The sequence below is a fragment of the Juglans microcarpa x Juglans regia genome, chromosome 6D (assembly GCF_004785595.1).
Source record: "Juglans microcarpa x Juglans regia isolate MS1-56 chromosome 6D, Jm3101_v1.0, whole genome shotgun sequence".
NCBI lineage: Eukaryota > Viridiplantae > Streptophyta > Magnoliopsida > Fagales > Juglandaceae > Juglans > Juglans microcarpa x Juglans regia.
The window spans coordinates 31,858,816-31,930,904 of record NC_054604.1 but is presented as its reverse complement, the minus strand read 5'-3'; the positions used below and the strand labels follow the sequence as shown (position 1 = coordinate 31,930,904).

General features: G+C 35.4%; 6 protein-coding genes across 8 annotated transcripts; 3 read left to right on the top strand and 3 right to left on the bottom strand.

Moving 5' to 3' along the window:
* Nucleotides 1–16,500: 16,500 nt before the first annotated feature.
* LOC121235138 (ethylene-responsive transcription factor ERF027-like) lies at nucleotides 16,501–17,667 on the bottom strand. The gene has a single exon (XM_041131402.1). The coding sequence runs from the start codon at nucleotides 17,435–17,437 to the stop codon at nucleotides 16,901–16,903; it is 537 nt and encodes a 178-aa protein (XP_040987336.1). The 5' UTR covers nucleotides 17,438–17,667; the 3' UTR covers nucleotides 16,501–16,900.
* A 16,122-nt stretch (nucleotides 17,668–33,789) lies between these two features.
* Nucleotides 33,790–36,271, top strand: LOC121234103 (sugar transport protein 12-like). The gene is made up of 4 exons (XM_041129916.1): nucleotides 33,790–34,173; nucleotides 34,326–34,651; nucleotides 34,802–35,431; nucleotides 35,553–36,271. Exons 1-4 carry the CDS (start codon nucleotides 34,044–34,046, stop codon nucleotides 36,045–36,047), a joined length of 1,581 nt encoding a protein of 526 aa, XP_040985850.1. The 5' UTR covers nucleotides 33,790–34,043; the 3' UTR covers nucleotides 36,048–36,271.
* An 11,076-nt stretch (nucleotides 36,272–47,347) lies between these two features.
* On the top strand, nucleotides 47,348–49,142 carry LOC121233998 (protein DETOXIFICATION 49-like). Its single transcript, XM_041129790.1, has one exon. The coding sequence runs from the start codon at nucleotides 47,396–47,398 to the stop codon at nucleotides 49,016–49,018; it is 1,623 nt and encodes a 540-aa protein (XP_040985724.1). The 5' UTR covers nucleotides 47,348–47,395; the 3' UTR covers nucleotides 49,019–49,142.
* Nucleotides 49,143–53,927: 4,785 nt separating this feature from the next.
* Nucleotides 53,928–59,122, bottom strand: LOC121236060 (lysophospholipid acyltransferase 1-like). The gene is made up of 8 exons (XM_041132554.1): nucleotides 58,699–59,122; nucleotides 57,377–57,432; nucleotides 56,742–56,962; nucleotides 56,210–56,618; nucleotides 55,544–55,629; nucleotides 54,710–54,773; nucleotides 54,506–54,615; nucleotides 53,928–54,402 (listed from the first exon to the last, which is right to left on the bottom strand). Exons 1-8 carry the CDS (start codon nucleotides 58,998–59,000, stop codon nucleotides 54,262–54,264), a joined length of 1,389 nt encoding a protein of 462 aa, XP_040988488.1. The 5' UTR covers nucleotides 59,001–59,122; the 3' UTR covers nucleotides 53,928–54,261.
* Nucleotides 59,123–61,609: 2,487 nt separating this feature from the next.
* Nucleotides 61,610–68,195, top strand: LOC121236059 (probable transcriptional regulator SLK3). 3 transcript variants are annotated; one of them, XM_041132552.1, is made up of 10 exons: nucleotides 61,610–61,791; nucleotides 62,960–63,979; nucleotides 64,249–64,380; nucleotides 65,001–65,049; nucleotides 65,200–65,411; nucleotides 65,498–65,566; nucleotides 65,738–65,838; nucleotides 66,006–66,099; nucleotides 66,203–66,272; nucleotides 67,239–68,152. In XM_041132552.1, exons 2-10 carry the CDS (start codon nucleotides 63,038–63,040, stop codon nucleotides 68,081–68,083), a joined length of 2,514 nt encoding a protein of 837 aa, XP_040988486.1. In that variant the 5' UTR covers nucleotides 61,610–61,791; nucleotides 62,960–63,037; the 3' UTR covers nucleotides 68,084–68,152. The 3 variants fall into 3 exon arrangements, with proteins under 3 accessions (XP_040988486.1, XP_040988485.1, XP_040988487.1); XM_041132551.1 differs by having other exon boundaries at nucleotides 61,615–61,770; nucleotides 67,239–68,195; XM_041132553.1 differs by lacking the exon at nucleotides 61,610–61,791 and adding an exon at nucleotides 61,909–62,156.
* A 359-nt stretch (nucleotides 68,196–68,554) lies between these two features.
* Nucleotides 68,555–71,607, bottom strand: LOC121236061 (F-box protein PP2-A12-like). Its single transcript, XM_041132556.1, has 3 exons — nucleotides 70,974–71,607; nucleotides 70,528–70,646; nucleotides 68,555–69,196 (listed from the first exon to the last, which is right to left on the bottom strand). The coding sequence occupies exons 1-3, from the start codon at nucleotides 71,319–71,321 to the stop codon at nucleotides 68,776–68,778; spliced, it is 888 nt and encodes a 295-aa protein (XP_040988490.1). The 5' UTR covers nucleotides 71,322–71,607; the 3' UTR covers nucleotides 68,555–68,775.
* Nucleotides 71,608–72,089: the final 482 nt, after the last annotated feature.

Here is a 72,089-nt window from a genome sequence, read left to right as displayed (position 1 = left end):
TCCACTAAGTCCGTGCCTTCCCTCCTGCATTTGCTGTCAGACCTCCTTTAATTCGACGTGGCTCTGCGCCGGTTTCATAAATGTGGCGTGCTTTCCTGGTTCTATCCAAGCTATGTGCGCCGTAGATAATCTGACACCCAGAGATCGAAGGCTCTCCGCATTTCCACTGCATTCTGTGCAGGTCCTTGGACGCTGAAGTTGGCCGTGGGATGTTAGGCTGATTAGTCTTTTCGCCCATACGATGCCCCTTCTTGGTAGACCCCCTACTCCCTATGCGCGTTGGGGCGCCCTTGGGTCGAAGTCCAATACTCCTTTCCCGGTAGGAAAATCCCCTTGTAGCGACCATTTTCTTGTATCTATTTAATTAAGAACAAAAAAAAAAAAAAAAAAAAAGACCAGACTATCAAATTAATCTTGCATCTTTTTTTTACAAACAGCCATAGAATTGGTGCACTTTATCCTTATATCAACAAATTGCATGATTACTTAATGAGTAATAATACATGTACAATCTTTTTTTATAATATTTTATACAATTATGTTTTATAATGAGGGTATTTATGTAAAGTGATGTTATTTTTGTAAGTTATTTTACAAAAATATCTCCTATTTAAAACATAATTATACAAAAAATTGTTAAAAGTGTTGTATGCTTAACTTTGTTACGTACAAGTTGATTCGTAAACACAACACCATTTGTTGTGTGACGTGCGTACCCGACGCCATATAATTTTATAATTATAGAAAATGATCTCCCAAAAAAAATTTAGAATCTTTGTATACTCTTTTTGAAAAAATATATATTTTTTAATAATGGAGTCCATTTTTTTTTTTCAAATAGAGTGCATAATGCATGCACAACTTAAGACTGTATCTAGCATTATTCTTTACATAAATGTGTTACATAATAGAAAAGTTGGCACTCCCTCGACACATTTGCTGGTTTTGCCACTGTATAATAACGTATTAAATGTGTGAATAAAAAGATTTACAAATATATATTATATACCCGCAAAAAATGATATTAAGGTCAATATACATAGTTCTGTTTTTACTCGAGTTATTTTTCTTCCCCACTTGAACGACCCTCTCCAACATGTAAGAGTGGGAGTGTTTAAATTATTTTGATAAAGTAATGTTTTAATATCATTTATTATAATCTCACTTGAAAAACTTCCAATTAATACATTTGAGTCGCCAACAAATTATTGATTTATATTTTGACCATTGACTACATAAAATATGAGATAAAATTTGTTAAATTCATTATATGACTCGTGCTCCAAAATTCAAATTCCAATAGGCGAAAAGAAAAATGATGGTAGTCGAGTCAACCTTCAAGAACCTCTTCAGTTTGGAAAGTCTTCACTGGAAGTGGAAACTCCCTCGCATTCGTGCCGCCACTGCCAACCTTCTAGAACGCAGGGAATGTCCAGGTGGACTTAAGTGGCGTCGTTTTATCCGAATCAGTGAACAAAGCCAAAAGTCAATAAGACAGCTAAGCACCGATGGCAGACTGACCCCTGACATCACACAAAAAGCTGTTGACATTTGTCTGCTTCGTGTTAAGCGAGGCCGTGACGTGTGCGAGGATTTTGCCCACGTGTTCACCCATGACCGCGTGGACTAATTTATCAAGAGTAAATATATAGCAACAATACACTTTTACAACACATTTTATAATAATATTATAAGATGAGATTATTTTTAAAAAAAATAAAAATATCATTTATTTAAAATATAGATATACAAAATATTTTAAAAAATATTATGTTTATATCATTTTCTATTTTTTAAAACAATTTGTAAGTTGTGAATAATAGTAAGATGAATTGTGAATAATAATAAGATAGGTTGTGAATAATAATGAAATTTGTGAGTTAAAATTAATAAATAATAATAAATAATAATAAGATAAATTGAAATGAATTACGAATACAAACCAGATGCCGGATAATAGAATTAAGCGGGCTGCATAACTACGTCTCTGGGCTGGTTCCTCGTCTAACTTTAAGCCCATCTTCTTGTTCTGCTAGGATTTTAAGGAATTTCGGTTGTTCAGACCATTCCTCTAGATTCATGATTTGGGGCCCAAAAATTTACTAAATCCACGTATTTTGAGAATGGTACGAGAAATAGTATTATTCACAACGATCGATGCAATACGTTGTAAGTGGCGTTTTAACCATTTTAAAACGTGCGTGTTAGTCGGTGTGACTCTAGTTGACAACAATCAGGAATCAGGAATCAGGATAAAGAGTAATATTATTCATATATCAACGAATTGCATGATTACTTAATGAGTAGTAATACATGTATAATCTTTTTTACAATTTTTTATACAGTCATATTTTAAAATGGAAGTATTTATATAAAGTGATGTTATTTTTGTAACTTATTTTACAAAAATGTCTCCTATTTAAAACATAATTATACAAAATATTGTAAAAAATATTATATGTGTATCATTTTCCTTAATATAGTATCTTTGGATATAACTTGATCGAGGTCCAACTAAAAAAAAAACACTAAGATTTCGTAAATGCTTAAATTCTGCTACGTACAAGTTGATTTGTAAATGCAGCACCATTTGTTGTGTGGCGTGCGTAACCAACGCTATATAATTCTACAAGAAAAAGTCTATATGCAACCGTCTTGGATAACTACGGGGGAATCATTGCCCCCGTGGCAAGTGAAACGACTCGTTTTGAACGAAACAGACTCTTTTCTTTCACTCATTCCCTCTGTTTCGAAACTCATTCCTCCAGACTTCGTCTCTTCGTCTTCTTTCATCTTCTCTGCCTCTCCCCTTCATCATCATATATGGCATCAGATAATTGTCTGGGTTTCATATTCTCAGCACCTGTACGATTAAGTGCTGCTGACTGCTTCACTGTCAAAATAATCTCATTCCGCAACTCCTCCTGCGTTTACTCTCTCATTGGTTAGCATTACGAACACTAGATGGTTGGGTTTTAAAAATTAAAAGGAACATAACATACACACACACATCAATTGAAAAAGACGAGTTGAGCTATCTTCCCATCCAAGAAAACAATTCTGTGAATGTAAAGACTCCCCAGCTATTCTATTTTGGTTCAGAAGTTGAAAATATTTACATGTTCTTTGCTTTGAAATTAGATAAATTTTGTGAAAAATGGACGAGATTGAGATTTCAATGTAATCTTAAATCAGAGATTTAGAATAGGGATAATTTCAGTGTAATTTTCTCAAATATAAAGCAAACTCGAATTCATACAGGAAAAAGAATTAACAAGAAAATAAATCTTCCTCCTTTTCAAACACTGACGGATTAAAACCCATCTCCTTTCAAGAAAATTTTTCGGCATTGTTTCGTCTTTAATCACTCAAATCTATCCAACTTCATCTTTTATATACCATCGGCTCTTGTAATCATGAGGAATCCGGCGGCCGATATGTTTAAAAAAAAATGAAAACAAAACATAACGAAAATGAAGGAAAAATTGTTGAAAAGGGAAGCTAGAGATTGCGTCGTCTGGAAGAAGGGAAGAAAAGCTCTGCTCTGCTCGATCTCTAAACTGGAAGAAGAGATTTCACCGCTTGGGTCTTGGAACTGGAGATCGTGTCATCTGGGTTTGGGAAGAAAAACTCATATCGATCTCGGGTCTGGGAAGAAAAGCTCAGCACTCTCGCACTGCGTGGCTCTGTCTCCATTAAAGCCAGCCCTCAAATTCTCAGGTTATAGGTACAAATTGTAATATTTCTTTATAAAAAAGATCATTTTTGTAGGTTTCATTCAGTAGCAAAAAATTCTAATTTGCTGGAAGACGAAGGGGTGATTGGTGCGTTTGTGTTGTCTATGTAAGCTTGAAGGGGAGATGAAGGGGTTGCGGAGACGAAGGGGAGAGATGCCTCGTCTGCTAAAGGGATTGAAATGGTTAAAGACCAAAAATCGCTGGAGTGAACCGAAGCTTCTTGAAATGGAATGGAAGGTATGAACAGTAGGCTGGAGTGAAATCGATGGAGGGAAAATTGTTGAAGATGAAGGATCGCTGTTGGAGTGAAATTGTTGAAGACGAGCGGGAGAGGCAGAGAAGATGAAGAGATGATGAAGGAAGACAAAGAGACGAAGTCTGGAGGAGTGAGTTTCGAAACAGAGGGAAGGAGTGAAAGAAAACGGTCCGTTTCATTCAAAACGAGTCGTTTCACTTGCCACGGGGACAAAGGTTCCCCACAATTATCCAAAGCGGTTGCATAAAGACTTTTTTATTCTGACAGTTTTAGAAAATGATCTCCCAAAAAAATTTATAATCTCCGTATGCTCTCTAAAATTATATAAGATTTTAATATACTTGAAATCTCTGTCTATAATTTTTTTATAGTTACAAATTCTATCTAATTTATATATATTATCTATTTAAGTTTGTGGCTTCTCTAAAATTAAAGTTAGAATTAAGTTTAAAAGAAATAACAAACTTATTAATATGGATCTTAAAGTTTTTTTTTTTTTTTTTATATAATATTGGGTTTCTTAATATGGAATTCAAAGTGAAAATACAAGAAATATTATTTAAGGTTGATGATCTATATGAAAAATAGTTTGTATTTTGTAGTTATGTTTTTATGATTTTTCAATTTATTTTTAATTTACAGAAGAGAAATGATGTTTGCAGTCCTAGAATATGTAAGTCTGGCACACTCCTTTTGAAAAAAAATAGGTAAATCTATGACACATGAAATTTTTTTTTTTTTAATGGTAGAATCTACTTTTTGTTTTCAAAGAGCGTGCGTAGAGGTTGCACAACATAAGACTATATCTAACATTATTCTTTACATAAATGTATTACACAGTAGAAAAGTTGGCCCTTCCTCGACACATTTGTTGGTTTTGCCACTATATATTAAGAATGTATTAAATGTGTGAATAAAAAGATTTACAAATATATATTATATACCCGCAAAAAATGATATTAAGGTCAATATACATAGTTCTGTTTTCACTCGAGCTATTTTTCTTCCCCACTTGACGACCCTCTCCAACATGTAAGGGTGGGAGTGTTTAAATTATTTTGATAAAGTAATGTTTTAATATCTTTTATTATAATCTCACTTAAAAAACTTCCAATTAATACATTTGAGTCGCCAACAAATTATTGATCTTTTTTTTTTTACCATTGACTACATAAAATATGAGATAAAATTTGTTAAATTAATTATATGACTCATGTGGTCCAAATTCCAATAGGCGAAAAGAAAAACCTTAGATAGTAGTCGGGTCAACCTTCTAGAACCTCTTCAGTTTGAAAAGTCTTCACTGGAAGTCGAAACTCCCTTGCATTCGTGCCGCCACTGCCAACCTTCTAGAACGCAGGGAATGTCCGGGTGGACTTAAGTGGCGTCGTTTTATCCGAATCCAAAAGTCAATAAGGCAGCTAAGCACCGGTGGCAGACTGACCCCTTACATCACACAAAAAGCTGATGACATTTGATTGTTTCATGTTAAACGAGACCGTGACGTGTACGAGGTTTTTGCCCAGGGGTTCACCCATGACCGCGTTGACTAATTTTTAAAGAGTAAACGATAAATACACATTATTTTACAATAATATTATAAAATGAGAATATTTTTATAAAATAATATTACTTTTATCTGATATTTTATAAAAATATCTTTTATTTAAAATATAATTTTATAAAATATTTTGACAAATATTATGGATAAATCATTTTCCATTTTTGAAAGCATTTTGCGGGCTATGGGACCCGACTCTTTGTATATGTAATCTCCGTGTGCAGCCTAATAAAATTAAGCGGGCTGCATAACTACGTCTCTGGGCTCGTTCCTCGTTTAACTTTAAGCCCATCTTCTTCTTCTGCCAGGATTTTAAGGAATTTGGGTTATTCCTTTAGATTCAAGAATTGGGGCCCAAAAATATACAAAATCTACATATTTTTAGTATGGTACGATAAATAGTATTATTCACAACGATCGATGCAATACGTTGTAAGTGGCGTTTTAACCATTTTAAAACGTGCATGTTAGTCGGAGTGACTTTAGTTGACAACAATCAGGAATCAGGATAAAGAGTAACATTATTCATATAATTTTTATTTTTATTTTTTATTTTTTTAATAATATGAGAACTACGATCGCCATAAAACCGCAAGTTCTTGTTACAATATTACGACAGCATTGCTATAATTTACTTTGAATCGTATCATTGCCTCAAAGGCCAGAAGTAAACATTTTTTTTGTTCTTTTTTTCGTGGGTTACTCTACGAGTTTCAAAAGATTGATATTTCAAAAGACCTTTTTTTAAATGATCAATAGAAATGTGGATCAATGATCCATTATATTAATTACATTAAATTAGATTAATTATATTCTCTATATTCTATATTAATAATTAGATTCTCTATTTTAAATAATATAGATATAGAATAAAATATTATAGAATAATATAGAATAATATTATTCATAAATATTCACTTTAATATAGAAGCAATTAATATTGATAATAACTAGAGGTAATATAGAGAGTCAGGAAAGCCCAATTCGGTGTAGGAGCAATGATCTCCTATAAAAGAAATCACTATGCCTTTGCAAGGAGCCCGACCCATAAGTAAAGCCAACCCGAGAAGCAACCATCACGTGGGAAAGACGAACGATGGGAGCAAATGGGACTTGCTGCCCTGACATGTCCAAGTAACTCCTGACCCTTGGAAACCTATACAGGTAGGTGGGCGAGAGATGCTGAGGACTCTCGATCTCCTGATAGTATGTATGAAGAGACTCGACAATAATGATGATGCTTGACCCTTGGAAACTTATGTAGCATTAATGACGCCACTCCCCGGACCCTACGCCACATTAATGGCACCATCCCAGGAGCCATACCACATTTAAGCATTTTAACCAAACAATAGTCGAGGCGACATGAATCGCGTAAGACAAGGTACGAGGTGTCTCCACCCAAAAACCTTGTATAAAAGCCGACTTTCAGGCACGAAGAACTCTTTTTGATTTTTCTAACCTCTCGTACAAACTACTAAGAAGATATACTAACTTAAGCATAGAAAACACCCCAGCCTCCACCAAGGCTCCTATTTCTATCTATTTTTTAAAGTGTGTAGGTGTAAGGATGAACATCCAAATTGCTGGAATCTGACCGAAAGGTGTACGAAACACGATGCTAATAGTGGCTCTGTCTGTGGGATCCCTATAGACTTCATGTGTCTTTCGTGTACCTACGACAACCTGTTTTTAGACAACTAGGGGACAAGAAGAAGCAACATCAACAAACATGGAAGCAAGGCTCGTGGTAATGGAGCACTGGTGGGAAAGCTAACTACCAAAGTAAAGACCTACCGAAAAGAGAACGAGACACTCAGAGTAGCCACTAACGGACCAAAAAACGATGCAAGGCCAAACAATAGTGAGCACGTAGAGTCCAAAAATGAAAAAGGGGGGGGGGGTGACGAGGAGGAAGAAAGAAGAAATATGCAAAACAAGCTGCGTGACTTCAAAGGGAAATACAAAGAGATGGAAAAAAAAGATGGGCAAGTTGGCAAGTTGTCATCAGCAGACCAACTGCTCACTAGCACATGCCTACCCTACAGTGAGGAGGTGATGGTCGTGCCCCTGCCACTAAAGTTCTAAATTTCCCTCATGGACGTCTATAATGGGACCAAGAACCCCCATGAACACCTGGAGACCTTTAGAGTCCACATGACACTACATGGTTTCCTAAGAGAAGTGGCTTGTAGAGCTTTCCTACTGATCTTGAACAGATCAAAGAGAGTATGGTTTGAGTCATTGGACCCCAGATGCATAGACAGCTTTGAGGAGTTGGCCCGTTTGTTCCTCACATAGCTTATGGCAAGCAGAAGAAGGAGACGCCTCGTGGCATATCTCCTTACCATCAAGCAGGGGGAAAATGAATGTTTGAAAGCATACCTAAGAGCGCATGACTACAAACAACCAATACGAGAATATAACTTTGACAACACTTTTAGGAAGGGTATGTCCACGATCCCAGTTCATGTAAGAATTGGCAAAAGGACTCCCGCTATGTTGCTAGAGTTATGGATGAAGCTGACAACTTCATTAACACTAAAGACACACTCCAGGTCCTGATTGAACCAGGAAGAAAGAGTTGAAACAGGCAGACAAGAAACGGAAGGCACCAAAGAAGAGTAAGGCTCGCGAGAAGTCGGAAAAAGGACCACGTGACAATAGAAGGGAGAAAGCCCCCACGAGAGGCCTGAGGTTTTGTTTTGACTAAACGAGGCTTACCATCCAAAAAGACAACTGACCAACTGTCCAAGAATATGGCTATATGAGCACTAGTTGCCACTATTGCACTTACCATCAATCCAACACTCATAATACAGAAGATTGCTTTTCCTTGAAAGAGAAAAGAGAACAAGCTAGACGACCAAGGTCACTATATCCTTTAGCACGAAGACCAAAGCGGGAGTGGAGGAGGAGATCGCGGGAAAGAAGTATAGAAAGGGTCGACAGACCAAGGGGAAGGAAGCCCGAGGCAAAGGGTTGTTGAGTGGGGACCTCTGCATGGCCGCCCCCGCAAACTACGTCAGGAAGGACCCCACTAGGCAAAATCAGAACCATCGAAGAAGGACTCGCTGGCGGGAGCGCAACATCGTCCGACCTAAAGGAGCACGCCAGACAAGCACGATACTGAGAAGTGTACTGAGTCGAGTACTATTCCACCAAATATAGGAAAAACGAGCTGGCCTTGTCATCTCCTTTAGAGAAGACGACGACGAGGGGGTCCTCTATTCCCACGATGACGCCCTGGTGGTGACTATGCTAGTCGCCAACTTTACCGCTAGGGGGATCCTTATCAACAATATCAATTTAGCAGATACCCTCTTTTGGGAAGCTTTCACCCAGATGGGGATAGATACCACCCGACTCCAACCAACTCCCATGCTGCTGAAGGGCTTCTCTGGGGACATAGTCCAACCAATTGGTACCATCACACTGTCTGTCTTGGCGAGCAGAACCCCTGTATGGCTTTCGTCTTGGTCGACTTTTTAGTGGTAAAAGCTCCCTCATCGTTCAATGCCATACTTGTCAGACCTACCCTCAACAGCCTGAGGGTGGTGATGTCAACCTACCACTTGAATATGAAGTTTTCGACCTCCCGGGGAGTAGGCGAAATTCGGGAAAAGTACATGTTACGTACATGAATTAAAGCCAAAGGATGGCTGGGTGCATGTAGTCCACAACCCGGGTGATGACCACATTCTCTTGCCCCTACCCAAACACACCACAACAGATGGAAAGATCCAAGATGAATAGGCACTCAAGAAAGTAGATCCAAATGAGCCACTGGAGTTAATCCCCTTGAATCCAAGTCTCCCGGAAGTTACGGCCAGGATTGGCAGTGGGATGACACTTGGAATGAAGCACGCCATGCAATAGCTCCTCATAAAACATTAGGATGTCTTCGCCTGAATAATCCTAGAGATCATGTAACACCACCTGAGCGTGGACCCAAAATCCAAGGGAGTAAGGTAGAAATGCTAAAACTTCAGTGCTGAGAAAAATACCGCCATCGCCGTAGAAGTCGACCGATTACTCATGGCAGGCTTCATACAGGAGGCACATTATCCGTACTGGCTGTCTAATGTTGTGTTGGTAAAAAACTAAAATGACAAGTGGAGAATGTGTATTGACTTCCCTAACTTGAATAAGACTTGCCCGAAAGACAACTTCCTGCTACCACACATCGATCTGAACATCGACTCCACAAAGAGTAATTGCATGCTTAGTTTTATGGATGCCTACTTCGGATACAACTAAATCCACATGAACCCCGATGATGAGGAGAAGACTTCGTTCATCACCGATTAGGGATTATAATATTACTCTGTAATGCTATTTGGATTAAAAAATGCAGGAGCCACCTACCAGCGGCTGACCAACCGCATGTTCAAGAATCAGATCAGGGGAAACATGGAGGCCTATGTGAATGATTTGTTGGTCAAAAGCGGAGCTCCCGAGCAACACCTCGATGACCTTCGTGAAGCCTTTACAGTATTGCAGCAGTACCAAATAAAACTAAACCCCGCGAAGTGTGCCTTCGGTTTAGGCTCCGGGAAATTCTAGGGTTTCATGGTTTTAGAACGGGGGATAGAAGCCAACCTAGAGAAAGTGAAAGCCATACTCCACATGGCCCGTCCTCGAAGCATCAATGAAGTGCAGAAGCTCACCAGATGAATAACAACCCTCAATAGGTTCGTGTCGAGATCCACCAACAAGTGCCTAACATTTTCTAAGGTATTGTGGAAAGCGCGAGTATGGGATGATGAGTGCGACCAAGCATTCCAGGCTCTCGAGAAATATCTCACTTGCCTTCCACTGTTCAGCCAACCCAGATATGGAGAAACTTTGGTCCTGTACCTTTTCAACCTCCCTGCAGGTGGCTTCCTTGGCCCTAGTACGAGACAAAGGGGGAATACAAAAGCCCGAGTACTACACTAGCTGGGCTTATCGAGGAGTGGAAGCTCGATACCCACACATAGAGCAGCTCGTCTTCGCCTTAATGGTGACCACCCGACGACTCCACCCGTATTTCCAAGCTCACCCAGTGAAAGCCCTCACTGAGACCCTCCTGAAGAAGATTCTACAAAGACCAGACGCCTCAGGCCGCCTTACAAATTGAGCAGTGGAGCTGAGCGAGTTCGACATTGAGTATGCACCCCGAAATCCTGTTAAAGGAAAAGTGTTGGTCGATTTTGTGTTAGAATTCACCGGCTTCCCGAAAAAGGTCAAACATGCACCTCTCGTGAAGCCCTGGTAGGTCTTTATTGACTACTCGTCCTGTTGGGCTGTAGGGGTAGCGGTGGTGCATATTGTTACAGATGTGGACGAAGAATGATTACGTTACTAAGTTAGCATTTAAAATTACGAACAATGAGGGAGAGTATAATACATTGTTCTCAGGTCTAGCGAAATGTCAGAAATACTCCAAAGTGCCTCATTGCCCACATGAGGAATTGACATCAATCACATCACCTTGGCCCTTCGCCTAGTAGAGAATTGACTTAGTAGGCCCTCTCCCATCGGATAAAGGAGGAGTAAGATTTGTAGTGATGGCGGTGGACTATTTCACTAAGTTGGTTGAAGCAGATGCATTGGCAATAATCATGGCAAGCAGCATTATTCGTTTCTTGTGGAAGATTGTCATTTGCAGACTTGGCATCCTTCGTGTCATCATATCAGATGATAGAAGGCAACTTGACTTTGACTACTATTGAGACTAGTGCCGAGACTTGGAGATCAAATTTCGATACTTGTCTCTAGGACATCTTCAGTCTAAAAAGCAGGAGGAAGCAACCAACAAGACACTGATAAAAATACTAAAAAGAAATTTAGTGACAGAAAGGGTGCCTGGGCATAGGAACTCTCCGAATTTTTGTGGGCATACCGATCACAGTGAGGAGATGTACTTGTGAGAAGGCAAAGGCAAGAATGAAGGAACTCATCTGACTCATCTAAACTTTTACTTAAACTACTAAGAAGATACGTAAATATTGGAGACTCCTCTTTTTACACGCTGTTATGATAGTTAAACTACTAAGAAGATACGTAAATATTGGAGACTCCTCTTTTTACACGTTGTCATTATCATAACAGCATTTATCTATCCATTTATTTGGCAAAAATACCATCAAATGCATGCCCCCGATGAAAAGCTAAATGTATATAGTACATACCTACCCATGAGCTTCACAATTTAAATCCACCCAATCGGAAATGTTAAAATACTTATGTACGAAAGGTGTTGCAGACAAACAACCCAAATGAACGATCATTGATGATTAGACCTATAAAAAGTGGAAAAAGAAAGATAAGGCTAAAAAAAAAAACAAAAACAAAAAATCAGCTCTAACAAACCATGATCATTAGATAGACATCTTCGGTGGACCACTAATTCCCGAATTTGACATGACCCTATCTTGCAGGGGGGCCGAGAGAGTGAGAGAGCTAATTCTTTAAGCAGGCCAGCTTAAGAGCACTCCAATGGTTTATGTATCTTATCTTTTAAAATATATTATTAAAATTTATTTTTTTATTTTACATATTAATTTTTACAATATATCATATATCACTTTATTTATTTTTTCTTTATATTATATTATTTAATAGTTTGTTGGAAAAAAAAGTACAAAAAGAGAGAAATTATTGTGAGAGATAAAGTATATAAAAAGACAATAAATAAATAAAATATTTTTATATTTATGAACAGTTTACTCTATATTTAACTGAATACTGTAGCAAAATGTAAAATATATTTAAAAATAAAAGATCCGTTGGAGGTAGTTTCAAGCTACTTTTCTTTAAATTTTACATAAAAATGAGTTTTACAAAAACCATTGCGAGTGCTATAAAGGAGATAGATAATTCTGTCAACCTCATTGGATGCTTGTTCCCTCTTCTTCCTAGATGTTTTAGGGACCAAAACCATCAAATAACATCACCTACCTCCCTTTTCGTCCTTTTTTTATTCACTATTTATTTTTTGGGTTTATAAATATTGTATTGTTGTCTTTGAAGAAAGACTTTCTTATAGTTTATTGTTCTTTATTCTTTCTAGGGACCTTGAGAAGTGAGAACCAAATAACCATCCATAACTTCACCTACCTTCTTTTTCATATTATTTTAAATTATCCCTTTATATCATTAATCTTGTCTTAAAAGACATATTTTATTAATGTTAATAGAAAAGTTTCCCTACTTACTCAAATTGGAAAGCCACTTATAAATTAATCTCTCTTTATGGACACCCGAAATTGAAAAATATATTAAAAGGTGGATATATAGTTTATTAGAAGGAAAAAACATCTAAGACAGTTTTTTTTTTTTTTAATCCCCAAAGACTATTGCTGATCACATCGCGTTGATTAAAATAAATTTCTTTTGGATATATCAACTTCCTATTACCGATTGGGAAAGAAGTCGTGATCATTGAAACTCAAGCATGCATGTTAGGGGGGTGGGGATTGGGGAGGGATTGATGCAAATTGGACTGCTAGAAGATCGAAGATAATATTTGAGTACTGATCAAATCGGCTACATCATATTAAACTTAATTTTATCAAAGCCTATCACAAACATAATAAAACATAATAATGAGAAAGAATTTTCTTTTTTAAACAACGTGGAATCTTATATACCATCGATTAATCTTATCATTCAGTACGGGATATCATAGCTAGCTCGTTTATGTTCTGCTTTTTACACAAGGAAAAGAAAAGGGATTAAAGACGTCAGTTTCATGGGCGATGATTCAAAAACCTTATTGCTCACTACATCATGTACTATACATCTTGCTCAAAGAGAGAGAGAGACGCATCACCAACTTGTGAAAGTGAAGATATGGGGAAGGAAAGCATAGTAGGCGATGTCGGCCATGCTTGTCCCCATAGTCAAACCGTTTTTTGAGCTCATTCAAAGTTAAAAGGATTTCGGCTTCTTGTTTTGCATCAGACAGAGACCTCAGAAACAATAATTTTCTTTTTTATTTTACGGATTATAAAGTACCCAAAAAGGCTAACCCCACTTTTTAAGAGTGATGTATGGCCGACTTGCAACTAGGCCTTTTCATTTCCTTCTTCAAGATTTGCACAAAAGAACCAACCTAGCCAGCCATGACTGAGTATCATGAGAAATTAATTAATAATGCTTTTTAAGCTGAGTAAAAAAAGGTACGGACGAACTGAGAGCATTTGGAATCACTACAAGAAAAACGAGTTTTTATGACCATTTAATTGTGACGAAAAGACCATTTGTGACCAAAACAGACTCATTTTGACTGTAAATAGTCATTTCGTTAGAATTAACTGACCACAAATAAGCAATTTTCTTGTAGTAAATATGTCAACGTACGTGTCACTTGATACGGAAGATAGCCATTATATAATGGTTGTATCAGTCCAAAAATTAATGATATATATATATATATATATATAATGAAACTCAAACCCACATTTTATTTTATTTTAAAGTTTGAAAGTATGTTAAACGTTATAATTAATACATCCCGAAAAGACCTTTATATAAATTGGTCTTCATAGGCTAAATCTGCATGCAGGTCAGCCAAGCTAGGCTTCCATAAACCTACAAACATCAGCCATCTTGTTGAATAGAAAAATCAGCAAAATAAGTTAGTCACACGTGAGGGATATCAATATCTCCGTCTGATCCTTCTCATTCTTCTTTTTGTGAAGCTCAGGGCAGGGCCCCAATATTTTTTAAACCAATATCTCCTAGAACACCAAACCCTCCACGTACGAGCGAGCTCCATCCCAAGGCACGACAATAAAGCAAATATTCAAGTTGAAGCTAGTATCAACGAGCTGGATACTGCAATTGTATGGGGCTATTGTTTCTTATTATATGGTCTAGAAGGAATGAAAAAAGTTGTTGACAGGTTGTATCAGTAGTGAGCAGATCATATTAATAGCATGGGTCCTTTCGATCTATGGCTAGCTAGGTTTCTATTCCTCTACTTGACATAAAGAATAGTGGTAGACTGGTGAAAACGAAACTTCAACAAATGTTTTCAGAGAAAGAGGCCCTCAGATATATACATAACACATAGCTTATATATATAGTGCTTCTGATCTGGTGTGGGACTGTACATGATCTGACTTTTATTTGAAGAAGCTGCTAGCAAAGGTATTGTTGAGTCGTGACCATTTTGGTTTGATATGGATATATTTTCGCTCGTTAAACATATCTAAAGTGCTGCCATTTAATAATTTGCATATATCGTGAGTGCGTGCTTCGCACATATATATACCATCTGGGCCTACAAGATATGGCAGGAGATGTTTGTCTCCTTAAAGATATCATAGAGAAAAAGTCATGCAGGCCCTGCCTGCAGTATGGATGTGTGCTTATATAAAAAGCTCAAAATATTTACGTCATGAATAAGTCTCATTGTTTTTATTTAAATGATATCAAATAGAAAAAAACAAAAAATCATGAACCAGATCTACATCCTGAATTAGTGCTTAATTTTCCTCCAAATTGGAGGAATTTATTTATTTTTCTCCAATTGTTGAGATACGCGCGCTCGTACAGAAGATATATATGTATTAATATTAATGTATCGTTTTATTATTAGCATATATAATCTATGATATATCATCATATGATTTTATAACTCAGTTGATGTCATGCACACATGATCAGGGATATTGATGATCGTCTGGATTGAGAAAACTTGACAGTTGAAGGTAAATTACCTATATCGATATATATATATATATATATATATATATATAAAATCAGCTCTAAATCAAGTTTTAGGCCGGTTAACGTTAAAAGTTAGAAGCTTTACTTCTTCGACAATGATAATATCCATTCGGGAATTCATGCTAGCTGTTTATTCATGATCTATTGCCCCCAAGAGCTATGTTTCATTACTTTTGATTGATCCACTCTGATCTGATTACTTACAGTTACAGTTGCCCTTAATTTGCAATACAAGTGACGCAACAGGCCGAGATAATTAAGATCATGATGAGAGAGAAGGTTTATTATATATCAACGTGATTACTCTTTTGATCTATATATATAATACCTGCTGATCACTAATACCTGCAATTAAAAAGCTGTTATAATTAGTGCACTTCAGCAAAACCTGATTACGCGACCGCGTCTGGATATAAACATGAAAACGACATTCAGAACTGAGAGAGAGAGAGAGAGAGAGAGAGAGAGAGAGAGAGAGAGAGAGAGAGAGAGAGAGAGAGAGAGCTGTTCACGGTCCCATGATTATTCCCCGACAATGGAACAGTTTAACAGTTTAATCATATAGACATTCTCTATTCTCATCATCACTCAAAAACCAAATTCTTTGCCTTTAGATCTTTCGTCAAAAAGGAGATATATTGACATTTAAAAAGCCGGACCCTTTTCTAAGTTTGACTCGATCGTGATATTAATCCCCAAATTTCTCAAATGTTGTAAAAATTTCAGCTCGCATTGTGACAGATATCATTAGTGAAAGGGGTTTTAATTTAATTATATATGCTCCGAATCAACATGCAGCAGTACCTTAAGTTATAAAAAGTTATGATGTATACATAGATATCTTAATTAAGAATCATGCATGTTAATTAAAACTTATTAATTAATAGTTTAAGGAATTATATATATTCCAATTTCTGCAATTTTATGTAGGTATTGGAAACCAAGCATGCAGTAGCTTGAAGATGCAAAACATAATTTTCACCTGTTGTTAGATTCAATTTACTCTTGCAGGAAATTCTTCTACACGTACCACGTCGTACGTACAGGATTTGTGTGGAGATTCAGAACCCAAAATTGTTTTGTCGTTTCCAATTGGGTCCGGGGTTCAATTGGGAAAAGGTTTCTGATCTCTTTCTGTAGTCTTCTTATTTTACGGACCCAGAAGCTCCTGCGCTGCTACCGTAAAATGAAGGAAACATGGCTCACACAGACAAATCATGGAATCCAACAATATTGAGAGAACATGATAATCTCACAAAGACACAACAAAAAGTAGTACTGTACATGCACAGATGATCATGAACAAAAGCACGCAAACTAACGATCCAATTCACTACCTTAATTGGTCCAAAACTCATCTAATGTGTTGGAAAATCACTATGCGGAGATTATATATAATATCATGTAATCCTGTGATCATAGATTCCATGGACCTATTAAATTCTTAAAACCTCACTTGTATTTGATGACTGACACGTAATGCATAGTACAAAGGTATACATGTAACATGCTAAACCGCCGTGTCCTAGTTGTTATCTTTCTTCTAATATTTCCGTTTCTTCTTCTTTTACTTTCGAATTTTCCCATGAATATTTTACTTGGATGTATGACGGCGGAGCATTTTCAAAAATAGCTCCATAAGTTTTCCCCACCATCTGAATTATGATCTCCCGGCGAGTCTTCCGATGAGTTTATTCTCGGAGGAGACACCAGCATTCCCTCCGCCATGTCCACTAGCAAATTTGGCATTCCAAATATGGCTTCCTCATCCACAAATTCATCTCCGGATTTTATACCAGCTTCATGCGCGGTATTATCATGATTGTTGCGGCGTGACTGCAGCCTGGGTCCCGAGTTGCCACTTGATTCCGGCTTCTTCAATGCGGCAGCTGCTGCGGCGGCGCTACGTATATCGAGGGGCGATGTAGAGGCTGGAACTGGGTATAAACCAACTAAACCTGGGAAGTTGAGAACCGCATCGCCGCCTCTTAGTGCTAGCGCGGCCACGTCATAGGCGGCAGCAGCCATCTCCGGGGTCGGGAATGTGCCGAGCCATATGCGTGTGGTCTTACGTGGCTCTCGGATTTCTGAGACCCACTTGCTGCTCCGGCACCGGATTCCGCGATACATTGGGTGTTTCCCGGTGGAACTTGAGGCCATGGATGGGCTTTGTAGATTCAAGCAAGAAGAATATTGATGATCAGGGGGATGAAATCACACGTGTAATAGCTAGGGTGAGAGTGTTGGATTTATTGACGATGATCAAATGGGTAGCTCTTTGGGAGGAAGAGGAGGAGGCCAGTGAAGGGGACTGGCAATGGCAGCTGAAGGGGTTTGGCCCAATGGGTGCGTAAAAGGGTCGAGATTGATCTGATACAGAAAGGGTATGCCAGAGACTTTGTTTTAAGATTTATGAGTAGGCCGTCTGTGTTCTATATATGTATGTATAGTTGTCATAAAAAGGTTAAAGCGTGGGGATTTCGCGGATGGCCGGGGTCAAGTGACTACTCCAAAATCGTGGCACCAACTTGGTATTAGTAATCACTCGTGTTTTTAGTCTTTTGGACGGGAGAAAGTTGAAAAATGATAATTGATTTAGGGTTTTTTTTTTTTTTTTTTTTTTTTTTTCGGTGTGCATGCAAGATATAAATACGCTGATGATGGTGATCAGGCACACGCATTAATTTGGCACAGCCTAGCAAAGCATCTAGCTGCTATCTCCTTTCATCCCTTAAATATTAGTGCCATCAATATTCATCACAACACATTTTTGTTCTTGGGATGAAATGTTTTTGCAAATGAAATGAAAATTGTTCCAAAATATATTTTTAAGAGATGAAATTCAAATTTTATTTCAAAAAATTGATGGAAGTTGTTATCCATTTGAACCTAAAATTTTGTGTTCGAATAGAATATATTGGGATGAAAAAATTTGTCTCTAATAGAAATTTTGTTCAAACATGTACCTAACTGTTTGGTCTTAAATTAATAAAACTTTGAACGGTTATTTGGAATCATCGAACGTTAAATTGACAAGTTAAGTTATTAAATTTGCGGGAATTTGAGTAACCGTTTGAATAGTGTATTTAGATGTTTGAACACGAAATAGTTACCGTTCGAACATATAAATTTAACGTTCAAACGACCATTGAATGGTTCGAGTGGAAATTCTGGCGGTTAGATGAATAAATGTTTGGCGGGAGTAGAAAATACATTCGAAGGCTTCTATAGTATGTTTGAACAGTGACATAATTTTTACAAATTTTAATTGCAAAAAAATACCTTATTAATTAGTTATAGGTAAATATTTAGTTTATATAATAAATATAGCATTTAAATAATATAAATACATAAAGGAACTCAATAACTAATTTAGAAAATGAAAAAAACCATTCATTTTTAAATTAATTATACAAAACACAAATAGCTAGTGTTCATACAAAAAATAAAAAAAATGCAAATAAAAGATATACACTACTGGCCTAAATCTCGTAGCACTATCTCGACTCCACCAAGGCGTTTCTCCATATCTGTCAACAGAGACATAATCTTCGACTCAGTCTCTGCGAGGGTGATTCGGATTTCCATACTCACTGCATCACTCATTTCTGTTGTCTGTGCACAGATCTCTGCACACACGATAACTGCAATCTCCTCACGAATAGTAGTGCGTGATGCGCCCTATGTAAATGCCTCACCCGATATGCCATGATCTCTCATGTGTGCATCTCCCTGAGTATCGACCGATTCTATAGTGGGTGCACGAATACAAAATTTTGAGTGTCCCATGATGCTGACAAGGTTGAGGAGTTGATCGGTCTAATCGACTCCTGACCACTCTCATACGCATCTGGTTGGACTCCCGTCGCTAAAGAAATTATGTGAGCAGGACCCCAAATAGCAATATATCGGTCATAATATAGGTGACCTCTGATCAAATCCTAGCAAAGATATATCTCGCTAGGTTGATAAGCACCCCACGGGTAACTCGTATCATAAATCGTGCCCGATCCATGCTAAGCTTAGCCTTGTGTAGCCGCGGATCAATGTTGTTGGCTATTATTATGTTCATGATTTTGAAAAAATTGGACAAGTCGGCATGTTTGATACTCTTGATCCCATCAAAGGGAGGAACATCTGGACCCGCAACCAACTGACGAACCTCATGATCAGCGAGGTCATCAAACTCATCTTCTAAATTAGTATCCTCTTCTCAGCAGTCTCCCCATTGCCTGCAAGTGTAGACTCCCTAGGCAGCATGCTCGGATATAAAGTGGACAGTCGAGGGATATGAAGAAAATTGGCGACTGCATCCACTGAGAATATAACTGATACCCCCTAAACGAAGAAGGTGTATGTATCATCATCCTGGCCGGCACCACCAAGTTCTTTATAGAACTCAAATACAATATTGATGTGGGCAATGATCTTGTCCCTCCCTTTGTCCTTCTAGTCAATGAACAGTGTCCAACCACGATCTAGAAAGATAGATGCCAGAGAACGACCCTCCCATAGAAGATCCTTAAACTCTTCGATCTTCTCTTGACGCAACAACAGAATAGTCCTTTCTCGGACTTCGCTAGAGCGTTGCCCTGACCTACCCCACTTCCTTCACTTAGAAGCGATTGTAATGGCACTGAAATTTTAGAAATTAAATTAAGAACAACGATTATAAAATATAATAGATAAGACTTAGATAAAATAATTATATCCGACTAAAATACTATATATTACATTATCTATTTTTCTCTATGGCAAAAATTAAAATATGTTGCGTACCGTTTGAACGTGTCATTACACATTCACACAAATATTGCTATCCCTTTGAAATTAAGATTTACCGTTCAAACGGTATTCACATTTTGGTTCGAATAGTAAAGTAAACAGATCGAATGCTTCACTTCCTTCTTTATGTTCGAACGGTTCATGGAAGTTTGGACGGTGACTCGGTAACTGGGTCGAGCTTAGCAATGGCTGAGTCGACTTAGCCATTGCTAAAACAGAAAGGAATTGGTGGATTCCATTCATTCTTTCACTAATAACAATAATACAAGGCCAGGATGAGCATAAAGGCCCGACATTGTTTTTCCAGCCACCTACGATTGCCAAATGGTGTTGTAAAAAAAATTAAAAATCTAATTTCAACCCCATTTATACTGAAACACTAACCTATTTACATGTAAAATAACATCAAATAGAAGGCTATATGACATACCTGTTGTGGGTTCGAGATTGGTGGTTGAAGGTGGTGTTGACAATGATGCGTGGTAGCTCTCTTGTTGGGTGTGGCAGAGAGGAAATTGGAAACGTTCAAACGGCGCTAGGTCTGACCCCTGTAACCTGTTATACTCTCGATAGCATTCGAACATGTATTTGTACGCTTGAATGTCTTCTAAAAATAATTTACCCGTTCGAACGTACACTTATCACGTTCAAATGGGCCAAAAATGTTTAATTAGTTATTCTTATATATTATATAAATATACTATATATATACTTATAGTATACAGTAGTTATAAACTATATATATATAGTTGTATGTTATATATACTATAGTAGTTATAAAATATATAGATATAGTTGTATGTTATAGTGGTTATACTATACTAATAATATAATTATAGACTTATATACACTATATATATAGTATAACTCAATAGTGAATTCCAAAACATTATTAATGATATTTTCAATTCATTCACACATTTTACTATTGTTTACATTGATGATATCCTTATTTACTCATAGTCTATTGATGAACACTAGAAACATTTGAATTCATTTCTAAATATCATTAGACAAAAAGGTCTCATTGTCTCTTCTAAGAAAATCAAATTATTCCAAACCAAGATTAGATTTCTTGGTTATGATATTTCTGAAAGCAAAATTCGACCTATTAGTAATGCCCGATGTCATTTCTGAAAGCAAAAATGAATTCAAGTATTTCTAGTGTTCAGCAATAAACTTTGAGTGAATCAATGTAAACAATAGTGAAATGGGTGAATGAATTGAAAATATTATTTATAATGTTTTGGAATTCACTAGGGGTATTTTTTAGTCCAAAAAATATTACATTCCATTCATAATGCCCAAATGGGGTAGTAAAGGCAGTCTTATATCTATCTGACTCACTAATCTGGATTTGTCAAAATCTTGATTTCAGGTCAAATTTGGAGAACATTACTGCGTTAATAAACCTTTGAATCAAATCATTCTCATTGGAGATAGGGTACCTAATCCGCTCTAAGATTTTGTTCAATGGTTTGTAATTAATGACTAGGTGAAGTGTCATTCTCTCAATCTCTGCATTTTTCAGGACATAAAATGTAGCATGAGACCAAGGAGGGCGACCGGTCCATTGAAACTAATATGGATGATTGATGTGTTTTTTGTTCACATGACACTTTTATACTGAATCTTTTATGTGGTGCATGTATCAGTATTTTGAAATCATGCTACCCAAGAGGAATGAGGTTTCCATCCCATCTCTATCGATGCTTAACTCTCTGACTGACTCACCACTAGAGATTAATTCTCTAGATCAAGGTAAAAATTTAATATAATAATGTTTCAATTAAAATAAATCACCCATAAGCATACTAATTTCTAACTATCATTTCTTTCATGTCGTCAAGGTTGAGGCACTACTAGAGGCGTGACGTTAGAAAATATCATAAAGTTAGTAAGATTAAGGTTAACATTCCTGACGATCATACCGGAGGTGAAGAAGAACTAGCAGCCTGGCTTGCTTCTCATGTAGTTACTCTTACACAGACTTATGCACCTTTGACTACGACTTCAAGGCATAAATTTTTCCAATATGTCAAAGTGCTTATTAAGAAGCATTGTTTGGCAATTATTTAATTCATTTATCAAATTATTTAATGTCTATGCAAAATAGAGAATATGCAATTAATTTGTTGGTGAGTTTTATGTTTTCAAGGATGACTTCCAACTAAATTTTGATCGAAGGGAGGAATGTAAGATTATTGATGAGCTTATTTGTAATGCACTCTAGAAATATAAGGCCAGGTGTCGTAAGCATTACAATCAGTTTAAGAACAAGGATGATGCACGCCAAAATCCTGTTTAGAATGTTCGACTTTCAGATTGGGAAAAACTTTGTGATATGTTTGAGGATCCTGCATTTAAGGTAAATAAATAACTTATTTAAGTTATTTTACATGTCGTGGTTTATAATTTCTCTTGTTAAGATTTACAACTTCTATGCATGAGCGAAATTCTATAAACAAAATAAATAGATCGAACTTGAAAATTCATCACCATGCAGATTTAAGATCTTTTCATCGCCTCCCTAAGAACTTGGTAAGTTTATTGCTTGTTGTGTTCTAAAGACTTTATATCTATAAAGTATTTATCGTATAGCAAGACTCAGATAGCAATTACGATTTGATAAAATTATATGATGCATCATATATTAATTGTAATGGAGAGTAGACTCATCCTGATACTTGTAAAAATTATGTAAGTATTATTATCTGTTTTAATTAAACTAATTTATATATTTGTGGCAATATTAATTATTTCTCTTATGTTTACGAAAAAATAGTTGCTTTGCGTGCTGAATCTGCAACTGATCAAAATTTCACAACATGTTATGTTGAAATTTTTACGAAGGTTCTGGGTTGAGGTTCGGCTATTTGAGGGGTTTGAGTCGTTGCATCAAGCCTTCTAGCTCGTCCTCATCGTCTAGTAATGCCAACACTTTTAGAGCATTAGAGGAAGCGAGGTCAGAGATCGAGGAATTGGGGACAAACCAACACGAGTTACTGGCCTAACAAGTTGACTTGGAGATACAAATGAAACAATAAGAAGAGCAATAAATAGAGTTCAGGAGAGAAATGCAACTCCAAATTCAAGTGCTTGGGCAACAATTTAGGCCTCCAAGCAACTAATTTAATTTATAGATCAGATTTTCAACTGTCAACTTTTGTATTATGAAAACTACTATTTTATTTAGTTGGTCTGCATTTATGAGACTACTTTTATGTTTGTTGAACATGTACTAATGTATTTTAAGATGTTATTTATGTGTATTCTCTTTTCTATTAATGGGTTGAAAAAAATATTATACTGTTCGAACACAAAAAAGCCATTTGAATAGTTAGTAAGTGCCAACCATTTGAACGGTGTAATAAAGACATTCGAGCCTAATGCGTAAACTGCGTTCGAACAACCATCGAGCAAATCGAATATTACATAACCTTTCGAATAATGCACTGAACATTCGAATGAATTTGAAGTAAAATGTTCGAAGTATCAACTGCATACGTTCGAACATTAATGTCTTTACTTCAAACAATCAACTATATACGTTTGAACATTATATAACGTTCAAACTTAAATTATGACGTTCGAATCGAAATTATTCAATCGAACAAATATTCTAACCCGTTTGAACTTCTTCATTGTTCGAACATGTAAATTTTATAGTTCAACTGACTTTCTAGGATGAAATAAAATCATCTTAAAAAAATTTCCGTTCAAACGCCGTCGAACGGTTTTCTCAATTTTCATCCCAAAAAACCTTTTGTAATAGTGATATTGAGACGAGTTTGTGACTTTTTTTTTTGGCCCAAAATTACTTTTGGACGAAATAGTATCTTTTTAGGATAAAAATTTTCATCCCAAAATAGACAAATTGTTGTAGTGATTCCAGAATCTGGAGTACTGCTTAAAAGTTTGATCTGAACAATGTACCAGGGGTGTTGCAGTTCGCAAATTCTGGAGCAAAGAAATTATGTGCGATCTGGCTACCGGTTGCCCAGATAACTCACGAAGTACTACTATGTATATATATATATATATATAATATCCAGATATAGGTCCACTAATCAGAACCTTACTTTGCTTAATTAGTATTGAAATTACCCAAATATCCCTATAGCGTAACACAAAAGTATATAATAGTAACAATTCATTAATTAAATAAAAACTCTTTAAAAGGAGATTCTGAACAACACCTAATTAAAAATACCATTATTTATATAAACAGGCTAACATACAAAATCACCATTCAATTGACAAGTTCATGAGAGTTGCATATTTAAAATCACCAAGTTTATAAACACAATTTTTTACATAAATGTTTTCAAGTTTATAAGCAACATAATAATATAATAATGCATGTTGAAGTTACAAGCAAATATAATTGTCTAATATATGCATGGCAGCTTGCGTATAATGTCGTACGGTATATAGTAATTAAAAGTCGACGAATACAAATTTGTTTGTTCAATAAAAAAGTCAGATAGAAATAAGATTAGTGAGTCGTGTAGTATAGGTCAGATTAATAAACCGATCGACACTGTAAATAGCGATCTACAGGGCGGGGTAGAAAGGATAGAAATGTAAATAAGATATAGATCGAGTAATAATGTAATATGAAATAAATAATTTGGTTTCACTCACAAATTTCGTGCATGCTAGCTAGCTAGCTGCATGATTTGATCGTCACCACATGATATATATAATTATATGCTAGCTAGCTAGCTTTTTTTAATTTAATTTGGACTCTTCTCCATAAATATATACATGATAACATAGCTAGTGTTATTCCTAACAAGACATACTATTCATTGGCTATAATTCTCAAAAAAAAAAAAAAAAGTGGCTCTACAGCCACCACTGCTTTGTTGAGGGCTCTCGTTAGTGTATTTCATGTGTTTTATTTTATTTTTTTACTTTTTCACTGGCTGCAATTTTCAAAAAAAGAAAAAAAGTGGCTCTACAGCGATAGCTGCTTTGTTGAGGGCTCTTGCTAGTGTATTTCATGTGTTTTTTCTTTTTGCTTTTTTTCACATGCATTTTTTTAACATTTTTCAATATTGTTTTTTTAAATAGACAATATCATTAAAAAATATTTCTTTAATTACCAAATAAAAATAAATATAAAAAAAAAAATTGCAAAGGGAGGCAGCAGGAAGACTAACATTTTCCAAAAACAATTGTGTCTGCCTAGTATATATATATATATATATACACGTATGAGCTTATGTGACTATGTCATTCTGCACGCACGCCAACCCATCTAAAAAAGTCAGGGTCATTTTTTGTCAATACACTAAAAGAGTTCAAAACCTTTAGAAGATGAGAAAATATATTTGTAACTGTGAATTGTGCAACCGTCGCCTAATCGTTTTAAAAAAATGAATAAAACATGAGACCTACATGAAAAAAAATAATTTTTTAATAGTGGACCCCACTATTTTTCAAAGCGATTACGCGATGTTTATACACTTCACGATTGTATGTAGAATTATTCTTTTGTAAAACTGAAGACCTAAACGGGCACACTTGTAATTATAGTCAATTACATAGAGATATATGCTCAACAAAAAGTGTAAAAAAAATACTATTTATTATTGTTCATTTTATTGTTCATACAAGGATATGTGCTTTTAAGATATAGGAGATAATAGTTATTAATCAAATTTAGTCAATATCAAGAACAATGATATGCTGATATGAACAGATATTAGCTAGCTAGATAGGTTGTTGCTCTATCAAGTTAATCATGTTAGTCATTTTGTTATTGTTTATAAATTATCCCCTCAGCTAGCTACCTATGTGAGTCAATTAACTGCATTACGTACCACAATCTTTCATAAGTCCTTTCAACTTTCTCCCTTTGATCTCTTTATATCGGCCTTTCGGGCGAGTGTCACTTTCACGTTTCCTTCCTCCAACCCACCCTGTAAAGGGGAAGGAACTTCCGACCAAGGATAATTACAAATAAAAAAGGATTTGAAATCATCATTTATAAATTTTAGGGGATAAATTTAATTATTATATTCTTAACCATTTTTCTCATATGCGAGCCTAATATATAAAATATTTGATTAAATAAATAAAATATAGAGTTAGAGTTCAAACTTAAAATTTAATATAGAACTTAAAATTAATGTTATGCTTAATTATTATTAAGCAGTCAATCTCAAATCTGATCAATATAATCTATCTATATGTATAATTTTTTATATTCCAAATTATCAGTACTTTAATTATCTGCTAAGTTATAAATTCATTTATAATTTATCTTCACTTTTAAGCTCCACTTAAACGGTTATGATGGTATCTAATTTTTAAGACTTGGTGTTGAAACTAACTACACAATGATTCGATAAATATTTGAGGACTAAATTTTAATGTTATAAAAATGTTTAATTATTTTGCTCACGGAAAAGAAACAAAAAATAAATATATAAATAAATCAATGGGGGAGGGTAGTTGCAGTCAAACCCTTTTATAATTTTCCCGTGTGCTGATTCGAATTGCTTGGACATTAATCCGCCAACAAGGTGCTGATCTCTTGTCACCTATGGCCACGTACGGCCCCACCATGGACCTCCGTGTGGGTTGCACATGGTTTTGGTCATGTCCATGTATCATGTTCGTGAGCAACTTAATTAATTAAATAATTCAGATTCCATAATATTAAAAAATAATAATAATTGTCTCCTAGCCTCGCCCCATTTGTATTGTAGTACGTACCAGGAGCATTGTTTGCGGTTTCTAACCTTCTCGTATACAGTAGCTCTTCGGACGCATATATCCTTTCATAGTATAATATTTTAAATGAAAACATAATAATATATATTATTATAGTATAATAGTAATATTATATTATAATACTTTATTATCAAAATATTATATATGATAGTATATAGTATTATATATATGAGTTTATACTTAACTAATATATATCAGACTATATATTTCATTATACTTTACTATGCTATATATGATACTATATATATGAGAATATAGATTACTAATATATATGATCTTACAAATTTCTCTTTACTTTATTGTACTATAATATATATTTGAGGGTTATATATGTGAGTATATATTACTAATACATATGATCTTACATTTTCTTTTATACTTTAGTATAGTATAATATATATGATCTTATATTTTTCTTTATACTTTAATATAGTATAATATTGTTGATAGTTTATAGTATACTATTATTTAATATGTATAATGATGAAAATAAATATATTTAAACATTAAGGTACATACGTTCGAACTGTATCCATAAACCGTTCGAATGTTATATTTGCGTTTGAACCTATGAAAAAACCATTCGAATGGTTTATTGTAGTGGTGAGAAAATATCCTGCCAATTAATGACTTGTGGATTACCGTTTGAACGTACCTTAATACAGTTCGAACAGTTTATTGCAGTGCTGGAAAAATATTTAGTCAATTAATGACTCGTAGATTACCGTTCGAATGTACTTTAACACCTTTTGAACGCTTTGCTAAAAAAATTTTGAAACTAGAAAACTTGTGCGTTAAAATTTTTTCGTATTCAACTGCTAATTATTTCCGTTCGAATGGTAAGTGAAAACTTAAAACATTTTCACGCACCGCCAATCCCTCATTTTGCTCTCCTCTTTTTTCTCTCTTCTCCGTTTTCTCTCCAAAATCTTTCATTTTTTTCACACAATCCTTCATTCTATCAGCTTACAAAGAGGGTTGCACACTTATATTGATTAAATGTACGGTTTTCTTTTTCATTTTATTTCCAAATAAATTATTGATTCTATTTTATATATATATATATATTGTGTAGGTGTTTATTGGAGAAATCTATACTTTAATATATGTGTTTATTGGATCAAATTCGAAATATAGGTGTTTATTGATTTTATAGTTTATATATATTGTGTAGGTGTTTATTGGATTAAATTCGAAATATATGTTGTATATTTGTCATGTCTTGTGTATATAGTTGCTATTCGAAATATATATGTTGTATATTTGTAGTGTTTTCTGAATATGAGTTTGTAATATTTTTTGAGATTGTGTTTCGTCTCTGACTGGCATTTGGATTATGGGTTGAAACTAGGGGTGCTACCCGGCCCCTACTGGCGTGAATCTTCATTGTTTTCATACTTCTTGCAATGCTCGTGACACATCGTCTTATACTTGCGGAATACATTATACATCAGCTCATTGACAGTCTTACACTCCTCTCTCCAACCAAAATTTAATTCAAATTCATCATTGAAAAAGTAAATACAAGCGAAGATTCACACGAAGTTCTATAAACAAAACAAATAAATCGAAGTTGAAGATTCATCATCATGCAGGCTCAAAATCTTTCTATCGCTTCTCTCTGAAATCGGTAATGTATTTTTTTTTTAATTCTATATAGTTTTTTTTTTTTAATATTGACTTTATATCTTAACAATGTCTCTTGTAGAAAAAGTCAGGCACCAATTATGATCTGACAAAATTATATACTGCATCACCTACTAATAGTAATGGAGAGTGGACTCATCCCGATGCTCATGAGAATTATATAAGTCTAATAATTTGTTTCAATTAAACATATTTAAATTATTGTGTCAATATTAATTTTATATGTTGTGTGTAGGATAAAATGATTATCCTCTATGCTGAAACTGCATTAGATCAGAATTCATCAGCAAGTAATGTTGAAATTTTTACACAAATTATGGGTCACCGTTTAAGATATTTGAGGGATTTGGGTCTCTGTGTAGAGTCTTCAGACTCTTCATCAATGTCAAATATTACTTCCATTACGTTAGAGAATGTGAATTCCATGATAAAAAAAAATTAGAGGCTCAATTGACGTAACAAACAGATATAGAGATGCACATAAAACAACAAGAAGATCAACAAAGAGAGATGCAACTCCAAATGCAGACGCTTATGCAATAATTCAAGTTTCCAAGCAACTGATTTTCGAATTTTGTGTAAATTCTAGGATTTATAAAATTATGTACTGATAACATTATTAGTATAATTACTATTTTATTTATTTAGTTCTTACTTATTATATTAGTTTTATTTATATTGAACAATTTGTAATGTATTTTTAAAATATAAATATGTATTTGGTTTTAAATTAGTATTCTCCATGAAAATACTAACCATTCAAACGATCATCAAACGTTCGAATATATATACATCGGACACAACCGTTCAAACCTCACAAGTTAAAGTTCAAACAGTAAAACAATGTTGCACCCCGTTTGAATAGGCAACTCACTCTTTCGGTCCCAAGTACGTTCGAATGGCCTAATCAATTATAAAAATTAATATAATTTACGTTCGAGCATCAATTTGTTTGTTCGAACATTTCTTCATATGTATTTGGTCGAACGGACTAGTATCAATCGAGTACTGGACATAAAGTCTCGTTCGGACATAAATATTATTTGAACGTTTGTTTTTTTTTTTTTTTTGCCATTCGAATGACTTTCTGAAACGGATTTCAATCGTCCCAGAAAAAAAAAAATCCATTCGACTGTGATCGAACGGTCCAGCAAAATTTTGTCCCAAAATACATTTTGGGATAGTTATATTGGGACAACATTGAAATGCTTTTTTTCATCTCAAAACATATTTTGGGACGAAACTTTGGATCCCAAAAGACCTTATTTGTTGTAGAATTTATGTATCCATAAGTTTGCTAGCTGCTACTAAATTTAATTATCTTGTGTTGAGTATTATCTAATCTTTATATGTTTGCGAAAGTCGATCAGCACCTATGGTCCAACCGGTCTAATTGTATTACGCTGTAAACATATGAGTAATGATATTTATTATCTCTTTAACCATCATTGTGAGACCCAGCCCACTGCCAAGCTCAGGCTGGTGGAAAACGCTTTCAGATTTCACGTCGCTCGGGTTCACGCCATATTTCCTCATTCATGCACGTCCATATGTTCCTCCTCTTTAGGTTTTATCTGTTTTCCATTTATAGCTTATATATATGTTATGCTTTTCTCAACCCTAAATTCATTGCCGCTGCCCTCTCATTCACGCCTTAACCATCCAATCGCTTCTAAACATCCATTCCCCTCTGTGAACCTTAGTTTAGAACCGCACCACCATGCAACCAGCCATCGTGTCATCTTAAAACACCAAATGCCCTTTGGTTTGCACCTAGTAAACTGCCACCCCCAAAGCCAATCAACGTGCCACAACTCCTCCAAACTCAGTCTGCGTAGGTACCTCAGCCACTCTGAGTTCATCACCCCAACTGTGCCCAGCCACACAAAGCTGCCGCCCAGCGCCTTTGAAGCCTCTGTTTCAAGCCTTGTTTTCCTCTGTTTTTGATATCTGAAAACAGAGCAGTTCAGCCGCTGCTGCAATCACCCTCCACAGAAAGCTCATCAATGTTGTAACCCCACAGAAACAACTGATGAAGACTACCGTCACCCCCAGTCTGCCGCATGCCACCTCAAGTCCCCTGGTAAGCTCACACCATTTCCGGTTGGTGGTTCTTTTCTCTCGATCTCTCCTCGTTCTCTCACCGTTTGTCTCTCGTGCTCTCGCCGCCTAGTGCAGGTAGCCTGCCAACCGTACGCACTCTGTTGCACTCCAGTCGCGCCACCGTAGCTCCTCTAGCCAGCCTGTCGCGCCTCGCCCCTCCACGCATACTCTCGGTTTTGTCGTGAGTCATCGTCGCTGCACTTCATTTCCCTTATGTTTCATATTGTTGACTTAAAGAGTTGTACTTACATATACATACACACACATATATATATATATATATTATATATGGGTAAGTCTGTAACCTAATAGAATAGGAGTTATTGCTGTTATGCACTTGGATCACGTTTTCAAATGATGAAGAAATACAAAAACTATTGCATAGTCGGTCTAAGAATAAATAAAATTACATTATCACCTTTGAATTACAAGTTGCATTATTGTGTTTTAAATCTTTATTAAATATTTGCAAACTCTAAAATTTTCCATGTTTACATAAATGATTTTGATAAGTTGGGTTTTTGTAAGAGACTCATATTTTAACGGAATATTTTTATGTAAATACTGATGAATTTTTGGAATGATCAGTAAGTGCAAAATTCTATTTTGAATCCTTTTCAAAGAATATTTTTGATTTAAACAAAAGTATGATTTTCTACTTATGATGATCTCAATAGTTATGTTATTTTAGTTTTATAAATTATAATAAGATCTCAATTGTAAATAAGTTGGAATTTGATGTTTTAGTTGGAGATATTATGTTGGATATTGATGAGTTTAGAAAGTGATGTTGATATTTCAGGAATAATGAGAATTTTGGGTTTGAGGAATTAAAAATGGATTATTTTGGAAGTTTTAGGCTTGAATATCGAAATATGAGATTGATTGGAAATTTATGAAAATTTACACGATTATCTTATAGGTGAAGATTAATATTTGTTTGGCATTTTTGAGGAAATTCTTGAAAAGCTAAGAAGTCCAGGTAAGTGGGGTTCCTAGGCTAGATTTGCATAAAAAGAAATGAACTGAGGTTGGTTTATAAAAAATGTGCATGTTGTTTTTAAAAAAAAAAAAGAAGTGAAAAACAACCTCAATATATGTTTTGCATTCACTCATGAGATACGTATGAAAGAGAAAAGAAATGTTTTTGACATGAAATGTGTAGACATGAGCAATATTTGACATACTTCTGAAATGTGCAAAAGAACGAATACGATATCTGTGAATTTTTGTACATGTGATATGAAATATTTTGGAATTGTTATTGATTATGGGAAAATGATATGAATATGTTTTGCACGTGTTTTGATATGATATGGATATGATAAACATTTGGCATACTTATTTGTTCTGAATCTGATTCTAAATATGGTTATGATATGATGATACTGGTTCACGTGATATGGTTGGTACCAACATGATATGATATGATATGTGTGCACCCACTTTGGAAACAAAGTGGTTTTTTACGTGTTCTTTCCTATGTGCACACTCGTGGCTCTGAGATTGAAAAATAAAAAGTTTCACAACATGATACTGCCTGGTTTGGCCACCGAAGATAGTACAACCCTACCACGGAGGTTAAACATGGTTTATGGCATGATACGATATGATATGATATAATAAGATGAAAATGTGCAGTTACGTTATGCCAAAGCGGTTTTTGAATATGAAATTGGTTTATGAGTATGAAAAGATTTAAAAGTCGCTCTGATTTTTTTGATAACATGTTTTGAGATGTGCATATGAAAATGAAATGTTTTATTTCTGCATACCAAACTTTCTAAAATTGACTCATGTTTACATATTAGTATATGTTCTCTGCTTATTGAGTTGTGGATAACTTGCACTCTTATCTTCTTATATTTTCATATGACATTGATTGCCCAGCTGGGGGTCATGATTAGAAATTGGAGCTTGTCTAGATATAGATAGAAGGTCGAGTTCCATTATTAGTAGAAGGGTATAACTTGAGTAATTGAAGTACTTTGAGTTGTTTGGACCTATTGAGATTTAAAGATGTATCGTTCTGTTTCGTTGAGATTATTAGAAAATTGTGGACCCATTTGGTTTATGTTATTTTGTAATGATGACTTATGGAGTTTGTATTGTGATTATTTGGATAATATGAGATTGTGTGTTATTTATGAAATCCTTGGGGTTTTAGGTGCTAGGAGAGACAGGTTGGTAAGTGACATGTAGTAATTCTCCAACCCTTCCGGGTACGGGGTGTTACAATCATCTTGAAGCCATTATCTTCTAACATGACATAAATAATTGAAAAATTATTTATTATATTTCATTTAGATCATTTGATATTGTATTAAAAAAATAAAAAGATAAGAAATTATATTTGCAGTCATAGAGTGAAGATTGAGTAAATACAGAATCTACATGAAAAAAATTAATTTTTTAATAATGGACTATACTATTTTTTAAAAAGATTACGCGATACTTACACATTTCACGACTTTATATATAACATTACTCGGGTTGCCCTTGAATTTTTTATGGGTTAGATCCCTCTGTTGGACCTCTTCATGGTATGCAAAATGACTTGGTGGACTGGGCCGGGTTAGAATATTAGAACCTTTTACTTGGATTGCATTGTGGTCACGGCTATTAATGACCATGGAGGTCTGGTAGTTAATGTAAGTAGTTAATGTAGGATTTATTAGCACTTATGACTATCTTTATAACATATGATCTATTCTATGCGGGCTATTCATATCCTCGATCGTGTAGGGTTAATGGGCCCGCTGGCCACATATATATGGATTCTAATCCATCTGTTCTATTCTCAAGTTCGTCTGTAGAATGCACATGATCATCTACGTCATTTGAATAATAAAATTTGATTTTTAAATTTGATTTTTCAAAACAAATTATATAATAGAAATATTTGACTAGTTATGCTCTACCCACTAGTTTGAAAATAGAATCTTTAACCCAAAAATATTTATCAATTTAAAGATTTTATAAAACAATCCCTCATCCTGATAATTATAAATATCTGGAATCAAAGCTTAAACAATTATATTGATTTTTAGGCTCTAATTAATTAGTTAGTAAATGAATTTAAACTTCATTTTCTCTATAAATATTCAAGAACTACATAATTATATAATTACAAAAAAAACAAAAAAAACAAAAAAACAAAAGATAAAGTAATTATCTTTATCTGCATAATCTTTTATATTTATCAAGAAAATCCCAACTCAAACTCTAAGTACATGTATATTACGATTTTTTTTCTTGAGAAAAATCAGTCCTTCCGCACATTCAGTTATACGATTAGATTATCCGTTTAGATATTTTCGTGATAATCTTAAAATCGAATATGGATAAATTCATCATGGATAGACTACTAGTGCCCATAGGAATCCTGGCACTCTTGGTTCTATAAATTTCAGTGCTTCTGATCATCGTTAATTTGATTCTTCTGGCTCTTTTCTCTTCTAAAGAAGTGATCAATTACGTCAAAATGGCGGGTGGTGTTATCGCTTCGTCGGATGGACGGGACTATCCGGGCAAACTTACTTTCAAGGTCTTCATGACATGCGTAGTCGCTGCCACGGGTGGCTTGATTTTTGGTTATGATCTTGGAATTTCAGGTAACAATCCTTAAGTTCGATCACTTTTATTTTTTAATCGTTCCTTGCATCCTGTTTTTACCTATCGTTTTGGATTGCGAATGCACGGAGAAGATGAGGCCGTATATATATGTATTCGTCGCTAATATATCTAGGGTTTCTGAATGTTACAGGCGGAGTTACATCCATGGATTCCTTCTTGGAAAAGTTTTTTCCCGCTGTATACAAAAAGGAGGCAGCAGTGAAACCTTCTGATGATCAGTACTGCAAATTCGACAGTCAGACATTGACTCTGTTTACTTCGTCCCTATATCTTGCTGCCTTGATCGCATCCATCTTTGCATCAACCATAACCAGACATTTTGGGAGGCGGACTACGATGCTTTGGGGTGGAATACTATTTTGCGTTGGTGCGCTTGTCAATGGCTTCGCTGATAGGGTCTGGATGCTTATTGTTGGCCGTATGCTACTTGGTTTTGGCATTGGATGTGCAAATCAGGTAAAATAAAAAACCTAAGTCCGATATGATCCGTCTCTTATCATATATACAAAAACAATTTTGAATTTCTGATTAATTCAGATTCACACGTCTGAATTATTAAGCATACGTACATGATGATTATCTGAGTTATTATATGTTTGTTTGCAGTCTGTGCCAATTTACGTCTCTGAGATGGCTCCATATAAATACCGAGGTGCTCTCAACATGATGTTCCAATTGGCAATTACAATTGGCATCCTCATTGCCAATCTTCTGAACTACTTCTTCTCTCAGATTGAGGGTGGTTGGGGATGGCGCTTGAGCTTGGGTGGTGCCATGGTCCCTGCTTTAATTATCATTATAGGTTCGTTTTGTCTTCCAGACACTCCAAACTCTCTGATAGAGCGTAACCATTACGACGAGGCCAAGGAACAACTTGTGAAGATCCGAGGTATTTCCAACGTAGACGAGGAATTCAATGATCTTGTGGCGGCCAGCGAAGCGTCTAAATTAGTAAAACATCCTTGGGCTACCATTTTCCAAAGGAAGTACAGGCCTCAACTCACAATGGCCATTTGCATTCCCTTTTTCCAGCAGCTCACTGGCATGAACGTGATCACCTTTTATGCTCCTGTTTTGTTCAAAACCATTGGTTTCGGAAGCAGTGCTTCGCTCATGTCTGCTGTGATTACCGGTAGTGTTAATTCTCTCGCAACCCTGGTTTCAATTTTTAGTGTTGACAGGTGGGGAAGAAGGACCCTTTTCCTTCAGGGTGGCGCTCAAATGTTCATATGTCAGGTATATATATCATAATTCTAAGTCTCTCTTTATAATTGGATTCCTTTGTATGGCTATATCTTGCGCTTCTTATTAATTTACATGCATATTTGATTTTTTATTTTTTTTAATGCAAATACAGGTTATAATTACAATAGCAATTGCTGCTAAATTTGGAATGACTGGAAACCCCGGTGAATTGCCGAAGTGGTATGCTTTTGGATTGGTGTTCTTCATCTGCATTTACGTTGCTGGATTTGCATGGTCATGGGGTCCTCTAGGGTGGTTGGTTCCCAGTGAAATCTTCCCACTGGAAATCAGGTCTGCTGCTCAGAGTATCAATGTTTCCGTGAACATGATCTTCACCTTTGCCATTGCGCAAGTCTTCACCTCAATGTTGTGCCATCTGAAGTTTGGGCTGTTCATCTTCTTTGCATTCTGGGTAGTGGTAATGAGTTTCTTCATTTACAAGTTCCTGCCGGAGACTAAGGGTGTCCCCATTGAAGAAATGTCAATTGTGTGGCGAAATCACCCTTACTGGCGCAAGTTTGTTTGTTCTGAAGAAGACAAGAGTACTGCTTCTGGCGGCCCTGGATCAGGAGATATTCAGATGGGCAATAGGGTAAATAACGCTTGATCAATACTGATCTGCTTAATTATAAGTTTTTTCATTTTCTGCATGTATATAACAATTACTTAGCTAGCTTGGTTTAGTTCCTCCCCCTATTTTTTATTTCTGAATTTGGATCGATGCGGTTTTGCTAATCGTTTTGTTAGACGATGATCTTATTTTGTTTTATTTTATTTTCAAATATCATAAGTATATTTTATTTTATTTTTTAAATAAAAAAAAAAAAAAAACCAATCCAAGTCTAAATAAGTAGATCAACCATACGTACATACGGCCTTCAAGTTGGGCCTTGTTCGAAAATACAGGACTATTTTGACCAAGTGTCTCAGATGTTTGGGCCTTGGTTCCAGATCACTTATTATGTTTGGATTTGGTGGCTTGAACATTCTTCATCCATCGTGCCGTAGATCTATTACCATCGTTGTGTTTGATATGAGTGTTTGAGAAAATAAACAAGCGGAGAGTTCATTTCTATTTGATGTTTTAACATATGTTAATGGGATGTCCCTTGACCAAAATTTTTAAGGCCGTGATTAAAGTGCATGGATATTAAAACAATTTAGGCCCAACAATACATCTAGAGACCTAGGGGCGTGTAAGAGTCCGTTTGGCAACACGATTATTGTCATTTATTCTCATATATTTCATTTTCGAACATCACTCAAATATAAAATACTTTTAATTTTTAATTTTTTAATTTTTTCATCTATTCATTATAACTTTTCCAAAGTCCCAAATAAAACACAAAAAATAATACATTTTTTCCAAATTTCAAAACAAAGATAATATTAAAAAATTATATATTCAAACAATTTTTTAACTTTATAATATTTTTATTCAATTTTTTCTCTCACATTTTCTAAAATCTAATAAAATATATTTCACTCAAACTATTTCACTACTATTCATAGATATATTGAGATATTCTAAGTATCCAAATGAACCTAATCTAAACAATCATATTTAGCAAAAATACAATTCGCAAGTATCAAAAGCTTAAAAAAAGAGAAATTATATTTACAATCATGGAGTGTGCAAGTGCTATATAATCTCTTTGAAAAAAGTGAGTAAATTTGGCGACCACATGAAAATAATAATAATAATAATAATTTTTAAATAGTATACCTCCCTCGTTTTTTAAAACGATTACATAGTACTTGCGCATTCCACGACTATATATGTAACATTAATTAATTTAATACAACAATTTAACTAGTTTGGATGCCTCAAAAGACAATTTGACATGAAGACCCGGACAATAGAGACAAGTACTAGTTAATTTCGTGGATAAAAATTGGCTTTTTGTGCCGTCCTTTCGACCAAATGTACTCCACATGATGACACGTAACTTTCTCCTTTGCCATATTCCTCATGCACAACAAATAACATTCAGCCCTCTCTGGAAAACCATCCTTTTCAATGCTTCTATGCACTCACACGCATGCATGCTCAATTTCTTCATAGAGGAAAAAAAATGCTTCCCCTGAGTTGAAGGAGCTTTGATAATGACCATAAGGTTGAAAAATCAGATGATCTTGAACCCAAAAAACGTATAAATCTTTCTTCCTGCAAATTAAATGGTTCAACTTTCCAGATTAACGTAAGAGTTTAATATAAGTTCTAGGGTACTAAAAACGGTCACGGTACGTTTGGTGACTTCCTCCATCTGAAATGGCCGCCAAAGCCATTTTTTTCACTAGATTCCAGACTACTGTAGAGTACTAGACTAAGAACTGAACAAAAACTGCCCAAATACATGTACATGACATTCTAGAAAAAGAATCTGTATATTTTTCACATTCGTGAAGCTTACGGTCGTCGTACGTACAGATGTTTGATTAGGAGAAATGTCTCCGTTCTAAGAACAATCATATGCACAGCTACTACTTGACGCCGACACGGAATTAATATATATTAGATTTCATATTGTTTGCATGTGTGCTGTTGAGTCGATCGATTGTATTTAATTTGACCGAGTTAGGGTTCTAAAAATTTGTCAATATTCATAGTAAACGTCTTTTCATGATCGTATATAGCGACATCATGCTCTAGTCATGTACTTAATTGTCCAACCACAAAAAACTCGTCCAAGATTTTTAGTCTTCATTGATTTATGTACGCGTTCATACATAAGACTTACTAAGGTGGTCCTCCTCCTAAAAGAGTGTTTAAATTTGGAGTCAATAAGGAATCCCAGCTAGTTCGACTTCTGGAGATGATCATGATCTCTAATTTTTCGTGTCGGGCTTTGATTCCCAGAACTGGCTAGCAAACTTCAATATTAGATTTTTAACACCATTATGCCTTTATTTTTTGAGTTAAAATGAGATGAGTTGAGATGAATATTGAAAGTTAAATAAAATATTGTTAAAATATATTTTTTAATATTATTTTTATTTTAGGATTTAAAAATGTTGAATTGAGATTTGAAAAAATTGAATTGTTTATTATATTTTGTGTGAGAATTTAAAAATATTGTAAGGATTAAATGAGATGAGTTGAGATGAACTGTGAAAACAAACGAGACCTAAATTAATGATTTTAAGTGTCCAATCTAGATCTAGCACACATACACGCACGAACTTCAGCTGCCAAAGTAATAGAACAGAAGTACCGTCATTATCTATATATATATATATATATATATATAAAATTCCACGCGTGAAGCTTACATTTCACAAAAAACTTGGTTGAAAAAAGCATGGTTCGGATGGAGAGGAAAAACAATTAGGGTAAGGTGGGAGATGGTCAAGATATCCTCATGCGGAACTCTTTAAACTTAAATTATTGAAGTATATTATTTTTTATTGATAAATGTTTCATTCACAAAAAGATTCTATAAGAATAAACTCATAAATTGATGCGCGTGGCTTGATGTTGTACATTAAATTGTAAAATTATTTTTATTATAGAGTAGATCTAACGTATTATATGAAACAATTTCAGTTTGTGAAATTACTTTTTATAATTTTATAGGATCTTTTTATATTTGTAGCATTTCTCTTCTTTATTTTATAGATCTTGTCATCCCAAGGCGCCTATTTACTAATAAAGAACTACTTAAAATACATATACCACATCATGCTAAGAGATTCTTTGGTATTTGTTATAGGGGTGCTACCCACCCATGCAAGGGCAAGGGGTGGGGTTTTGTTAGGGACCCCGGTCAAGTCCCCAAATACTTGCCTTGCTAATCCAAAGCTTGCCTCAATATGACCGAGTCATAGTTCTTCTCTTGCTTGGTCCACGTCCAATGATGGTCAAGGTGACCAATAGGTTGAGATGATATGGTGAGGTTAGGCGTTTAGGCTAGAAGAATGATGGTAACAAGGAAATGGTTCAAGGTAGTGTATGGCTAGGAATGGTTGTGGGCGCACGGCACTAGGAGGTGCTAGGGTTGGCTCCACTTTGGGTTAGTGTTTAGGGTTTCGGAAGGAATGTTGGTCGGCTAGGGTTTGGACAAGGGTGGAGGAGTTGGACGGCTTGGGTTTTGGATTTAGGAATGTTTCTTAAATTTGTGGGATTTAGAAGGAAACAAGGATATGGCCGGATATGGTAGGAAAAGGTCAATTAGGGTTCCTAAATTATAGGAACTCTAATTATGGGAAGTATCGGTGTCGGCTAGGGCAAGTTAAATTAGGCAAGTGATTGCCGAATTAGCCTTGATTGCTTATGGAAGGATGCGGCTAGGGTATCACAAGGAATCACTCAACTATGGGAAGTTGACTAACACTTGTGTTGGTCGAAATTGGTGTTGGTTCGGATTGGATGATTGTAATGGAATGGATATCACCAATGAACAAATGATGAACACAAAGAACAAATATTAAAATTGTCAAGAACAAGTGAACAAAGATAGCCAATTCAACTATGATTCACGAATTGCACATAGATGAAATAAACCTCTTTATTGATGGACTTGAACATAAAGAATAGAACAACAACTTGAATTCACGAATTGCACCAAGTTGTGAAACAAGATAGATAAATGAATCACACCTATTCACGAATTGCAAGGTATGATCCTCTCTTTGGGATTCACAGATTGCACCCAAAAAGCCCAAGTGCTCTAGCACCGAAATGTAATCTCAAGAACAAAAGTCTACCCACAAGGGAATTTGCCAAAAGATCCACATGAAATGACTAAGGTTCCTATTTATAGGTTACAACTTGGAAACCCTAAAATGGTCCCTTCAAAGTAAATAACAATTAATTAAAAGATCAAGTAAATAAAATAATAAAATAGAGTCATGGACTAAACCATGGTGTGACATGCTCGGGCCCATGGTGGGCTAAGTGGTTGCATGTTGGTTGGTTAGCCCATGGCTAAGTGTTGGTTCGGCATGGTCTAAGTGGGTGGCTTGGACGTTGGCTGCATGGCACGGGCTGGAGCTGTGCGCTGGATGGCATGCCATGGGGCGTGCCACTAACCTCGCTGGTGCTCTGCAGGGTGGGCGTGGGCGTGCTGGCATGCGGCAAGGGCCCATGTCAATCTGATGTGCGGCAGGAGCTGCTAAGGCCATGCGGGTGTGCGGCATGGTCAACCTGGGCGTGTGCGCCCGCGCGCGCACGCGGGCTGGCTTGCCTGTGCGGCGCCTGGGTGCTCGCAGGGCCATGCGGCCCACTGGTGTGCGCGCGGATCTGTGCACTGCGAAGAGTCTGGGCGTGCGGCCCGCTGGGGCGCCTGGTGCCGCGCACATGCGCGCGCTGGCCTGCCCTGCGTGCATGTGCGCGCGGGTCTGTGCTGCGCATGCTGCCATGCGCCTGTTAGCCTCGCTAGCCTGCATGCTGGGCGCCCCGTGGGTGCCATCGCGCGGGCCAAGGCATACATGCATGCTGGGCGCCCCGTGCGTGTCATCCCACGAGCCAAGGCATGGTTGTAGGCTAGCCAAGGTGCTTGTCTCCACCATGACTAGGGCATGGGCGACTCCTCTAGGGGCAACTCGACGTGGGGGTCTAACAGGTTTTCACCCCCCGCAACCCGCACTAGTGCCTTGGGGCTGGGGCGAACCTCTCATCTGCCCCACCCACTCCAATAGTGCCTATGGCCCACTGGGTTCAAAAATGACCAAAAACACTTTTTTTACCCAAGTTGTAAATTTAAACTTGTAAATATGATCATATACCAAAGTAATATAAGAGTCTCACATTGCTTAAGTGAAACACTTGAATTGCTTTGGCCTCCTATATAAAGACCACTATAAGCCACACTATAACTTGCACAAAATATTAAGTAAAAGCTATACTTGATACATATTACCATATTTATATATAGTAAAACTAATACATATATTTATAAATATATATTTTATATAAAATAAATATAAGTAGGTGGAACGGGGGGCGAAGTGGGGGAGGGGCAGGGCCCCTCTAGGGCCAGCTTGCCCCCAGCCCTCGCTGGGAGGGCGGGATTGCCCGCCCCACCATGCGGGGGTAGGACGGACAGGGACGGGGTAGCAGGGTGTGGGCCCCAGCTGCCCACCCCTAGTTTGTCAAAACTCTAGAGTTATGTGTAGTTGAAAATGATAGAATCTAAGATGAAAATAATATTTTCTATTGTTATTTACATGAATCTAAAGGATAAGACACGGATTGGAAGTAAAATTATAAGTTTAATTAAAAGATACATATAAACATTAAGTCGATCCCTTTAATATGCTTGGATGCAATGCACCATGCGCGCCAGAAGTAGTAGTACTAGAAACAAAACAAGCTATAAAACCACAAAGTACTTCATGTGATTCTTTTGAAAAGTAACTTTTTACTTGAAAGAACATTATACGGCCCTCTCTCATAATCCACATGAGAACCCCCGCATGTGATGATGAGAATATATATGAATTAATGTGTATGTGAGTTCCCTCTAGCACATGCAACGTCAACCTCCTATAACTGTTCAATTGGCAGTTAGTTTCTTGTACTTCTTCTCCTTCACTTTTTGACCTTTCCGCACTCTTTTTTGAATTTTTATCATGGCTACATATGCGCACGTTGTCCCGACTGATGACAAGATGAAGATAGAGTCGAAGGCGAAGACGATGGTGCGGACAAGAAGAGTCGTACACGTTGAATGGCTTCGAATATAAAGCACACCCCTTTAATTGCCACCGCTCAATGCATGCGGCTGGGACCATATCTATACTTCACTTTTCTTTTTAATGTTTCAAGCCGCACCATCATGCAGCATGGCATCATGGAGAAATATATAGCTAGCCAGCCGACCAGCACCAAGACAAATTCCTAGGGGTGGTGGGAGCTGGGGGGAAAACCCTAGCCTCTCATCTTGATAACATTTTAAATGCATTAATCAATCCTAATAAATATATGTGTGTGTGTGTGTGTGTCGACAGTCAATACCGCATGTAAGTCGATCAAGGCATGCAGCATATGGAGGACTGAGCTTTGAGAGCATTTTTTTTTTTTTTTGTTCATTAAATTGAATTCTTTTGTTTGTTTAATTTATCCACCAAAAAGAGTTTCGGCTAGCCATGGCACTTTTGTTTACTATTGGAATTTCACCGCATTGCCGAAAGGATAAGATTGATACCCACTAGCTAGCTAACACTACTCTTTGGGATTAACTTTATATCCATGATCACTAAAAATGTGCAAAATAATAAAAAGGTGACTTTAGGTCTATGTTCTTTCTTCTAATCAATTGTCTTATAGCTTAATGAAGAATTCGGTTTGGCTTTTATTCTTTCACACGCGATGGAGCAAAACATGACGGCCTAAATGATACTTGTGGAACAGCTATTGGTGTTCACATGAAGTTTAATTTCATTAGTTTGATAATTGGAGATTGAAAAATATATGGATTTGACCTAACGAGCAAACAGTTCTTTTTTAAAGCTATTAATAAATGACCAAGTCATGACCAATATGCCAAGTGAAGAATCAGAGGAATTAATTTGATATTTAACTCTATAGTTTAATCATATTTCTTTTCTGATCCAAATAAGAGATTTGTGGGCAACTACAATTTTCTTTATGAAAAAAAAAAAAAAAAAAAAAAAAAAAAACTTCTTTTAAGTTTTAATTAACAAGCACCTATTTTTGTAGCATTAAGCACTACAAGAGATTGTGTTTTTTGAGACAAAAAATTTTGTCTCAAAAAACACAATTTTTATCCCCAATTATATTTTGAGATGAAAAAATTTTGTCACTAATTTGTCTCGGAAAGACTATCTCAAAAAATTTTTTGGAGACTTCGTCTCAAAAAATTATTTTTAGAGATGAAATTGGACGGATCCAGTCGAAACTGTTTGAACGGATAATTTTTTTTTAGACGAACCGCTTTCGTCTCAATAAATTGTTCTAATGGAATATTTCTCCGTCCGAATCGAGACGTCCATTCAAACAATATGAAATATTCATTCGAACTAATGACCATATTTGATCATGTTCAAACGAACGGAGTGTTCGAACTAATAAATTTTTTAAATAACTTGTGTTCGAACAAAAATTATGTCTGTTCAAACAGATATTTTATTTTCAAAAATTATATCCGTTCGAACGGGATTTTGTATATTAATATTGTTCAAACAAATAATTTATTATTCGAACGTCTGTATTTCTCGTTTGTCTTTCTAATGGGTTTGTTTTGATTCGAATGTAATTACAAATGGTAATTTACCGTTCGGACTGTATTAATCATACATATCAGAATTTAATTAAAAATACCATACTAATATTACACAAATTGTAATTCAAACATCAATTTTTCAAATGTTTTGAAACATCATAATATAAATGCAATTAAAAAAAAGATAAATTCTAAAACTATGGTGGTAGCATAGAGTTTCGGGACATCATTGACTGGAGTTATTCAAACATTTTTTGGTTATTCAACTGCATTCTCTCTTCTAATCTAGCCTCCAAATCCACTGCTTGATCTAATTGAGTCAGCAACTTTTTTTTCTTGGACCTCAATCGTTCTATCTCAAGTATTGTTTCCTCCAATTCCTTAGTCTTGTCTAGGAGTGTAAATTTAAACCGGAAAACCAGTCCTGACCTAACCGAACCAGACCCATTGGTCCGGTTTTGAACCTGTCCGGTCCAGAGCCGGTTCTTATATTATGAAAATCGGCCAGATCCGGTCCGGTTTTGGTTCCGTAGTTTTTAGGACCAGACCAAACCGGACTAGTTGGCAAAAATATATATATATAACAATTAATTTTATATATTATACAAAATATTTATATATATATATATAAGTTTTATATATAATATATAATTATATATCATATATGAAATAATTTCATATTATAATTTATAAATTATAACATAAAATGTTAATTTTAAATATGAACATTTGTAATTTGTTTGATCATATGTTATTAATATAATTATATATAAGATAATGTTATTATAATTTATAAAATAAAAGTGTAATCGTAAAGATGAAAATTTAATTGGTCATATGCTTTAAACATAATATATATATTAAATTATTAATAACATTTTATCATAAGAAGTAACACTTTATTATTTATTTTTTACATATTAAAAAAATTAGAAAATCAATAAAATCGGAGGTACCGGTTTAGGAGGGTAACCGAAGCGTAATCGGTTTTGAAAAATGTAAAACCGATAAATACCAGTTCAGTCCTAGATTTTGTCCAAAACCTGACCGGACCGGACCGGACCGGACCGGTTACACCCCTAGTCTTATCATCATTCGATCTGGCTCGAGAATACGATGATGATGATGAGGATGGTTGTACGCAACGTCCTAAGCCCCTCAAATATCCAGAACGTGATCCAAGAACTTGAGAAATGATCTTGTTCAAATAGATATTTCTCCGTTCGAACGAATTTAGTAGCTTAGGCATTTTTTGAGACAAAATCAAAAATGACTTTTAAGGACGAAATTTAATTCGTCTCTAACAAATTTCGCCCCTAAAAGTCAAATTTCTTGTAGTGAAGATTTTAACGTTCTTTTGACCCATCAATTAAACATAGGGGCCACAATTCGTGTTTATGCGTCGTGTTCGTTTTGTGTCAAATCATGATATTAGAATATATAAGTCAACCCAAACCTGACTTATTTAATTAATGAGTCATACAAATCGCTTAACCTATTTAGTAATTAATTTTTATTGGGTTAACCTAGACACGACCCATTTAACCAATTTCAACATCCCGTTTCAAATAAATGAGTTAAGCTGACCTAAATCTTTATTTTTTAATCAAATTAATATAATTTCGAATATAATACAATGTCAACTATATAAATAATTCACAGTTACGACTTGATTCATGATAAAATATTTATTATCAATATCCAAACTAATAATCTATAAGCAAACTAATATTTTCATAAAATAAAATGACATATTACCAAAAAAATGTTTAATAGTTTGAGATATAACATAATCAAATACTAATATTAATATCAATAATATATTCCCAACAACAACAAAAAAGACATATAAAATTAAGCATTTATAAAATTTAAAAATAAAATTTATTCGTATTATTGGAGTTTATTACTAGTACTTCACCCGTAATTGATCTGTTTATTAATCATATCTTATTAAATCGATCCGTTTTTATTGAAACTCATTTATAATAAACTCAAATATATTTTCGGTTGAGTTTAAGTTAAATACACAAATTATATTATATATTCCCATTCCTGATAAAATAGTTTTTGAACATTTAACTGAAAGTAAGCAAAACCTACGAACAGAAATCGACAAGGAATTTAATTAATTAATTAATTAATTAATAGCGGGCTGACAAAGAGTAGACCCAATAAAGAGTAGACCTTATTTGCAAGTCAAGGTCTCAATTTCAAACCGTCCACACCATTATTATTTGGCATATTTGCCTCCATCCACAAAATATCGACCCGATAACGTTATTAATTAACATCTTCGACAACGCCGTTATTAAAATACTTAAGGGATAATATATACTTGCCATAAAAAAAACTTTTAACTTTTTTTCTTAGAGAATATTTTCGCAATTTACGCTATACATTTTAAGGTTATAAACTCACCATCTATAAATATATATATATATATATATATATATATATATATTCTATAATATATATGAGCCCATAATAGCCCTAATTTCGTTAAGTCTTGAATTTACGCTCGCTATCGCCAATCTTTGAAGCAAGGATGAGATGATTTGAACCTATCCTATTAAAATTATTATAATTATTATTTTGAATATATAAAAAAAAAATGATATTTGTAGACAAAGAGCGGTATATTTTGTTTAATAACAAATATAAAATTTATCTAAAAAATTAATTTTTTAATAATAAATCCTTATTTTAAAAAAATATACAATACTTAGGTAATTCATATTAATGCATAGAAAATATCACAACCATCAATAAATGATTATTTTTGCATTTTTTTACTTTGCCTAAACTAGATTTACACCAATTTCGAATATTATTTATTATTTTTTTTACTTTTTTATTATTTTATAATATAAAATTAGACAATTAAAAGTTATTTATTATATTTTAATATTTTTTAATATCACGTCAAAAAATAATAAGATGATGATAAAAAAAGAGATGATAATAATTAGGGATTATCTTTCGTGTAAAGATAATACTATTCTTCCCACTCAAATTTACCGCTCTACTCTACAGTTTTTATTTTTTATTTATTTATTTTTTTTACTTAGTGATTAAGAAAATATTTTTTTAATAATATTATAATTTTTTATTTTTTTAAAAAATATTAAAAAGTATTAAAAATTACCTATATAAAAAAATAAAATAAAATTTTATAACAAACGGTAGCTCGTGGCCGAAAGCGGGGCCTGTAGCATGGTACTTCGTGTAATTTGTGTCTCGGATGGAATTACTATGCCATCCCACTTTTACCGCTGAGCAGTATGTCCAAATATTTTTTTTAATATATTTAAATATTTTTAAAAATTAAAAAAAATATATTGATATATTTAAAATTATTTTTTTAATCACTAAATAAAAAAAAAATTACCAACGTTTAAACAGGGTGGTCAAACCAAGTGGGTAAAATAGAATTTTCCTTTCCGTCTCATGTCCCTACAGTGACATCAATGTCGGTAATGATGGGACGCTTGGAAAGACTTGCGAGAGTGTTCCTCCCACCTTCCCATTACCTCTGTTTATTATTATTATTATTATTATTTATAAGTACTTTTATCCTTCCTTTCCTATACCTAAAAAAGCCGTCCCCCTCCCACAGACTTCAATTTCCGTTGTGTCCTGAGACAGTGATATTCCATCTCAGCCCCCCACCATCAATCTCTCACCCTTTAAATCCCAGGGCTCTCTTTTTAACTTCGCCAACCCCCACCCTCTCTCTCTCTCTCTCTCTCTCTGAAAGTCCAAAATTATGTGTCAGTTATCTTCTTCTCCAACTTCTGGTACTGAATGCAATTCAGACCAAACAAACCTTTCCTCAAACAAACCACAACAGCCCGACATGTTCACCCCTTTGATCCCCCCAACACTTCAACATAAAAACCAACATCCCCACAAAACCCATCTTTCGCTTGCTGTCACTGAAGCCAAGTGCATATTCAATATAGCTTTTCCAATGGTACTTACCGGCCTTTTGCTCTACTTCCGCTCCATGATCTCCATGCTCTTCCTCGGCCACCTCAACGAGCTTGCTTTAGCCGGTGGTTCCCTCGCCATCGGATTCGCCAACATCACCGGTTATTCTCTTCTCTCCGGCCTTGCCATGGGAATGGAACCCATTTGTGGTCAGGCCTTTGGAGCCAAAAGATTCAAACTTCTTGGCCTTACCTTGCAAAGAACAGTGATTCTACTTCTACTGACTTCCATTCCGATATCGTTTTTATGGTTCAACATGAAGAAGATATTGCTCTTTTGTGGTCAGAAAGCCGATATTGCAGCCGAAGCACAGTCCTACATTCTTTATTCCCTCCCAGACCTCGTTGCACAATCTCTTCTGCACCCTATACGAATATACCTTCGTTCTCAATCCATAACTCTGCCTCTGACATTGTGTGCAGCTTTTTCTATTTTTCTCCATGTACCCATCAATTACTTTCTTGTTTATGTTCTAAAACTAGGAATCAAAGGCGTCGCTTTAAGTGGCGTCTGGACTAATTTCAATCTAGTAGGATCTTTGGTCGTCTATATTGCAATATCCGGCGTGTACAAGAAAACATGGAGTGGGATTTCCTCCGAGTGCTTCAAAGGCTGGAAAGCTCTCCTGAATTTAGCCATTCCAAGCTGCATTTCCGTTTGCCTAGAATGGTGGTGGTACGAGATCATGATTTTACTCTGCGGGCTTTTGCTCAACCCCCAAGCAACCGTTGCGTCGATGGGAATTCTGATTCAGACCACTGCTTTGATCTACATTTTCCCATCTTCTCTAAGCTTCGGTGTATCAACAAGGGTTGGAAACGAACTGGGTGCTAACCATCCCCAGAAAGCAAAACTCGCCGCAAGCGTTGGCCTCTCTTTCAGCTTCGTGTTGGGATTTTCAGCATTGCTTTTTGCCGTATCGGTTAGGAAGACATGGGCTAGCATGTTCACTCAGGACGCAGAGATTATAGCCTTAACATCTATGGTCTTGCCCATTATCGGTCTCTGCGAGCTCGGAAACTGTCCACAAACAACTGGTTGTGGCGTTCTGAGAGGAACAGCTCGGCCTAAACTGGGAGCCAATATCAACCTCAGCTGCTTCTATCTGGTCGGAATGCCGGTTGCAGTGTGGTTGAGCTTTTACTCCGGGTATGATTTCAGAGGACTTTGGCTTGGCCTTTTAGCCGCGCAAGGCTCATGCGTTGTGACCATGCTGTTCGTTTTGGCTCGAACCGATTGGGATCGCCAAGCCCAGAGAGCCGAAGAGCTGACGGGAGCTACCGTCACCATTGAAGATGATGACAACCACGAAGACGACGATAAGTTAATAAAGGATGAAAGTCAGGATTTAAGCAGTCCATTGGGTAATGTAGAGAGCAGCCAAAATTCACTAGTTTGAATTTTCCTCAGGATTTCTAGGAATATTGTTTGTACAAATCTTGCATGCCAAACAATTTTTACATATATTAATATTATTCACAACAACTGGTGCATTTCTTCCCATCTCTTGTAAATCATATTGAATAAACGCTGCAACAGAAAGTCTCTTTTTTCTTTTTGTGGCTTACAACAGAACAGGAACGGTTTTTTTTTGTTTTTATTTAAAAAAAAGAAACATAAGAAGAAGACAAACGCCAATAGTAATCTAGTAGAATAAAGTAATTATAGGTATAATTAAAAAGGAGTGAGATTTACTCTTAAAAAATTATTATTTTTATATAAATCTCATGTTTTATTTTATTTTTTTAACCGATTACATAATAATTGTATAATTCAATTCACAGTTACGAATACATCATCTAAAAACTAAAAAAAAATTATCCAAATTGCGACTACCACATGTTTCCCGGCAAAAGAAAAATGTTAACAAAAAAAAACAAAAAGATTAAAGCGAACCGACACCGCAGGATGTGCTGATTTGGGTTAGCTCCACGTGTTTGAGATATTGGTGTTTAGTCCGTTGATTTGACTCCCATAATCGGGCAACTCATGATCCACTTTCAGATTAATGTTCGAGTCAATTAACCTTTGCGCATCAACTTATAAATTCAAAGTCATGGATATATAAGCTTCCAACTTTTCAGGGATCGAGCCCTTTTTATGGACTTACTTCTTTTAAGTCAATCATTATTTTTACCACGTAATTAGTATTTTATCACTTACGATTAATTCAAATAAGTGAGGCTAAACTGCCGCCCTGCGTCCCTGCATCTATGTAAAACTCTTCTTTTTTATTTTTTCTTTTTACATTTTTTTAACTTCTTTAAATATTTTTTTAAAAAAAATCAATACACTAATAGTCTATTTCTTAATCAGTAAGTAAAAAAAATTAAATACATGAACAGTCAAAATAAAGAAACTAAATGAGAAGGCAAACTAACATTATTCAATTCAAATTCAAATTCAAATTCAACTTTAAATTTACTAAGACCAAATATAGAAATTTGAATTTCAAAATAATAATTATAATTAAATTCGAAATGCATCTAGATTTTCTAGAAATTAAATTAATTTAGAGGATCCCGATCATCTTAATTAATTACTATTCTATGTACGTAATCTATTCTAGAAGTTACCTTAATTCCCTAAACGCCATCATGGTAACATTTTCATAACATTTACTCTAAATTTAAAAGTTTGGACTATCATGATTTTGCATCAATAGAAGAATATTCTGCCAAACATAAAATTGGCAGTACATATATTGAATTTCGCTCGGGTACTATTCTTTTAACCAAATGATCTATCTGCCTTCATCCATTATTGTTAAAATTAAAGGAGAAATATTTTTCTCCATCTAATTAATTTGCAATTGTTTTATATTTTGCACTCAAAACTACTAAATTGACATATTATATTCTTAAACTTGAGAAAAAGTACATGTTCATGGCCTCTTTGCAGGTAAGATCCGAGTACTATTAAGGCTTCATTTGCTTCCTAAATCTATCTCAACTTATCATTATAATTTTTTCAAATTTCAATACAAAATATAATAAACAATTCAACTTTTTCAAATCTCAAAATAATAATAATATTACAAAATAATATTCTAACAATATTTTATTATCTCAACTCAACTCAATTCAACATTCAAATATAACTTTAATGTTGCGTATACGTCATCTCTTTTTATCTATATATATTTACAATTAAAATTGAATAATTATGCTATTTGTCAATTATATCAATTTCGATAATTCGATATGTAAATTAATGTGAAGCGTGTGACATGAGTTTGCATGAGATCAGGTGCAAATTATATTCTTTCTTATATAATGAATTAACGAAAGTGTAATAAGTGAGATTGAAAAACGTGAGTTATATATGAACGAATGGAATCAAATAAAGGTGGGCTTAATGGGTAGAGTTCACATTGGAATAATGCATTATTATGTCTTAAAGATCTAAACAACCATAAGGCATGGGTTAGTGTTCATATATATATATATATATATATTGGATCATCCCCTAATTCCCCAAACTACCATGATAAATGCCTGTGGAGCTTTTATCACCAAATTCAACATCTAGCTCAACTTGCATACCATACCAAATTCAATAAGTACTATTGTTGGCCATTTCTCTCTGATCTCTACCTTTTTGTCCGGTTCTTTGTGTACTTTTTTATTTTTTATTTTATGGAAAAATAGATACAGATCAGAATTCCTAGCTAGCTAGCTACTTGGCAAATACTTTTGCGTTTGTTTATGATCATGCATGACGTTCTACGTGCGCGTGGAAAATAAATCAGCTAGCCTAAATTAATTATTAATATGATCATGTATATAATATTAGCCTACTTACAACGTTGAGAGATTGAATGTAAAACAAGAACGTACACCCACCCTCTTTGATCGATTCTGTATTTGACTTTAGTACTTGTTTAATTATATAGATATATATATATATATATATATATATTTTTCATATCTGAAGGGCTGACAATATTGTTATTTCTAACGTTGTGAATAACTTTATAATAATATTATATATTCTCCAGTCCTGGGCTGAAAAGTTGGTAGGAGGCATGCATGCATGCACCTCGAGGGGGAAGTGTACGCCGGCTAGTGAATCCCGCCGGCAATTCATCATTTGAAAAAATAAAAATAAAAAAGACAAAGAACTCAGCTGGAAATTGTATAATTTCTGAATTTCTGACTAGGCAATATTAATGGTCGTCACTGCCGGCTTACCGCAAAAAGTCCACATTATGATCTCGTATATATATACGAATTGAAAATAATAATGGATTTGTTAATTAAAACCTGCTTTTAGTCAATTCTACATTTCCTATATAACAGAAAAATTAACCTTTTAATATATGTGTGTGTGTGTGTCCATGCATGGTCGAACCGCGTACGTACGTAGCATCTCTAGTTCCTTGTTATCTTCTCGGCTTTCTCTTCATCTTTTCTTTAATTTGTTTTATAAAATTCTAGTACCATTAGAATATTGTGGTAATTAGAAGCTCAATTCTCATATGTGACACGATCGAGGGTTTGTAACATGCAGTATGGTTAATGCTGTCCTCTAGACTTTTTTTTACTCGATCGTTTGTCTTATACTATGAAATGACAAGCTAGCATGCCTTCTAGTATACGGTTTTGTGGCATGATCAATGATAACCAAATACGATCAAGATATTGCTCATGATGATCATATTTTGTAAGATAAAGTAAGATCGATGTGTTTTCATTCTTATCAGGATATATTTATGATCAAAAGCTGTGCGGTTTTGCTCATGCATGCATGCATGTTGCTCTTTTGAGTTCACACACAAGCAGGTATGTAAATTAATTTGGTCACCGCACGTGTAATTCGTGGGACCATTATCTTGGTGATCAAAATGCATTGACTACTTCTAATTCGACCGATATGTCCTCTCCTTGTAGAAATAAGAAGTCGTAGATATAATCACTAGTACGTACGCCGGGTTACACGTGTACTAATTAGTATTAGATTGTAAATGCCATTACAAATAAAAATAAAAAAACAATTTGCATTAGTAATTCAGATTCATTTATGTCTGTCTACGTGCTACTCAAAATAATAACTAGGGAAATTACTAAATTAAACGTATAAGGACACTTCCTCTTTTAGGAAAGGTTCGTTTCAATCATGTATAAAGCAATTTTTGACCGAGATCCGAGACATCAGTATCTTTAAAGTTCCATAATTGACCGGCGTACGTTGTTCCCCCCGCGTTTATATTTATTTACATGTCAACATGTGTGTACCATCAATTGGCTTGACCAAAACCATTTCAGAGAGATGTTTGATTTTTAAGGATTAGCTCTGATTTTCTCGAGAAAAAAAAAAGCTTTTAAAAAGTTCTTTCACATCATGCATGCACAATTCAGTGAAATATCCCAATTTGGGTCAAATTATTTATTTGTTGAGCTGCCGTACATATACGTTACGTATATATATATACATGCACGCATGCATCCACAAGAAAGGTGCTTAGTTTCAGCAAGTCATGGGACCTCAGAACAAAATCTGGAGCTAATGCTAATGTCATCCTCCCGTAGAAGACAGGATTTATGTGAGGGAGGAGAAAAAGATCCTGCCCCCCATGAATCGTCTTTGATTACCTGGCAAAAGAACCAGTCCTCTGTACGACCAGTCTCTTGGTCTTTACCTCGCAAAAGTCACGAATTTCAGCTGATGGCACTTCAACTCAGATTACTGGGGCAACCACGTCCAGCCACCATCATCATCATTCACATGTCAAAATGAATTGTCTAAAGTTTCATACTGAGTTTTTTTTTTCTCTCTCTCTCAATGGACTTTCGTAAAAATATATTGGAGAAATCATACCTCTTCCCACCAGGCAGAAAGCAACTTCTATTTGCATTCGGTATCAAAATAATAATAATAATAAAATGACAGATAAGAGATAAAATCACATGCAACATTTTAATTTTGAGTGCATGCACGTCGACATTTCAGGAAAGTCTCTCAAGGCACGCATGTCTCCTTGCCCACGTGCGTGCCTGCCTGCCCTCAAGTCATGCCGCTTATTGACTTTAAAATAGAAATGATAATTGTAGTGTGAATATACAATACCATGCAATCACTTTGATTGATATGAAATTTATATGAAAAAAAAAAAAATTAATATTTTATTAATGAACCTCACTATTTTTCAAAACGATTGCACAACACTTATACATTCCACGATTGTATGTAGCATTACTCGACTTGAAAACCCCAAGAGCCACGTACGTGCAAGCTATATGTCCATACATTCCATGGGGCCATTTCCTGTTACATGTTAAGTTGCACGTAAAAGTGAAAAAATTAAATTAAAATAAAATGATGTTTATTCTTATGCCATATATAACACATTACTTGGGAATCAAGTCCTTTGATAATTATTTTTTCTTTAGCTACTTTCCACATCAATCCCACACCCATTTACTTCTTTGCAATTTTGGAAGTGTCTGGACAAACACCTAGCAATTTAAAGCAAAACCTTAATACTGAGCTCAAAGTGAGCAGACTCATGATCTAATCCACGACTGAAAACAGATGTTACATGTGATCGATTATCAAGAAGAAAATGAAAACATGGAAAGCATTGCTCTTCCACTCTCCTAATCTCGTCTAGAGCACTCCAAGAGAAGAGTTTTTTCTACCTCACTGCTCTTTCCGAGCTTTGGATCTGACAGGCTTTGCAGGTCTAATTATGTTACCAAGGAGGATCAAAACAATGGGAAGAACGGTTCCAACAAAATATACACTTCCATAGGAGGCAAGTGTTTCATGCAGGCTTAATACCTGTCCAATACAAGCATATAGCCATAAGAAACTTGGAAGCAACAACCTTTGGATCCCTGATTTTGTGTGAGGAGAGGGGGTGCTTGAGAGAGAGGGGACTTACGATGAAACCAATACAGGAGTAGTTCAGCACCAGAAGTGTGTAAGCAAAGTTTAAAAGCACTATTATCTTCTTAACCAGACCAGGGACAGCTTGCTGCCACCTGTAAATGACTGCTCAGACAGAAACAAAATGGTAAAGGCAAATAAAGAATTAGTTAATCCTCTAAACAAAGGACAATGAGAATAAGGGAGGATTGATCAATACCTCTTGAACCAGCAATCATCAACGCTGACTGGACAAAGAAGATGATGTAACCAGGATACAATCCCTGTAATTTGCAGGGTGAAGAAGGAAAAGAAAGAGGTAAATTATGGTAGAACTCAAAACTGAAGACGAAAAACATTTCTATATTTCCATTGATAACCCAAGATGGCAACTAGATCAAAGAAAAGAAATTTTTAAAAAAGAAACGCCAGAAAATTATTCTTAATGAAATAAAGTATGAAACTAGTCAACGTTCATAGATATGTCCGAGATGAGGGCTATTATATTGATGGGCGCACAAAACCATAAAATGCCAGATAACCATGTTGCAATATTTGGGAAAATATTGGTATGTGATGAGAATCAAAGCCAGCTAAAAATTACAAGGACCCCAAACAGGATTATGGCGCTATGAATGATAGTTAATGCAAAAAATACAGAATTTTGTTAATTTGCAATCATATGTTTACAGCAACATCTACCATGAAGGATGCCTAGATCAAATAAAGAAATTGGCAGTATGAAACAAAAAGTGATAGATGGCAGAAAGGAAGCAACAATTACTACATGGTGCTAATTATAACATGGAACGAACTACTGTTGACAAGGTGAGAAGGCTTGGTGCAAAGATCATAAGATGTATCTATATACAAGTACATTAATTTGTTTAGAAGACTGAAAACATTGGCACAGATATTAAGTACTAGCAAGATACATTGGTGAGAATATATTGAATTGTTTGGGAAAACCTCATAGACGATGGTGCAAATAATTGCAGGAAATAACAATATATTCAGGATAATCAGGCAAGCATAAGGCTGAAATTCTACTCACATGCCAAACCGCACTGACGGTCTGTGTAGCCAGCAACTGGAAGAAACCAGGCTTCTTTCCCTTCTGAACGAGTCTCTCATAAACATCTACAAAACCACAAAACATTAGATATTTTCTTTGCAGCCATTACCCATATATCCATGATGTACTAAGCCTAGTTATAGAAGATACAAGTATGCCACTATATCCTTCATTAACTTATTGTAATAGGATTTGTCAGCACAAGACGTCCAAACAGTAAGCCAGTCGACACATTTTCCTCTTTTTTGAAGACAAGTTTTGACTTATCATTATTATTTAAAACAAAAAATAGCAATTTCTAATGTAAACGAATATCATCCATAGACAAATTGGACCAAGATCCTAACAGGTAATAATCTTTCAGCCACAGGATCCGATTGTTTCCAAAGAATAGAACATCACTAAATATTAGAGTTCAATATACTTTTGCCAGGTCAATCCAATTATCAATTAAAATCTTGTCAGATTCATGTCTGTGGGAGGAAAGACTGGATCATATCCATGATTCAGACTGACTAATGAACTTTCTCAGTTTGCTGATGCCCGATCAACTTTTAAGGGGGATGACATAGTATATACTGCTAGTTGGATAACCAAGAAAATTGCAGGACATAGAGAGATGGAAGGCTTATGAGAGAAACTCACAATGACGCAGCCAAGTACTGACTTGAATATTCCACACAAGTGGCAACTCCACTGCACTCTTTGCCAACTCAACACCCAGAACGTCAACATTTTTGGCGCGATCCCAGCGTGGCTTTTGTGGAGATGATTCTGTCCAGCCACTGAAGCCCAGGCCAGAAATAATGATAGAGGCCTCTGAAATTGACCAGATGAAGTAATATTTCCAGCGTGCCGTAAAGCCAGACATGTACTGGTAAAACAACCGTTTCCAAAATCCCCATTGTTGGTAAATGGGATCAGTAAATCGGGACAAAGGAAACTGAGGTACTAAGTACAGATACAAGGCCATGCAAAAAGCAGCTTGGAGAAGAGCTCTAACTGTGGCCCCATATGGTGATGGTGACCGTCCTTTCTCTGAATGGCTCCAAATCTGCAAAAGATTAAAAAATTTGAATAAAAGAACATAAAAGAAAAGACAGAATGAAAGCTAAGATAACTTGTACTCTATTAACAAGGAATGCAGAAATGCAAGTTAAGAACATAATAGACCTACCCCCTTTCCTTCAGTCCAGTCAAGATAATCCTTTATTTCATAAACTGGACCAGCAAAATGACTACCGCAGCAGAGGCAGTAACCGATGTACTCAATCAAGGAGGGTAACTCAATCAACCTATTTTTTCTCTGAGCCTCGCGTAAGTCTTCCTCTTTTAATAGCCCATCATTGTAGTTTATTGCACACGAAATGACTTTCAATGTTAACACCATCAACGCTCCTAATTTCAATCAACATATAGAAGTACACTGATGAGTTATTATGCAGGTGAAAAAGAATAAAACTGAACATGATCAATGTATGTGGGCATGCTGACAATCAAGAAAAGGTTGGTAACTTTAATACATAACTAAAAATTACTGAAGTAATCAGTCACTAATCCGATATTCTAGTCTTCATCAGAAGACATTAATACTTATCACAATCCAGGAAAACAGCAGAAAATACAAGATGATATTCAGAGGGAGTGAGGTGCCATTGAAAGGAACCAAGCCCCCATGTATCAAATCATTAAAACAGGAATGCTTTGTAAGATGCTTAACTCGGTATATAATGCAAAGAGCACATGGATTATCACCATTTCACCTCTACAGGAGAAAATGCGGAACAGGTTGAAGGCTGAACATGTGCTTACCAGTGGCATCAATACCCCCTTCCTTCCATGCATCACCGCTCATGTAATACACGTGGCTACACACGTATACAACCAGTCAAAAATTCCAAGATAAAAAATAAATAAATCAGGAATTTCAAATCTAACAACTAACAAGTATGATTTTTCAATCATTGCAGCAATTAGACGGAGTCAAAACCAATCCAGTACAACAAAAGAAAAGGAAGCAACATCATCAGTTAAAAAACTCCAGCAGAAACAGAATTAAAATAGCAGAAGAGAGATTATAAATCTTGTCTAACTCAGTATGAGGCTAGTCCATAGATTCGTGCACATGGAACTGATAGCCTCATTGTTCAGCATCAATTAAAGCCATGAAACGTGTGCAAGCATCTAAAGAAGTTTTACAACAACAAACATAAAACTTCTGTAGGTCACCAGGCATCAAAAATATAAGAGGTGCAGACAAGCCTTCAACATCGGTTAGATATGTATTCACGTAAGTAGCTTTTGTTGGATTTGGTGTTAGATGCCATGCCTCTCATGGCTTCCATGATTGGCGAGGAGGCACAACCAATTAAAAAACTTGTGCAAGAAGTATGGAATACCGACGAGAAAATCCATGTCCTTCTAGCGACCTAAATAAAATTAGTTTTTCTTTTTCACACTTGAACACTTTTCTGTGACACTCTACAGAAATTTGTTGTTGTCTTTGCCTTGACAGAAAAATGCAAGCTTTCCTTGGGCGCAGCAAAATAAAAGAATTAGAGAAACTGTGTCCAGGAAAATCATTGGCCTTTTTTACGTGGAAATGTGTCATATTTAGCATATATTTTGTTTCATTCGGTTCTAGAATTTATTCAATAGTCAAAGGTTGGAAAAATCCAGAAACAACAACAAAAACCCAAACAGATGCATAAACCAATAAAAAGAAAAAAGACAAACAAAAACAGAAAGTGATGGACTCTTAAGATCTACAACACGAACTAGAAAGTAGACGTTACAGTATTCGATTCAAACAGTTCTTGGAGGAAACAAAAAGTCCTACCAATTCATAATTCAATTGACTATCAATCAATCAAGCACCCAAATCTCAAATTAAACATCAATCTATTTTGCATTAAAATAAATGCATGGTATAACCAGAGTAAACAAGACACCATAATGCACAAAAATATACAAAAGGAGAGTCATTGCCAAATCAATTTCTAATGCATCCACAGAATAATGTCCAATTTGATGCTTGCAAGCACCGAGTAAATAACAATAAAAAGACAGCCTTTGTATGAGATTACAAATCGAAATTCACAAACAATCAAATATTTCCAAAATTTAAAAACTACCAGCCAATGAGATAGCCGAATCCCAAGAAGAAAGTGATGATGCCGCACCGGGAGCGAAATAGGACCATCGAAGCGTAAGCGAGCAACATGGGGACCAAGAAATGTAGATTGGAAGAGAACCCGAATGAAAGGTAGGATAGCAGAGCCCCGGACAAGGCCGAGTAGAGGTGCTTTCCGATTCGACCGGGGACGAATCTCCAGAGGAAGCTCACAGGTATGGTGGCCACGAAGCAGAGGAGAAACCGGAGCACCGGTACCGAAACCCCGATCGCGCCCGCCATGGAATTCATGTCCAGCTCCATGGATAATCAAATCTACTCGGCTCGGACCGAGTCTGGCTCGCTGAATTCGAGGATTTGAAGAACCTCCACTGGATTTTGAGGCGTGAAGACTGGGGGGAAAGCATGAACAGAAAGGCAGCTGAGTTCTTCTATAGGATAACTACACCAGATTACAATAATACCCCTACGTTTTCGTCACCTTCCGAGTTCAGAATGGTGGTTGCAACTGGTTGGGTGGGCCGTTCAGATTCTCACTCGCATTTTGCGCGTGGGAATTTGCGCTTTCGTCTTCATATAACTTCGAAATTGTCGAAAAGTCGCTCAAAAATAATTAAATATTAAAAATAGATAAATGATATTTGCATGCAGTCCACACTTACATTTCTTTTGAAAAAATTAAGTACATGTAAATTTTATATAAATAAATTAAATTTTTAATAATAGATTTTTTTTTAAAAAAAAGGTGCAACGTTTACAATATTTATGATTGTATATAATATTATTTTAAAAAAATCGACTCTTAAATATTAAAGTGATGGCTAGATTTTAGATTAGTGTTTTAAATACTATACCGTACCGTACCATATTGTCTAGTATGATCAAAATATTTCATACCAGCCACTGGTCTAGTACTGGTATTGCATATATTTCGTACCGGCTCAAATATCGGCCTGTATTTCGATCCGTACCGACCGATATTTAGGCATTTTTATTTTTATTTTTTCAAATTATATGCTCATTTTTTTACTCTCAATTCAGACTAAGCTATTTATAATTTATATATATATATATATGTATTTATATATAATTTATTCATATATAGACTAGTATTTTGAAATATAATTTATATATATAATTTATTCATATATCGACTATTCTAAAATAGTACTAGTATCGAAATATTTCGTTCCAATGGCTTAACCGGAACGGTGTCCGGTACGATATTCAAAACATTACTCTAGACTCCTAAAACCGTTCCTTATTATCACACCTGAGCTATATTCAAATATTTGATCTTTGCTCATAATTTTTAGTAAAAATTGCTCATAATTTTTTTAGTAAAATTATTTTAAAAAACTTTGTCCATGTTTTTTAGTAAAATTGCACATAATTTTTTTTTTAAGAAAATGATTTATACCGTCTTAAACTGTGCAAGTTTTACGTACTTATTTCAATAAAATAAAATTAAGATTTTGGAAGAGATTTGCATTCTCTCAAATTATATATAGCATTACTCTTTTATGTAGTAAGAATAAAATAAAATTAAAAATTTTAAAAAATAAAAATAAATATAATATATAGTATATAGATGATAAGTAATAAAACTGATGTTTACGCGAACACATGATGGGGCCTCGCGTAGCACGACGGTGACTCATTTTGTTAGATGGTATGCCAACTTAACAAAAGTATTGAGCTTTTGAACATGACCTTGATCGAATAACTTATTTTTAAACTAGAAATTAGTGTTTTGATAATTCGGAATTTATTTAAAGGAAAAGTTTATAGTAATTATTAATTCCCACTTTAATTTAAAATTATGGCGTTTGGAAGTAAAGAGATTTTGAAAATTCTAACAAAAATTTCAATCAAAAGACATTATATTGATTTTCTTATTGAACAGTAACATAAATAGTTAAAGAAAAACACTTTGGCCAAAACGAGATCCCACAAAAATAAACTCATAAATTGATATGACTTGGTATGATACGTTATATTATAAAGTTATCTGTTATTATAAAATAAATCTAACGTATTATATAAAACTATATCAGTTTGTAAATTTATTTTTATACAATCTCTATATGGTTGCAACACAAATTAAAAAAGGATTATACTACTCAGCATCCTATATCACACACCATACATATTTTAATTTTTTTAATTTTTAATTTTTGATTTTATTCATACTTAACTAATTGAGTTGTTTTATTTATCATCTATACATCACATTTGTTATGGGAAAAAAGAAAAAAATTAAAAGAAATGTGATGTGTGAGATGTTAAGTGGAATTATTAATTAAAAAATGAGTAATGATAGATACAATCATAAATTATGTAATTATTGTGCACTCTTTTTGAAAAAGAATAGGGTCTTTTATTAAAAAATTAATTTTTTATGTGAATTTCATATTTACTCACTTTTATACAAAAAAAATGTGCGGCGCTTGTACACTCTGTCACTGTAAAGAAAAATTATATTCATCATCCCTACACACCACATAGCACATTTTTTTATTTTTTTTATTACCAAATGTGTGATGTATAGATGATAAGTAGAATAATCTAATTAGTTTAAGAAGAATAAAATTAAAAAATTAAAAAAAATATAGTGTGTAATATATATGAATGATGAATAGTAAAGCTTTACTATAAATATCATTTCTTTAATTTATATTAATTTTATTCTTAAACATATTTTTAAAGATATTTTAAAACATTTCAATATTTTCTTTTTCTTTTTTTAATCATAACATCCAAACGTCTCCGAAACTCTGAAGAACTTGGCACGGGAGACGAGGAAAATCATACGCCACCATGCAGTGTTCACGGAGGGAGTACGTGGCTGATCCAAAAGCGACGCGTGTCCCAAGCTCACCGGACCAGCCGGTTAAAGCTAGCCCAACAACAGGTATAGCCGGTCGCCAATGTCTCCCGCATGTCTCACTCGGCGCCACTTCCCGCTCACTAATCACTGTGAGCATAACCACAACTCTACAGTAAACTTACGGCCATGGCGGTACCGTACAAAAATTCAGACCCATCTCTTATCCTTCTGCAGAACCTCAAGGTTTTAGCTTTTTCTTTTGGGGTATACTTTTTTCTGCTTTTCTTCTTTTTCTTTTATAAATATATGTGTGTTTATGTGTTGTGCAGATTCTGGCCTCTTTTTTAACTTTCTTTGACGCTGCTTTAAATAAATTTTATGGGATAGTGGGAAAATATACCGACATTTCCTTTGCTTTATCTGCGTTTGACTGTTTTTAACGAGAAACGACTGTTTGATTGTTAAGAAAGAACAAAGGCCGAGAAGTTTTTGAATTTATAAGCATATGTGATATGGGACTCCTGAAAACGATCAACCAACACCTCTTAATCGAGCCTGATATAGCAACATGAGCCCTTGTTTTTTTTTTTGGAAAGAACAAAAAGGAAAGGAAAAATCTTGGGAAATGGGTTAGTTTCCAATATCTTCAGCATCTATGAGCAAATTTTATTTGAGCATTTGTGGCGGTGGGTTTTTTTGGGCGGTTATTGAGATTAGATTCCTTTCTCACTGAAAGGAAACGGAGATATTAGGCAAATATCTGTATTGATCCCGACCAAAATAACAGGACTAATATGTAGTTCTGGGGAAAGATATTTCACAGATATCTTCATGCTTCGATATGGAACCTGGATAGATCTGGTTTTTTTTTTTTTAATGTGGTTACTAATAGTGCGTAATGTATTGTTTAGAGATGGGAAGATGAGTTCAATTTATTGAAACCTATGAATCTAGGCTCATGGTTATATGATATATAATGGTAGTGAGGCATGCGGAAAAGAGCTGTGCCTTCTATTTCCAATGCCATATGGTCTTTTTAAACCAGTTTTCAATGTTTAATGTTTATCTTGTTTTGATAATCGGATTGTTATTCTTGTTGTATTTGATGAGTAGTTTTTAGTTTCTACTACTGTTTTTGGTTTCATCTCGATGAATATGAATTGTCGTTCCTGTTTGGCCTTCATCTTTAGTTGCGGGCATCCCTCTCTATTTGCCTCAAGGAAATATATGCATCCTTTTCGTGTGGCGATTCATTTGTGATTAAAGGGAAGTTTTGATAGACAAGAAACCAGTCGATTCCATTGTACTTCTCTTGAAAGATCCACGATTCACACAAATATGCATGTGCACCACCTGTGCACGCACGCACATACGTCCTTGGTGGGAGAGCTGAAATAACTCTGTGCTTTCCGTGTCTGTTTCCTGCTTGTAGGGTATTATTCTGTGAGAGTTCATCTGCATTTCCATAAGAGTCTTTGATTCTCATCTGAAAAACCAGTCAGGAGGAGGGATGGCTCTAGAGAGCTTTGTAGATTCCAACTTCCAATTGGCAGCACACTCTCTGGCACTGACTTGGCCAACTGGAGGCTTTTTGGGGTCCTCGAGTTCTGATAACTTGCTACAAAAGGATGAGCACTACCAGGCTGTGGTACCGTCCCTCTTGAATTCATCTTCTGGAAACCTGCCAAATGGGACATCTGTGAATGCACATATGAATGTAGGTAGGGCATTGGGTGAAATCGATCCAAGTATCTTAAATCATACGGGAAAGGAACTGAGTGTCAGGCCAAGTTCCTTGGACACAGATTCCAAATCAGCACTTTCAAAGGGTCCTTTGCACAGAAGTGCCAGTGCTAACATGGATTCTTACCCTGTTTTACGCACATCACCTGCACTATTCTCTTCTCATAACTCATGTTCAAGCTCTTCAGTTGTAAGTGGTTCCTCCATAACCCAGCATACTTCCCGTTTAAATCCAAAAGGCCTTCAAGTGCATAAAAGGAAACATCAGCAAGGGGAATTTGCTGCAGCATCTCAAGAGGCTACGGAAGTGCATAAAAATTCATTCATAAATTGCATAAAACAGGAGCCATGCACTTCAACTCAGATGCATAAGAAATCAAGATTAGGCATCCAGCAAGAGGCAATCATGCAGCAGCATATTATTCAACAGCTACTGCAGAATCCAGATTCTGCACAATTGCAAGAATATTTACCCCAACTGCAAGAATTGTTTCAGCATCATCAGTTACGAAAACAGAAGCAGCAAAATAGTTTGCACCCTATTCCACAATATCAGGGAGTTGGCATACAACAGCAACTACAGCAACACATAAGTCAACACCTGCAACAGCAGGTCCTGCCTCAAGTACCTGCCATGCGCTCCTTTAATGAAGGCATCTGTTCACGCCGGCTTATGCAGCTAATATATCATCTGCGGCAACGACCAGCTGTGAGTTGCTCTTTTAATTGACGATTTGATGTTGTTTATCATTAGTATATCACAATTATGTCCATTATCCACGACTTTTTTGACATATTTAATGCATTGCCCTGTCAATCTGCAATTTAGATTTTCTGAAGCATACCTGAGTTCTATCTTTTAATATCATGCTTACACTTTGCCCCTAAACTTTGTGATTTCCCTGTGGTCATAGGTTCAACTAATGCATTACTCACTTTGAGTTGGTCCGACCCTCATTTTATTTTTGGTCTCTCTAGGACAACGGTATTGCTTATTGGAGGAAATTTATCAGAGAGTATTATGCTCCTTGTGCTAGGAGAAGATGGTGTTTGTCTTCATATGACAAAGTTGGACGCCATGCCTTTGGTATGATTCCCCTAGCTGCTACGGTGAGTTCTCATCCCGCTGATATATGTTTTTACCTCATCATAAGAAATAATCAATATTGTCGTGAGGTGGTATGGTGGCTATTGGTTGTGCCTTCTGGTGTCAATTGCATCAGGTTGGACTGTGTTACACAGTGTGGTAAATGGTCCCCATATCAACTTTATGAAAAGTTTTGTTTGTAAAGCTTTTCCTACCTCAAATCCCCTTGGGTGCAAACAATCTCTAGGGGCCATCGGACTGGGAGATTTTTCCCTTGAATTACCCTAGGTGCACTTGCAAAAAACTCATTGCCAAGAGCATGTGCACCCCCGGGATTAGTCATGATGCTATTCCCAGACACTCGGTGCCAATCAAAAAAAAAAAAAAAAAGCTTTGCCCACCATTTTCATAAATTCTTCTGTCACTGAATACAGCTTCTGCAAGTCCCTCGAATCTGAACTGTTTCTATTGTGCCAGTGTAATTACGGCTTCATAGACGCACATATACAATTGCATCCACTCATCTCAATTTATTTCTTTACACGAAGCCTATTTGTGTCGGATTCTTATCTTTCCCTTCTGCTTTAAATGCTGTGTTGATTGCTTTAAATGGAATTGTTTGCTGCTTCTTTCGTTTTTTCAGGATGCATGGCAATGTGAGATTTGTGGTTGTAAATCGGGAAAGGGGTTTGGTGAGCAAACTAGCATTATTGAATTGTTGAATCACATAAGTTTTTTTTTCCCTTCAGTTATTTATCCCGCCCCCCCCCCCCCCCCCATTTTTTTTTTTTTTTTTTTTTTTATTGCACATAATTTATTTCTATGTTTTTCTTGCTTGGCAGAGGCAATTTTTGAAGTACTTCCTAGGCTTTACAAAATCACCTTTGATAATGTGATGGATGAACTATTGTTCCTTGATTTGCCACATGAGCGTAGGTTCCCTTCAGGATTAATGATGTTGGAATATGGAAAAGCAGTTCAGGAGAGTGTCTATGAGCAACTTCGTGTTGTTCGTGAGGGTCATCTGCGAATTATTTACACACATGACTTGAAGGTGAGTCAAAGGCCCCTTCGTATGAAGGTGGTGGGCTGATGCATATTAATTGTTCATGGATGTCTTGAAATACTTCTGCTTTTCAGATACTGTCCTGGGAATTTTGTTCCGGGCCTCATGAAGAACTTTTGCCTCGAACTTTGCTTGCACCTAAGGTGATGATTATTTTTGTGCTCTGTGTTTTATTTCTGGTTGTGAGTTGCTCCTTTTGGTGTTCAAATCTGTCATATGATCCAGTACTTCTTGCCATTTTACCTTGTGACTTTTATGATCTTGCTGTGTGTAACCATGCTGTAACTTAGTTTCTGAAACATGCATGGTTGCAGGTTGATAAGATGGTTCATGCTGCACTGAAATATGAAAGCACCAATAGCAGTAGTGAATCTGTTGTGGTGTCTCCAGAAGATTTACAAGCAAATTCTGACGCGTAAGACATTAATGTTGAGTGTTTGTTTGCTTTGGATGCTAGAAAGTTCAAATTATATATTTTGCTCTAAATAAACTAGAAAAATTGAGTTTTGGGAGGACAAAGCCATTGCAAAGCAGTTATAATTTGCGAGTAAATTTTGTTCTTGATCATTCATCTCACTGTAGGTTCCAGGCAGCTGGGTGTCAAGTTGCGAGAACTTTGGACTTGCAATTGGTTGATGACTTGGGATTTTCCAGAAGATACTCCCGGTGCATGCAGGTAAACATTTTCAATTCTTTTTTTTTTATTGTTTTTGAGTTTGAAACTAATATCCAATTACTTGACTGGTTCTTAATGTATGCCAGTTATGATTGTTTGACAGATTGCAGAGGTTGTCAGCTGCATGAAAGATTTAATGACTTTCTCCTTCAATAATAACACAGGACCAATGGGTAGGTAGCATCAGACGTTGCTGTTGATGGCATGCAAGTGCTTTCTCCACTCATGCTTATTTTGGTTGGTTTTCAGTTTTTAATAAGGTCCAGTAGTTAGTTTTGATCTTTAATGGTGTTTGCTTGTTCAATATAGCAGTTATTTTACTATTGCTTATGTTTTGGCTTCACATTGATATTTTGGATATTAGCAAGTTCATAAATTAGACTTTTAAGAGCTTCATAAATGGTTTTGTTGGAGTTCCTTTTATTACATTCTTATTCGTTCTTAAATATTTTGATTCTTATTGGATTTTCTGGCCAAATACATTGAATATCAAACTTTTACCACTTTACCATGAACAAGTGGGATGCCAGATTGGTTCTCGATTTGTTTTACTTGTTTTATTGGACCCTTTGCTTGCTAGTAAAGCCCATTTGCAGATGGCAGTCAGTTCTACATTTCTTGGTTTCAATAGGACTCCCTTTGAGCATTATTTCTATCTACCATCATCTAAAGTGTGTCAACACATTAACCTTCATTTCTATTGGAGTACCTATTGAAAAAATTCCTATTAAAGTGATTTATATTTCTTTACATGTTAATTTTGCCGCCATCCACTATAAACTAAGATTCATTCATGATGTTTCTGCTAAACTCTAAATTTCTGTAATCAATACTCATATTTGAGTTTAACTTGCAATATTAAATCATCCAAATCAGTGTCTAAATTAACATATTATAGGATAGGCAGAATGCTGGAGTACATTGACGTGCCAAAATTAACAGATTAGTGCATGTAGATTTGTAATCCAATCTCGCCAATCTATTGATTTTGACATGGAGTTGGATGGTGAAGTATGGCACTACCAATCAAATGAGGTTGATTGTGATTATTTTATGTTTATAGGTACATTACAAATGATCTCCATAGTTTAGAGTGGTTATTTATTATAAACCTATATGATACCATTATTCATTTGTAGAGAGCTTGAAGAACTATTCCCAAGAAACCACCACAAGTAAGATCGGGAAAGAGGAATTACATGAGAAGGAAGTTGTAGGGAGTGCTCAATGTCTGCCTACTGACGACAATAAGTTGATGGCTGGGTCCAGTGGTCATTGCAATAATGTGAATGGTTGTGTAGTTATGACAAATGGAGGACTTTTGACTAGCTCAGAAGAGGCAGCATTGATGCCGCCAGGTTCTTACCACAAATTGCTGAGGCAGAACAACTCAACTTCTGAACAGGGCAGAGTGAAGCGACAGGGTGCTTCACTGCGAGTGTCCAACCAGGATGTCTCTTTTGAATCTAATAAAGGTTCTAAAGCTTCAAGCCCAGGACTAATCCAGCACTCACCAATGGATGGCTTGTCAAGTTCCCATTCCATCGAAGGCAGCCAGAATATACGGGACAAGGCTATCCAGAAGATACTGCAGGAGATGGTCAACAACAGCAGAAAACTGAACGTGAATGCTGGAGACACTGTTATCCGTGAAGAGGGGAAGAGTCATGTTGTTGACGTGCCTGCAAGAGGCAAGGGGATGAATGTTCATAATGGGTTAGGTTCTAGGTACAGCACAACAGCCCTGGATATCCCAGGAAATGTATTGAGGAGTGCTGCAGGGAGGATCAGCAGCTCAGGTGCTGTCTTCAATAGAGAGGTCTTTGAGTTCTGTGGTAACAACAGCTCCATGAAGAAGAAAGAAACAGATGTTCCAGAGAAGCTTCAACTTCCCGAAGCGCTCATTAAAATGATCAACGGTTATCATGAAAATGGAAAGTTGAGTGGCAACAGTGAAGATATGTGCAATGCATGGAGGAACTAACCATATCGTGATACTAGTTTTAGGGAAGTGGTTAGGAGAGTTTGTACAGTTTTGTTGGGTAGTGTAAACTGATATCTTCACCATCTCGCGTAGTTTTGATGACGTGATTTTGCACGACTTTTAGAATCGTTCTGATAGTTTGAATTTATACTGGATCTTTTAGTTGTAATGGAAGTGTGAGTATATAATTACTGGTAATTCGAGTTTGGTGAGAGACTTTAACAGAACAAACAGGAAGCAAATACCAATTTCATAAATTGGCGGGTTTTTCCTCCTTCTCCTTCTCCTTCTTCCTTATTTATTTTTTAATTTGGATATTTCAGAAATTAAGTCTGCTGGGGGAGGAGTTGAGGACCCTAGCCACTCGTTTGCATTTCTTTGCAAAACTTGAAACTCGAAGTGGAACAATGAAAATGCAATGCTGCCCAAGGCTAAGGAAAAATCCCTCACAAATTAATATTAGAATGCTCAGACATCAACTAGCATTTATCACCCAAAATTACATGCTAAAACCTTTTTTCAGGAGATGAAAGTGCACATTTCCATACTCTGATTAAACCAAGAGAGCACATACACATACACATTTCCTAGCTAAGGTACAAGTGATAGGCTTCGAAAATCATTTAAAACTTGTAGAACTCTCTTATCCCTACCTGTTTATCGTACAGAACTTCCTACCTACAGAGGTTAACTCAAAAACGCTTAAACCTCTCCCTAAATTTACTTGGGTATATAAATACAGAATCTAAACAGAGACCACCTTTGGTATGCGTGCAATCAATCTGGGTCATAGAGAATTTGATTTTGGTTGGTGCGTTGGAGTTATCTACAACAAAATCGCCAACGTGGTAGTAGTTCCATTTTCCGGTTTCACTCAAAATGCACTTTGATGCCGCATGCTGACCATCCGAAGTCCATAGCTGAAACTGCACTGGCTTTATGTCCCATCCGTGAACATGCTCAGTATTACAGATTCGGCGACCAAACCTCTTGTATGCCCTTCCTAAGTGCAACCTGAAGAATAGGCTATATGTCCCCATCGGAAATGGGAACTCCACCTCTCCATCAACTTCAAACCACCAAATTTGCTGGAGGTAGGCGACAGTGCAGAATCTACATGAAAGGAAGAGGAGCTCTAAATCAATTCAAGTACTCCATTGCCCAAATAGGCAAAATAAATAACGCAGCAGCATATTCCAGTGATACAACCACATTCGGAGCATCAGAACAGAAGAAAGCTAGGCAGTTCTTCAATCTTGAAAATCACAAGCATCACTCATCATCACAAGCAAGACATGCAAACGTCAAGATTCCTAGTCTAGGGGAAAATATGTTGGAAACTGTAGCTGTCATTCATCAAAGTTGCATAGCAGGTTATACAACAAGCACATGCAAGATTCAAATATCTAACTAAAAATCTAGCCTAAGGATTATAATTAAATCCTTCAGTCAATATTGAATCTTATAAACTCATTGAATAATTCAATCTCCTGAAGGATCAAATGTGTTACTCCAACTCAAAAGAAACTCAAGGACAACTGGCTTCGTTTGTTTTCGCAAATGAGATGAGATGAGATGAGTTGAGATAAAAATTGAATAAAATATAGTTAGAATATAAATTTTTTAATATTATTTTTGTTTTGAGATTTGAAAAAGTTGAATTGTTTATTATATTTTGTATGGGAATTTGAGAAAGTTGCAATGATTAGATAATATGAGATGGGATGAAAAGTTTTGTGAAAATGAACGAGCTTTGATCCAAGTTCAAGAATATGATTATAATATTATCACTGATAATAACAACCTTAAACATTAGGCCATGTTTGGATACAAGAAGTATTTCATTTTATCTCATCTTATCATCACAACTTTTTCAAATTATCACACAAAATATAATAAACAATTCAACTTTTTTCAAATCCGAAAACAATAATAATATTAAAAAATAATATTTTATTTAACTTTCATCTCAACTAACTATCCAAACAGCACCAAAGATCTTCCCCATAGACTCAATGCTCTATAGGACCTTCTCCAAATGACCCAAAACTTGCTATTGTACAAAACCTAGCTTTTCTATACGAGAATCCAATCCAAAACATATTTTCTAAAAGTAAGCTGAGGTGAGAGCGTTTTTGACATGCAGTGCATTAACTTCCCAAAGTTAATGAAGCCATGATTAAACTAAATACATATATCACATCATCATGCAATAGACTTCAAAATTTCAAACAAAATTGATGAAAAGATAACAAGAAACCTACTTTTGATGAGTTCCAGCGAGGGAATTCCCGGAACGTTGGAGTTTCCATCATCCATCTAAAAGAATTATTATTTTTTTTGTGGTAAGTACCATCTAAAAGATACATGACAAGAAACGTACAATTTTTCTATATCCATTGGAAATCATTATATAAACGTAAAAAAAGGTGCATAATTCTCACCTAGATTCTTCAGTTGGGATGTGATTCCAATATCTTCGATCATCAATCCCAGTGATTGCCAACCCCTTAGGAGAAATGGACAAACAAACACCACCGGTACTTTTATGCAGCCAAACCTTCTGTAAAATCCAATTTTTATACAAATACATCAGGAACACATCCAAATCAAGAAAATCAAATAAAATGAATAATCGAGATCTCATGATTGGCCACCGAGAAAGTTGAAGAAAAATAAAAGAAAAGAAAACATCGATTCTTATTTTACAAGTTCTTTTTCGTTTTGTAAATTTCCTCCGAAACCGAACAAAAATAACCTAGAGAAAAACATATGATAGAAACTCATAACAAGTAAAACAATCTCATTCCCCGCTCAATTGATCACAATTGGGCATTTTAAGATCTCCACACACTTCCTCAGATTAGGAAACAAGCAAAACGAGCAATACCTTAGTACCGCCATCGAAAGTACTAGCCTGGCAAAGCCTCTCGTAAATCCCTCGCTTACCCAAATCCCCCGGCAACTCGCCGAACACTTTCCGAAAAAGAACTTGATAATTCGACGGCAACTTCGATTCCCACACAAAATCTGCCCACGACGCCCCACGAAAAGCACGATTCAGTCTCGCCAATTTGCAGATCTCAGGCGGGTCCAAGTAGCTCAGAACCAAAGCCACGCAGCTCTCTGGTAAGTCCCCCAAACTGGGTCGCGATTGCAAACACAAATACCCATCAGACCCATTGGAACAATCCAGCCCAGTTAGGCTTGAGAACAAAACAGATAAATCGGCACCCATGAAACAGAGCAGAGCGGAGAGAAGAGAGAAGAGACACAGACTAACTAGGATGATCGTCAAAAAGATTTGACTTTTAAATGGAATGAATTCTACAGAAACAGAGTGCGGTGGTGGGGTGGCAACATGTGGTACTGGAAGAAGGACGCGTAACAGTTGCTGGGAGGGGGAGGAGTTTGTTTGTCTTGGTGGGTTTCGTTGGTTTATGGAGAAGCAGAGGAAGACAGTAGAGAATGATTTGGACGGAAAGCAGAAGATGAGTTGGGTGCGGGAGATGGGGCTCTTTATTGGGAAAAAAAAATAAAAATATCACCCATAACAGCAGGTACAATACACGCTGTATGAAAAAGACAACTTGGAACTGTCTCCTGTGTTTTTACACATGAGATAGAGATTAGTTAAAATTAAAATTAAAATTAAAATTAAAAATTAAATAAAATATTTTTGAAATATTTTTTTAATAATATTTTTTTAAACTTTAAAAAAATTAAATTATTTATTTATTTTATGTAAAAATTTAATAAAATTATAATAATTAAATAAAATAAAATGTGATGAAATGAATTAAAAATAATTCTGAAAACAAACGAGTAGCATATCAAGTTTTGTAATATTTCAGTTGACATATGTGGGTATTTTTTTTTTACCATTGAAAATTATATTTTTTTTGTTTATTATTTTCTTTCAAAAGAAATTAATTTTTAATTTTTATCTTTAAGAATGTTTAAAGTTCACAAAATTACTTTATTTTTATTACTTTCCGATAATATT

Coding starts and splice junctions, on each gene's coding strand:
- LOC121233998 (XM_041129790.1), top strand. CDS start 47,396: ATGTGTCAGTTATCTTCTTCTCCAACTTCTGGTACTGAATGCAATTCA.
- LOC121234103 (XM_041129916.1), top strand. CDS start 34,044: ATGGCGGGTGGTGTTATCGCTTCGTCGGATGGACGGGACTATCCGGGC. Junction 34,174..34,325: donor TTATGATCTTGGAATTTCAG/GTAACAATCCTT, acceptor TGAATGTTACAG/GCGGAGTTACATCCATGGAT. Junction 34,652..34,801: donor GCATTGGATGTGCAAATCAG/GTAAAATAAAAA, acceptor GTTTGTTTGCAG/TCTGTGCCAATTTACGTCTC.
- LOC121236059 (XM_041132551.1), top strand. CDS start 63,038: ATGGCTCTAGAGAGCTTTGTAGATTCCAACTTCCAATTGGCAGCACAC. Junction 64,381..65,000: donor TGATTCCCCTAGCTGCTACG/GTGAGTTCTCAT, acceptor TCGTTTTTTCAG/GATGCATGGCAATGTGAGAT. Junction 65,412..65,497: donor TTTACACACATGACTTGAAG/GTGAGTCAAAGG, acceptor TCTGCTTTTCAG/ATACTGTCCTGGGAATTTTG.
- LOC121235138 (XM_041131402.1), bottom strand. CDS start 17,437: ATGGCCTCAAGTTCCACCGGGAAACACCCAATGTATCGCGGAATCCGG.
- LOC121236060 (XM_041132554.1), bottom strand. CDS start 59,000: ATGGAGCTGGACATGAATTCCATGGCGGGCGCGATCGGGGTTTCGGTA. Junction 56,963..57,376: donor AGGGGGTATTGATGCCACTG/GTAAGCACATGT, acceptor GATTGAAATTAG/GAGCGTTGATGGTGTTAACA. Junction 54,774..55,543: donor CCGTCAGTGCGGTTTGGCAT/GTGAGTAGAATT, acceptor TGCAAATTACAG/GGATTGTATCCTGGTTACAT.
- LOC121236061 (XM_041132556.1), bottom strand. CDS start 71,321: ATGGGTGCCGATTTATCTGTTTTGTTCTCAAGCCTAACTGGGCTGGAT. Junction 70,647..70,973: donor CTTTCGATGGCGGTACTAAG/GTATTGCTCGTT, acceptor TGGATTTTACAG/AAGGTTTGGCTGCATAAAAG. Junction 69,197..70,527: donor ATCCCAACTGAAGAATCTAG/GTGAGAATTATG, acceptor CCTTTCATGTAG/ATTCTGCACTGTCGCCTACC.